Here is a 72,089-nt window from a genome sequence, read left to right as displayed (position 1 = left end):
GTAAAGCTTAAATTTTATCAGGTCTTGACCCATGTGGTAGTTTGAAAGAAAATGGCCCCCAAAGTGAGTGGTATTATTAGGAGGTGTGGCTTGGTTGGAATAGGTATGGTCTTGTTGGAGGAAGTGTGTCACTATGGAGGCAGGCTTTGAGGTCTCATATATGTTCAAGCCACGCCCAGTATCTCAGACCACTTCCTGTTGCCTTTGGATCAAGATGTAAGGATTCTCAGCTCCAGCACCAAGTCTGACTGCATGCTGCCATGCTTCCCGCCATGACAATAATGGACTGAACCTCTGAATTGTAAGCCACCCCATTAAATGCTTTCCTTTCTAAGAGGTGTTGTGGTCATGGTGTCCCTTCACAGCAATAGAAAGCCTAACTAAGACAAGCCATTTTCTGGAATTTGACATGTTCCATACCCTATACCCTGACCCCGATAAGATAAGAAGGGGTTCTGCCAAATAATTTTGAAATGTTCAGCCAAGTTTCTACTTAACCAAAATTCCTCTGGAAGTGCCCTGATCCTTGAAACCCCTGCTAGTCTTGCAGTTTGGGGCAATATAAACACTATCCTCTCCTGTGTTTGATTTTATTTTCTCAAACCCCACTTTAGGGAGACAGCCCTATCTGACATAAAATAAAGATTGCTTAATTCAACTAAAAGAACTTGGGTAATAGTCTTTAACTATTTGGTGGGGTTAACACTAGGGTATCTACTTCAACTGCTGTTCTAGGGGCATAGGGTTTGCTAGTAACTCCCAGATTAGTGTTCTCTTCCTCCCCCCACCCCTTGCTCTCAGACTTGCTGATTTTCTTAGCCTATACATCACACCACCCATAGCAGATTGAACCATGACTAATCTGCAGAGCAGAGTGACAAATTGATTTCTTTGTCTTCTGAGCAACCAAAGGGACAGGGCAATGCCACGGGAGAAGAACTTGGGTTATTCCCTGGCTCATTCATTCCCTGGTTCATTAAACTAAAGCTGTGGACCAGCCCGTGACCTAGGCATCAGGACCCAAAGATAAATGTGATATGTTTGATTGGAGGATAATGAGAGCCCAGAGGAAGGAAACTCTGATTCTATTAAGAGCCAGGTGGAAGAGGTCACAGAGTCAGAGATACTTGGGTGAGTTCTTAAAGATGCTTGGGAATCTTCTGGGAAGATATGGAAGGGGCACGAGTTTCTTGAAAATAAGCAAAGTATCTGAGTGAGCAATCATGGAGGCAAGGTAACCCTGCAGAAGGATGCAAGCATTTGTAGGGAGACACCCTAGGCCTGCCCCAGGCAAGAAGCATTTCCAGGAAACCCTAAGCAAAATGCCCTGCCATGAGTTGAACAGCCTGACTTCTCAGATGCCTCACTCTTTACAGGGCCTGCCCCTGTGTTTGGCCCTTGGCATCATGAGAGCACTCATGGGTGCTCTCAGACTCATGGGTACTGGGACAGAGTGATTATTTCCTTTTGTTTATTTGTTTGTTTTTGTTTTTCAAGACAGGGTTTCTCTGTAGTTTTGAAGCCTGTCCTGGAACTCACTCTGCAGATCAGGATGGCCTTGAACTCACAGAGATCCCCCTGCCTCTGCCTCTGCCTCCTAAGTGCTAGGACTAAAGGTGTGCGCCACCACCACCCTGCTGGGACAGCGTGTTTCAAGGAAGCAGAGTATTACTGAGAGAGTGAAGAGTGGGTGGCAGGGAACACAAACAGAAAACAGGGGATTCAGGAGCTGAGGCAGAGAAAGGGACTCAGATGCAGCTGAGAAAGGGAGGCACTCTGAGCAGGACAGGAAGGGGAGCTGCTTGGATCCAAGTCACCTCAAAACTGAGTTTCCTTTTTAAAATATTTATTATTCATTTATTTGTACATGTGTGTATGCCTTCTTTCTTACAAAAGAAATGCTTACTGAGTCACCTCCCACCCCTAGCCCTGACTTTGACCTTCTGACTTTCCTGTTACTGTGTCCTGAGTATAAATAATAATGCCAGGGATTGAATCTAGGATTTAGTGTATACCGGGCAATCACTCTATACCAACTGAGCCATGTCTCCAGCCCCTGCATGTATATTTAACATCTTATTTTAGTAATCTGACATGTGCATATGTTATAAAATCAAGTCACTTGGTTATAATAAAAGGCACTCCTCCGTACATCCTGGTCCCTGGAAGCCACTCACTTTTAACTGTTTTTACTTTTAACTGTCGCTGACATTTGCTGGGTATATTTGTCACAGACCAAGCCCTGTGCTGAGCCCTTGTACTTTGCCTCCTTGAGGAATTGCAGGAGTGTGAGAGGTGGGTACCATCATTCTGTTTCATTTACAGATGAGTAACTAAGACAGGGAGTCATTAAATGACCAGTCAAAGGTCACAGAGCTCATGAGCAGTGAAAGTGTGGTTTGAGCTCAGGCACTCTGACTACAGACCACCCCACCCCCATCCCCTGCCGCCCTTAATCATGCAACTCCTTTGGTTTCTGTGGATGATTTATTAGTTCTGCTTCTTGATTTACCACTGCAGACAGTAGCTATTGACATCTTGGTATGATTGATGGGACTTCCTCTCACTGAATCCCCCTCTTCTGCCCACAGGTTTTGATGGTTACTGGAGATGCTGAGTCCTCCTGTGGGGGACCCTTGGGGGCTATAAACAGTCCATTGCATTCAAATCTCTGTCCTGCATTCCTGCTCTACAAGCAACTGTCATTTGCTTATTTGAGATCACCTGTGAGTTGAATGATGGACAGACCTTCTCTGAATTTCTAGTTATCCACCCCCATCTGTCACAGTGCCTGCTTCTGTGTCAGACACATGCCTGATGTGTCTGTGTGCTAGAACAAACACCGAGGACTATATAGCATCAGGGAAAGCTCAGGCGGGAGGCAAGCATGGCAAGAGCAGTCTGCAGTGTCATAGGTGCAGTGCCCTCTGAGGAGGGAAGAAGGCGCTAGGAAATGGAGACTCAAGGAAGAGCCCTTCAGATCAACTGTCAGGAAGTGCTTTTGCCTTGGAGTTAGATAACATGTGCCCAGGATGACCTTGATATAATGACCTGGACTCCAGCTCGAGCACCTGGTTGGGTCCAGCCAGACAGCTATCTGTGGTCCTTCAGGGATGTCACGGCAAACTGGCTCTGTCCAGCAGTGTCTCCCAGTAGGCACTGTGATTGCTCTGCTGGTTCCACAGGCTGGAAAACCTGCACACATTTCTGTAAAGGACCTGGCTTTGGAGGCTCTGCTCATACTGCCTCTCTGCCTGCCACCCTCCACCGTGTCTGGATCAGCTGCCACTGTTGTGAGTATTTTTTAGTGCATATCTATTTAAACTCTCTCTCTCTCTCTCTCTCTCTCTCTCTCTCTCTCTCCCTCTCTCTCTCTCTCTCTCTCTTCCTCTCTCTCTCTCTCTCGTCTCTCTCTCTCTCTCTCTCTCTCTCTGTGTGTGTGTGTGTGTGTGTGTGTGTGTGTGTGTTGGGGGTGTGTGCAGGTACATGTGGGAGTGGGAGACAGGTGTGTGCATGGGTGTGGAGACCAAAGTTCAATTGTGTGTTGTTCCTCAGGCACCATCAACTTAATGTTTGAAATAAGGTCTCTCATTAGGATTTGCAGCCAGGCTTTCTTCTTGCCTGGCTTTGTCCACCTCCCCAATACTGGGATTATAAGCACTTGCCATGAGATCTGCCTTTTTTCTTTTTTTTAAATAGGGGTTCTGAGGCTCTAACACAAGTCCTGATGTTTATACATCATGCACTTTACCCATCTCCCCAGAAGCCCTTTAGGTCATTCCTTATCCATCCTTTGCACCTCACTCAGGTGACATAGGGCAGACCTTCCGTAACCCCAAAGCAGATCATACCCCTTTATATACTAAATATCTGCCTTTTTATGGCAGTTATCACAGTAGTACTCTTGCATCTGCTGGAATACTTGCTGGTGTAATGTGGCTCTGGCTTTTTAGACAGGAACTCCCACGGGGTGGAAATCATCTCTGAGCTTGCTCACTGCAGCTTCCCGGACACCCAGCACAGCATCCACCAGTGAAGGAGAGAGTGAAGTCATGTGAACAGACTGACTGCCTGAGAGCCAGCCTCTTCACACTCCAGAACTTTCTCACACCTAGGAAAAGGGTAGTAAAACTGTCCACCCCCTGCCTTCCCTGACCAGTGTTACAACTTGTCTTCTGAGAGTGTAGTGCTGGCATCATCCCCGGTGACTCATGGAGACTTCTCGACACATTCTGCCCACCTTACCCCAACCCTCGGCTGTCGATGCTACCACATCCTGCTTTTTCATGTGGCTTCTGGGGATCAATCTTGGGTCTTTATGCTTGTACAGCAAGCGCTTGACTGACTAAGTCATCTCTTCAGCCCTCATTATTATATTTTCCTTTAAATCCAAAGGTAGAGGATTAGGGGACAGTAAGGCAAATGTGACTTAGTGTCCCCCATTCCCCCATTCTTGTTTGCACACTGGAGCAATAATTCAGGGCTTAATTTCCTTTCCCCGGTTCACTGACTGTGAGATGTAGTGCTTATCACCTCATCAGACCTCATGGCCTAGCTGAGTGCAGGCACGGTGACCCAAGGGTCTGCGGCATCCAGATCCTCTCCCACATTGGCTCCAAGTGTAGCTGCTGGTATGGGTGGATTCAGGGGTGCAGGGTAGCTAGGCAGGGTCAAAGCTAGAGTAGGCAGGCAAGAAGAATTCACGAAATGACTGCTCATCTCACTGGGGCCACAGTACAGCTGTCTGCAGGGAAGCGTGTGAACAAGGCTGCCACGTGTGTGCTCTGACAGTCACGCTGGTGCATCAAAGCTCTTCAAGATGAGGAGCAGAGTTGAGGATGAAAAGAGAAGATGGGCATGCCAGAGTTGATAGTCCACACTCACTGCGCTGTCAGGTTCCATGGAAAAGACCCTGCTAACAGTAAATTTCAACTTCACCCTCGCAGGTCATAAAGAATGTTCACAGAGATAGGAAGACAGTACATGTATTGTGTTCAGGGTGTTACCTTAATTTATAACTTCTGCCTAGGGGCTGGAGAGATGGCTCAGAGGTTAAGAGCACTGACTGCTCTTCCAGAGGTCCTGAGTTCAATTCCCAGCAACCACATGGTGGCTCACAACCATCCGTTATGAGATCTGGTGCCCTCTTCTAGTGTGCAGATATACATGGAAGCAGAATGTTGCATACATAATAAATAAAATCTTTAAAAAAATAACTTCTGCCACATTCAAATGTGGATGTGTGGGGCCTCAGTTCCCACTGCTGCTCAGGCACTGCAGAGTTTCAGGTGATCCTCACTACGGGAGTGAGCTGAACTGTGAGAAAGGAGGACCTTCGCTACTCTTCCAGGACAGCACCGGCCTTGAAGTGGCAGACAACACACCAGGATGGTTGTCTCAGGAGCACCCCCAGGGAGGGGGCTCTTCTCCTTCTAGAAGGTGATAGCTGATTTCTGTCAAATGACAACAACTTGCTTTGACTCATTTAGCCTAAGAAAGAGGCCTGGACCTTATGTGGCTGAGACTCTATGGGGCTTCCAGCAAGTTTTCCATCAGTGGGTGAAGGGTAGAGTCAGTTCATCCTTGACACTGCCACCTCCCCACATGAGTGTCTTTGGGCAAGTCACATCAGCTCCCTGGACCTCAATGTTCTTACTGAATAGAGGTGAGTGTAGCATGTGCACAAAGAAAGCCAGAGACCTCATTACGTATTTATTTACAATTTATTATTAGTGTACATCATATGTGTGGGGGATTGGGAGTACGCATGCCAAAGAGTTGAAGTTAGAGGATAACTTTGTGGAGTTGGTTCTCTTTTGATCTTTATGTGGGTTCCTGCAAGGGAACTCAGGTTTCTGTCTTGGACAGCAAGCACCCTTCCTGGCTGAGCCATCTTGCTGGCTCATGCCTGAGTCCTGATAGCAGTGACAGCATGGATGGATGTTCAGAAAGTGACAGCTTTCACTCCAGCTGCTGTATGCTTGGCAGGATTTTTGACAAGTGGTAGGGGGTGGGGTGTTTTTCCTCTGTATCTCTGGTCTTCCCTTTGGATATTCCTTCTTGTAAAGTTCCTGGATTTGGGCCCCCTTCCAGCTATCTGTGCAACTCTGGTGCAACAGCTCAGGCAGCCTGTGCTTGTGAACTCAGTACTGGGGCCCTGACTGATTCTGATTCACTGAGTTAGCAATGGGTCCAGGAATCTGCGTTGTTATTACACTTTATTTTTTGTGTATGTCATGGCATGCATGCAGAGATCACAGGACAACTTACAGAAGTCAGTGTCTCCTGTCATGTACGTACCGGAGGAGCAAACTCAGGTCATGCCTGAGCCTTGGTGGCAAGTGTGTTGACCTGCCAAGCCATCTTGATAGAATGCTTTCTGAGCATGAAGGCCGAAGTAGCTCTTATCTGTAACCCCAGTGCTTGGGGGAGGGGGGGCAGTGGGGGAGGTCTGGAAGCTCTGATCGTTGTCCTGGTGTGTGAAATGGCAAAATAAGAGATCCTGTCTCAAATAAGGTGGAAGGCAAGGAAGACACTAGAAGTTGTCTTTCAACTTCACATGTGTTCCATGGCAACACACACACACACACACACACTCACACACAAAAGCAAAGGCCTGCCATACATGGGTAAGCAGACGTTTGTTCCATACTGGGTAGAGACAAACGATGAGGACTTGGACATTAGCCCAGAGTTCACTGGAAACCTTCTTTCTCACAGCCCTTATCTCTCAGGACCATGCTGTTAGTTCTACAAGCCATTTAGTGGTGTCCCTTTTGGGGTGGTGAGTGTCTTGGTTCAACTTTCATGTTTAAGAAAGGAACACATGTTCTGAGAGCTGTGATGGCAGCCAGTGTGTGAAGAGGAACTTTAGAGCATCTTCTAATTGAACTATACCAAGAGATCTCCCGACTTTGCCTCAGCTCCCAGCTCCTTCTCTGACCTCCCCTTATGGTACCTAACTGACACAAGGAGCCAGGTGCTCAAGAGGGGCCTTGGAGCTACCATCCGCAGTAACTGTGCCTAACACCCCATGTAATCACCGCCATGCATCTCTGTCAAGAGCTGCCTTCTGCTTCAGTGAGGTCCCTGGAAACTCCTTGTCAGACCCTCCAGGCAGGAAACAAATGGGCAAGTTAGGACGGTAGCAAATCCTGCTGTCCTTCTGCTAACAGTGGCCCCATGAAGTAAAACAGCTAGGCAGAGAGGAAAGGGGAGTGATCTCTAAGGCAAAGTGCTTCTGGATGTGGGGTGGGGGAGGGAAGGCTGCGATGGGATCTAGCCAGTGACCTGAGAGTAGGAGAGGTGACATGCCAGTTATCAAGGATCTGAGACAAAAAGTGTGGAGTGAGGGGAGCATTTGGTTTTGTTTCCCCCCCCCACACCACCACCTATTCATTTCCTATCAGCCAACTGTGACCTGGGGTTTCTGAAAGGGAGCCTCAGACTGACTCCTTAGAATGTCCTGATGTGGAGTATGGGGATGTTTTGGATCCAGAGCCAAAATCATCTTGTGCTGTTGTTAGTCCATTTAATAGCCATTTATCATCATCCTCTGTATCTAACCTAAGATTTGTGGGACCATCAGGCAAGCCCTTTGGAATGTATTAACTCAGTCAATCATCATCTTCCTCAAAACCAAGCGTGTCATCTGAGGCCTAAAGCAGGACTTTCCCACTTCCCAGTAACCTGGCAAATGCCTTAATTTGCAACTGTCTTTTGTTTGGTAACTTTACAGGGTCATGTCAGCATGTCCATGGTGGAACATGTCATTCAAGGCAGTCTGAGTGAGTCTATGACACTCATGTTTGGCTTGAAATAAAATCTCTCTTATCCCCTTTGGAGAGCGGTGATGTGCTTTAACACATAAAGCTTGCCTGAAGATCATAGTGTGGAACTAGACTCATTAGTTAGCCATAGACCCTAGGCAGTGGTGGCACACACCTTTAATCCCAGCACTCTGGAGGCAGAGGCAGGCAGATCTCTGTGAGTTCAAGGCCATCCTGGGCTACAAGAGATTGATCCAGTTTAAAAGAGAAATAGAACCAGGCAGTGGTGGCTCACACCTTTAATCCCAGCACTAAGGAGATAAAGACAGGAGTGATATGGCTGGGTGGAGAAAAAATATATGGCGGGAGGAGACAGGAGTTCATTGCATTCAGTCTTAGGATTCATAGAGACAGGATCTGAGGATTCAGTAGAGATAAGAGGATGGCTGCTCCTTTACTTCTCTGACCTTTCAGCATTTGCCCCAATATCTGACTCCAGGTTTTTATTATTAACACCTATTAGAACTCATTCTACAGGAGAGAGAGAGAACTGTGTTTCATTTGGACACATCAAAGAGTACCTTCTCTGGCACTGGGCTTATGTATTGTCTCAACCTTCCTAGGTAAGTCTTTTCTTGCCCAAATTCTAAGCCAGTAAATCTGGGCATGGTGGTACACAACTTTAATCCTACTATACAGGAGGCAGAAGCAGGAAGATATCAGTGAGTTTGAGGCTAGCCTGGTCTACACAGTGAATTTCAAGCCAGCTTGAGATACATAGAGAGCCCCTGCCTGAGGGGGAAAAAGTGGGTAGGGTATATTTTGGAGACCAAATTCTTTAGAGCCCTGAGTGTTTTACTCTGTAGGATGCCTCTGTCCCTCATCTAAGAACACCACATCAGTGTCTCTGGGCACCTGCTGTCTTTGCACCTGTAATAAGAATTTTAAGAACAGTAGCCTGCAGCCAGACATAGTGAAACATTCCTTTAATCCCAGTACTAGGGAAGCAGAGGCCAGCAGATTTCTTAGAATTGGAGGCCAGTCTGCAAACTGAGTTTCAGAGCAGTCAGAGCTACATAGAGAGACCTTGTCTCAAAACAATCAAACAAAAAACCAAAAGCAAAAACAATACTAAAACCAAGCAAACAAACAACGATAGCAAAACAGTAGCCTGGATGGGAGACATCGCTCAGTTGGTAAAGTACAATGTACAAAACAGAACAAATGTACAAATATTTGGACATGGTATCACACTCATGTAATCCCAGCGCTGGGGAGATGGAGACAGGCAGATCTCTGGAGCTCCTCTCCTTCCTTTCTAGATAGCCTGGCCTAACTGATGAGCACCAGGTTTGGTGAGAGACCTTTTTTTGTTTGTTTGTTTTTGACACAAGGTTTCTCTGTGTAACTTTGGAGCCTGTCCTGGAACTCACTCTGTAGGCCAGGCTGGCCTCAAACTCACAGAGATCTGCCTGCCTCTGCCTCCCAAGTGCTGGGATTAAAGGTGTGTGCCACCAACACTTGGCTTAATTGGTTTTTTTGTTTATTTGTTTTGTTTTGGTTGCTTTTTTTGTGTGTGTGTCGAGAGACCCTCTTTAAAGAACTAAGGTGGAGAGCAATTAAAGAAAAGTGACATCTACCTCTGGCTGCCACATGTGTATAGATGTGCACAGGTGTATGCCTCCTCCCCCAACACAAAAGAACAGAGACCACTTACTAAGAGACACCGTGCTTAAAACACCACATGCATGCCCTCAAATGTTTATATAGATTCAATTCCATTTTTTGAGTGACATAAGTAAAGCAAAGGGTGGCCAAGTGACTTGTGAGGTGTCTTAACATCTGTAACTGGGTCCCCAGGAACAATATCACAAGGGGCATCAGCTCTGACCACACCTGCAGGGTGACTCTGGACTCTGACTCCTCTCAGAAATTATAATTATTCTTTTAATTTCTCTGTATTGTGGTTCTTCCACACTGTGAAATGGAAGTATGCTGTAAAATCTGAACTCTATCTGTGACTACTAGTGTTCACACCCCAACAGGTACTTGTCTTCATCACCAGAATACATATGGCAAAAACCTTTTGTGTGGTTCATTTAGGGCCTTGAGATAGAGAGATCATCTTCCCTTGCCTGAATGGGCTCGAGTTAGCCACAGGGGCTGCTCTATTGGGGGGTGGGGGTCGGTCTCAATCTGACGATGAAGATATGTGACACTGCTGGCCTTGGAGCCTGGGAAGGGCTGTAAACCAAGAAATAAGAGCAGGTTCCAAGAGGAGAGCAGGCAGGAAGCAGATAGCCCAGAAGCCTCCCAAAGGAACTCAGCTCTACTGCCCCCTTGATCTCAGCCCGTGGAACCCATCTAGGACCTCTGACATGCGGGCTGCTAGGTTTGAATGTGAAATGCCCCATTACAAGTGCATGTGTTTGAAGACTTGGTCCCCAGATGGAGGTGCTATTCTAGAAGGCTGTGGAACCTTTAGGGGAAGAGGGCCAGGATGAAGGAGAAGAGTTTGGGGCATAAACCTTACGGGTTATAGTTAGGTTGTGTTTCTAGCCTGAGTCCTTTGTTTCCTGATTCTGCAGACAAGATTGCATGCCCCCTGCTGCAGCCATGAGCACTTGGTCACCACGCCTTCCTTGCCATGCTAGATTTTGCCCTCAGGCCTTGAATTGAAATAAACCTGCCCTTCCTTCAGTTTGAGATATTTTATCACAGCAATACACAGTTTTGCAAGATAATAAAGCCATGTTATGTGATTCTCTAAGCCTGCAATGCTTTGTTACAGTGAGACCCTCTCTCAAAAATAAATAACTATAACTATAACAATTAAAGAAACAAGAGACCATGAATCTGGGGCCAGGTGACACAGGAGGGACTGGAGGGGAGATTGATGTAAATATAGAACACAAATATGTTTAACAAGTGAATTTTTAAAAAGGGAAAAAAATTAAAAGTAGAAATAAATTAGAAAATAAACTCAGCTCAGATGAATTTGAATTGGAAAAAAGAAAAAGTGAGAGAAAAATAATAATAAAAAGTTAAAAACCCAAATGTAACTAAATTTATTGACTAGCATGACTACAAGTCTACAGCCCAGGGGCTGGCTCTGGGTACTACCTTCAGGTACAGACATTCCGTGGATGTCACCAGGGTTTGTTTCTGCAATCTCTTAGCTTCCCTTTCTTCTCTCTGTGTTGGGGCAATGGTTGATCTTCACTGTCAGCTTGACTGGATTTAGAATCACCATGGAAACACATCTCTGGGCATGTCTATTAAGGTGTTTCCAGAGAGGTTTAACTGAGGAGTAAAGGCCTGCCCTGAGTGTGGGCAGCACCATTCCCTGGGCTTCTGTCATGGACTTAATAAAAAGGAGAAAGAGAGTTGAGCACTAGCATCCACCTCTCTGCTTCCTGACTTCAGCTATGTGACCAGCTGCCTCACACTCCTGCCACCACGCCTTCCCAGCCGTAAAGGACTGTATCCTCTAACTGCACACTGCAATAACCCCTTCCTTCCCTAAACTGCTTCTTATCAGGTATTTGGTCAGAGCAACAAGAAAAGTAACAAATATAATCAACTTTCTTTTGAGGCAGGTTCTGTCCATCTGGTAGACCTCAGAAAACTCAGGTTCATGTGTGCCAGCTTAGCCCCTCTTAGGGAAAGAACACCTCTTCAACAGTTCTAGAAGATGACTCTGGATTCTGGTTGGTTTCATGTGCCCATTTCAGAATCAATCATGGGGGTGTGTGTGGGGACTCTGATTGGTTAGAACTGTGTCACCTGCTTACATGGATAGAGCAGACAGGCTCTCTGGAGCCACATAGGCTAGTAATTAGGGAAAGGCAATCCTTAAGAACAGTAGTAGAGTCCTGTAGGAAAGAACGAGGGAAAGGCTGAGTAGTGTTGGAACCCAGTTTCCACCAGATTGAAACGTTCCTTCTAGGAGGAAGAGGCTTACAGGACTCAGTCAACAAACTTCCCAAGCTTAGCAAAGCTGAAACTGCTAAGATTCCCCAATCCTCCCCAGAGTTAGGGAAGCAGTAAGCAACTGCAGGACAAGGAGGCTCTGAGCTGCTGAGGGGCTGAGAGGAGGTTATTGGACCTATGGAGCTGCCTGCAAGCCGTGCAGGGAGCTCCAGAGCTACAGCTTTCGTGAGTCTGGGGTGGCTTCTCCAAGCTGCTTTTGAGTCATTCATGCTCCTGTGAGTAACCCCAATAAAACTCACTGATTCACCAAGTTGGACTCTGGTGCCATCATTACTAGGGCTGTCACAAGTTCCCTTTCTAAGGTGAGTAGACATATGTACATCGTGTCATCCCAGGAAAAGTCTGTCACACAACAACAGGCAGAAACTACAGCATTTCTTCCTAAGAACAGAGGGAGCAGAAAGAAAATGAGAGTCTTGCCTCCTACACCCAGAGAACTCTGATTCTGCCAGACGGTCAGGCCCAAGTGTGGGTACTGGGCCTGCTACTGAAACTAGGGGCATTTCCCCTGAATATGAACGTGTGGGAGAGGGGAGCTGGCAGAAGTGTATGATTTCTGCTAAGGAAAATCCAGAATCTCAGGACTGTGAAGTCACTGAGTCTACCGACTCCATCCCCTCATGAAGTTGTCTCCTGGTGGCTGAAACTTTGACCATTGAAACAAGTATTTCTCAGTTTAAAATCTGTTGTCCTGGGGCTGGAAATATGGCTCAGTGGTTAAGAGCACATTGACTGCTTTTCCAGGGGACCTGGGTTCAACTCTCAGCACCCACATGGCAGCTAACAACTGTAACTCCAAGATCTGACACCCTCACACAGACATGCATGCAGGCAAAACACCAATGCAAATAAAAATAAGTAAATTATTAAAAAAATAAATCTGTTGTCCTGTAGAACCAAGCTGCCCATACACCTTAGGAATGTGCCAGAATAAAAGCATGAACACCTCCAGTCACACCTTGACTTTTGTTTTAAGGTGAGCTTTTAAGTAACAGAGATAACCTTAAACTCCTCTGGACCCTTTTGCCTCTACTTCCCAGGTACTGGATCACATGTGTGCACCACCAAGTCTGGCTCAGAACCTGGTTCTGGTGGAGCTCTTTGACAAGGAGAATAAGGAAAACAAAATCAAATGGACATGCATAGCAGGGTATGCATAGCAGGTGATGGCTCATGGGTAATCCCAGCACTTGTGAGACTGAGGCAGGAGGACTGCCTGGAGCTTGAAGCTGCCATTGACTACATAAAACAAAAACAATGTGCTGGGTGGTGGTGGTGCACACCTCTAATGCCAACTGTCAGGGAGACAGAGGCAGGTGGATTTCAGTGAGTTCAAGGCCAGCCTGGTCTACAAAGTGAATTCCAGGACAGCCAGGACTTTTAAACAGAGAAACCCTGTCTCGAAAAACAACAACCAAAAACCAAACCAAAACAAAAAACAAACAAAAAAATCTGGGCTGCATGAGACCCTGTCTCAGTTCACTCCCACTCCCCCAAAACAAGAATCTGAACAATGAATAGTGACACACTACAACAAACTGGAGGGAAGTGTGACCTTGGATGCTCTGCAAGTCCCAGGTACACATACTTGGCAGTTACCTTCCAGAGGTTCTGCTCAGGGTAGCTGATAACCCGATTCATATGATGGACAGCTGAGATGAACACTCTCTGACTGACATCCATGAATGAACAACAAAACAGGTGTCATCAGAGTTGAAGTCACATGTCCTCGGGCCTCCTGGATTCAGGGGCTGATGCCTCAGTTATCACATCCCACCACTGGCCTACAGCCTGGCCCCTCACTGACTCCCTTACTCATCTTCGAGGTATAGGACAAACCTCCAATCCTAAACAAAGCTCCAAGATCCTTACTTGGCAGGATGATGAGGGCAATACTGGACAGGTACAACCCTTTGTAGTCACAGGCCTGCCCCTTAACCTATGGGGACGTGACATCCTCTCTCAAATGAAGGTGTTTATGTGTTCACCTAATGAAGTCATAGCCAAACAAATGTTATCTCAAGGGTTCCTACCCGGCCAAGGGCTGGGAAAAGCCTCCCAGGGTCACCTCGACCCCATCCAGACCCAAATTAGAAACAACAGACATGGTCTCAGACACAATTTTACATGATGGCCACTGCTCCCCCCTGTGCCCCAGGACCCGGTCCCTCTCCTCCATGCAGAAAAAAATCTCTTGGAGCTCATCAGGACCTGTCTGGGTCGACCAGTGGCCTCTCACCCAAGAGAAACTTGCCGCAGCCATCCAGCTAGTGCAGGAGCTATTAACCTCTGGCAAGATTACCCCTTCCACCTCCCCCTGGAACACGCCCATTTTTGTAATTAAAAAGAAATGGGAAATGGGAAAATGGAGGCTCCTTCAAGACCTTCACGCTGTCAACAAAGTCATGTTACCCATGGGTGCCCTTCAACCCAGGCTGCCCTCCCCTGCTGCTATTCCACACAATTACCATAAAGTCATCATTGACTTAAAAGATTGCTTCTTTACCATCTTGCTCCACCCTGATGACTGTGCGTACTTTGCTTTTAGCCTCCCACAAATTAATTTGCAAGGGCCCATGACACAGTTTCAATGGTACGTCCTTCCACAAGGTATGGCAAACAGCCCTACCCTAGCTCTAAAGTTCTTTGCACAGGCCATCCAGCCTATACGCTCAAAATGGCCACAAGCGTACATCCTCCACTATATGGAGGATGTCCCCTTGGCTTGCCCCTCTAGAGAAGAAAGCCTCCTCTGTCTCAAGGACCTACAAACCTCCCTCGCTAAGTTCAACTTGTCCTTGCCCCGGAAAAAATTCAAACATGAGACCCTTACCTATACTTGGGATATGAACTTAGAAACCAACAGATCTTCACCCCCAAAATACAAATACACCTCTCCTCCCTTAAGACACTTCATGGCCTTCAACAATTTTTGGGCAACCTCCAATTCCTCCGCCCCTACCTCCAGCTCCCTCCAGATAGTCTAAAACCCCTCACAGACCTGTTAAATGGTGACCCTCATCCCCTCTCCGCACGTACCTTAACCCCCTTAGCCCTACAGACAGTCACAGCCATTGACAAGGCCATCTCCCATCAAGCAACCTTTCAGATTGACACTGCCTTGCCTCTCCATTTCATTGTCTATGCCACCCCCATCAATCCTATAGGAATATTTTGGCAAAAGAACCCCACCAATGTCTTAAAAGAGCACCCCCTACTTTGGGCTACACTGCCCCTCTCCTCAGGCAAGGTAATTTCGCCTTATCCAGAGCTTGTTGCCCTGCTCATCACCAAGGGCTGCAAACAGTCCAAACAATATTTTGGCAAAGACCCCGAGCTCCTCATTGTGCTTTACACCATGGAGCAGGTAAACTCCCTCTTACACACCTCTGATGACTGGGCCATATCCTGCCTCTCCTTCACTGGACAGATTGATAATCATTACCCTGATGATCCCCTCATTCAATTTGTTCGCATTCACCCTGTTGTTTTCCCAAAACAAACCTCCCTCACACCCCTCCCTACACCACTTACTTACCGTCTTTTCTGAGGGCTGATGGGTCCTCCTCCCGGATGGCAGCCCTGGTGATCGATGATCACACTCATTCCTTCCACATGCCCTATAATTCTGCCCAGTTGGTAGAGCTTTTTGCTATAAAACAAGCCTTTTCCATGCTCTTCAGTACCCCTTTCAACTTGTATACGGATAGTGCCTACGTCGCAAAATCCATCCCTCTTCTTGAAACAGCCCCTTTAATCAAACCTACTTCCAATGCCTCCTTGGGACACTCGGTCACACAGCTGATCTTAGGGGGCTCAATGGGTGACTGGGACCTGCTTGATTACCAGCTGGATGACCTCACCATTTCTTTGGTTGACAGTTCAGCCTCAGGCCTCTCCAGTCAGAGGGGAAACTCAGCCTTTTACCCTTTTTCTGAGATTACTGGATGGCTCTTGGCTTTCTTGTCTTCTTTTTAAGTTGAGAGCACTATTATTGTGTGTTCCAGGAGCATCTGAGAGTCATCTCACAGCCAAAGGCACCCCTAGGCAGAACTTCCAGCGCAAAGCTGAGTGAAACTAAATAAACAAACAAACAAACAAACAAACAAATAGGACAGGATATGAGTGCTCCTAAGTGTGGTGGAGGAGTTTATTGTAGATACGTGGGAGAGCTTAGCCAGAGGCGGGGACATCTGGGAGAGTCCAGAGTGGGCATGACCCTGAGCCATGTGGAAAGGGGGTAGGTGAAGGGAAAGGGAAGAGAGGGGAACCAGGCCAAAAGCCAGGGGACACAAAAGAGGTGGGGGGGGAGAGGGAGAGAGGGAGGGAGAGGGGAGAGAGAGAGAGAGAGAGAGAGAGAGAGAGAGAGAGAGAGAGAGAAGCAGGTAGCTGAAGTGGTTGGATTATACAGGGAAGGGCAGGTTGGGGAAGGGCGGGCAGCCCAGCCCCTGGGATGGAGAAAGTTAGGGTAGGGGGGCAGGACATGCCAGCCAGGAAGGCCTGTAACAGGTAGGGACTGAGGGAGGAGGAGGAGGGAGAACTGGCACCCAGGTCGTTTTGATACGTTAAATAGACACTTTGCCTGTTTGTTCTGGTTTGAAACCTAACAACAGCAAAGTGTTCTTAGAAACTTTCACCTCAGTCGGAGAATTTCCCTAGGCAGCTGTCTAGGACAGTGAGCTAGAAGGTGGTGCATGAGGCTCACCAACAAGAGCACAGGCAAGACCAGGCCCTGTGCAGACAGCAAGCGGATTCCGGGAAGTGTCGGCTTGTGGGTAATTATCCTTGGCGTTTCCTGCACTCCAGATCTCATAACGAGGCTTCAAAGACCAGTTCTCTGGAGAGTGTTTTATCAAAAGAGATTTAACATGAGGAAAAGCGACTAGATCAAACTCGGCTACTAATTGAAACAGCAAGATCTGAAGAAAAAAAATCTTAACAGGGAGTTTTTGAAGTAGCGGGGGAAATGAGGTGGTTATGCAGATTGACTGGACACCTGCACAGTCAGTGTGAGCTGTGCTGCTGCGGGGCTGGCGGGCAGTGAGAGTGGGGACTGAGGACTTGGAACCTAAACCCGGAGCTGGTGTGGGAAACACCGGGCGCCATCTGCTGTCTTTACAATTGAGTCACTCACTTTCAATGCAGCCCATTCATAATTCTCCAGTGAGTGACCACACACTCACCACACACTGGGGCTGAGTGAGCACCTGGCCGGTCACTATAGGGAGCACCTTGTGGGAAGGGAGAGTGTTTCGTCTAGATGCTTTCGATACTCAAGCCCCCACATCTTAGCTGGAGGAGGCACCCCCTCATTTCCCCATCCCTGAGGGTTTTCCAGGAAATCCCACAGATTTAGCAGTTTTAAGCATGTAGCTGTCTGATTTCTGATGGTTTGGTTTTTACTCTCAGGTTAAACTGGGATCAAGAGTTTGAAACCCTGAGGATGTAGCTCAGTTGATAGAAGGCTCTCCTGGCATGCATGAGGTTCTAGATTCTATCCCCAGCAATACTCAACTGGACATTATGGAGCTACCAGGCAGTTCTGGAATTAGGAAGTGGAGGCAGGAGGATTAGGAGTTCAAGGTCATCCTAGGTTACATTGGGAGTTTAAAACCTGTCTGAGATGCATGAGACCTTGACTTAAAAAAAAAACCAAACCACCAACAACAACATATTTATTCACATACTGGAGGAATGCCTTCCTTCCCTGGCTCTCCCAACATCCATACAGTGATCAGATCTTGGCCTAGACTCTTGAAAGCCAAGTACCTGTGAGCAAGCAAACAGCTCATCCACATTTTCCTTCAGCTTCCTTATGTATGAAATAGGATAGCAGAAATCTTCATTAACAAAAATGTGTGTGAGGCCAGGCAAGATAGCTTTCCTGGTGCTTGCCACTAAGCCTGACAACCTGAATTTGACCCCCAGAAACCACATGTAAGTTGTCCTCTGACCTCTACATACATGGCATGGCATAAACACACACACACACACACACACACACACACACACACACACACACACACACACACACACACAGAATACCACATACACACAATATATGTAAAGTAAATGAGTAATAAATACAACACAATTCTTTATGTTTTAAAAAAAAGTAAAGAAAAATGTATGAGATGCTTAGACTATTTCCAGGTGCGTGATAGGCATTACAATTGAGTACAGGGGTTATTTTCCACAGGGTAGCTCGCCATGTATTACTGTATGTTTGAGTTGTTGTAGGCTTCTGCTCGGCTAGATCATCAACTCCAACAGAGCTGTCCGACGCCCCCTCCCCAATATCCCCAGCCTTACTCAGCAACTCAGTCACTACTTTTGTAATGATCTAAGGAATAAAAGACCCACCCCATAGTGCAGAGGGAGGAAGAGTGAAGGATGCTAGAGAGAGCAGGTGCTCTTGGAGGTTTGCTTGTTTGTTTGTTTTTTCCAAACATCTCCAGCAGCTGCCTGTGGTTGAAGCCACCATAAAAGGCATCCTTAAAAGCAAGGAGAGCAGGAGTTGGGAGTGATCCGCAGTCCAGACTCAACCTCAGCTTTAGGCTGTAGCAAGCTTGGGGAGGAGAAGGAACAATCAGGCCGGCAGGTTCAGGAGCCCACAGGAAGGCAGAGGCAGGATGAGCAATCAGAGCTGCTCCATGTGGACATTTAAGAGGCAGAGACAGATCACCAGGGACACCTCTGGTTGACAGAGACACAGTGACAGCTGAAGAAGCAAAGGAAGGAAGACAAGTGTGAGGCCTGGCAGGGCATTCTCCAAAGGTTGATGGACTACAGTTGACTGGTGATTTACGACCAGTGAGAGCTTCCTCTCAGAAGAGCCACTGGAGAAGGTGGCTGGAGTGGGACCAGCAGCTCTCAGAGCCAGGGAGGTCGTGGTGCATAGGTGTTCAGCCTCCCTGCCCCACATCACACACTGTGAACAGACACCAACAGCAAGTTGGTGGTTCAGGACAGGAATCCCAGCAGCTCAAGGCTAGCTTCAGTTACATAGGGCGCACAAGGCTAACCTAGGCTCCTTGTCTCACACCCCATTCCAAACATTGAGGCCCACACAAGAAGTTTTGACTTGAGATTAATGGTGTTAATTGGCCTCCACCCCTCCCCTTCCCTCTCCTCTTCCTCTCCTTCCTCTCCTTCTTTCTGCCCTTCTACTCCCTGCCTCCATCCTTATCCCTTTCCTTTTGAATTATGTAGCATACAGAAAGTACAAGGTAAGCAGGGCCACCCAGATCCAACAAAACACGATTCTGAACCTTTAAAGTGGCCTTAGTGGCAGAGGGTGAGAGGAAAGAAGAGGTTATCAGGATGATGGGTACTGTGAAGTACCTCTTACAAACATCAGTGTTTAATTTTGTTTGTGTGCATTTCCAGGGTATGGGGCGTGGTAGGCACCAAATCAACCAGGTGACAATGATTAAATTTGCAACTGAAGCTGCTGGGGGATGAGTAGAAGTGGAACCTGTCACGGAAACCGAGGGATTTGTTTCATCTGGATGTGAATGAGATGGTTTTTGTTATTTTGGGGGGACAGTGAGATGACTTGGTTAAAAGAGCTTGCTGCCAAGCCTGAGTCCCTGAGTTCAACACCCAGAGCTTGCATACAGTCAAAAGAGAGAATGAACTTCCAAAAGTTGTCCTCTGACTTCCACACAAGTTTTGTGGTATGAGGGTGGTACTCTCTCCCTTATAATAAATTTTTAAATGGAAGGAGGACTATCTAATGGTGTTTCCAAGCAGTCATTCTTAGATGGTAGGCACCATTCTTGTAAATTTCTCATGTTGAATAAAAGAAGCTCAAGGAGCCATGCTGTGGGTTGTGATACAGTGAGATGTTTGTTCCTCCACATTTATTCAAAAGCAGGAGCACCAGGGCCAAGCAGCCAAAGGCTGCAGTGAGGTGCCCTCTCTCACAGCCCTGCGTCTTTCTTCTCTCTGCTCACACTTTGAGTAGCAGATTCTCCAGGACTGTTTCAAGCTGTCCATGCTCAGCAAGATTCAATGAGGCCCCTCCTGTGACTAACTCCCATGGTGCAGAAACTCACTTGGAGTGAGGCCTGACAAAGGAGTGTTTACACCAATCCTCACACTTTCTATTATAGGTGAGAACATTGGAGAACTGGGATGTTTATATTAGATGCCGGCCCTACAGAGACATTGGAGTGCTCTTCCTGTATTCTGTGTGGCATGAGACCGTTTTTTTTTCTATTTCTTTTCTTTTCTTTCTTTTATTCTCGGTAGCCCTGGCTAGACTTGAATTTACTATGTAGCTGAGGATGACCTTGAAACCCTGATCCTCCTGCCTCCATCTCGAAATTGCTGAGATTTCAGGCATGTGCCACTATGCCTGGAGCAAGTGTTTGGATCTTTTAAAGGCCCACATTTGTAAAACAGGAATGATTTCTATCTCATTGTAATGTCATACATATTAAATGAGCTGTGTGCATAAGAACCTAGCCCATTGCACGGGGTAAGCAGCATAAATAGTTGCTTCCCGTTGGGGCCATAGTTGTTTTGGGGAGCAGTTTCCATTTCCACTGGAGGACTCTTATCAGCAGACCTAGCTGTGGAAGAATAGAAGCTATTGAGAGGAAAAAATAAAAATCCCTAGAACTTTGTGATGCCCAAAGTTCAAACCCAGGACCTTTCAGTATTTGGCCAGTACTCTACTCTATAGGCAGGCAAGAACAAATAGGGGCATTTCCCCCCACATTATAAGGGCACATTGGCTGTGTGTGTGGTAGAATGGAACCTGTTTGTACTCAGTGGGACAGCTCAGCACACACACTAACACTCTGCTTGTTCCCATTTTACCCCCAGGTGGTTCTGGGAAGTGTGCAGGACTGATATGGGCAGACACTAACCACACTTAAGCTGCACAGAGACCAACAGTGACGGATAGGGGTGCATGGATGAGGCTGACTACCTGACCAAAGGGGCAGGGCTGATCTCTGGAATGACTGACGATTTTAGTCCTGTTCTCTCTTTAACCAGCTGGCTGGAGAGGAGATGGAGGGCAGTTTCCTGGGGTGTAATTCTGTGCCTTCTTGGACCTGCAGCTCTCAATTAAGTGCCATTTAGAAGTTCTGCTCACAGTGATGGTGGTGACAGGTGGTCACACCGTCAGTGAGCTGCACCTCAGATGTGAGCACTGAGTTTGTGAGAGCAAACATCAGAGGCAGATGAGAAACTGAAGCTCAGAGAGAGAGAGAGAGAGAGAGAGAGAGAGAGAGAGAGACTGACTGACTGACTGACTGACTGACTGTGGGGTGTATAGGAGGGAGACAAAGATACAGCCTGCCTGCTCTGAATCTAAGAATGTCCCTCCAGCCTTTCCCACCAGGACTCTCAACACACTTTCAACAGGCTTTGAACAGAACTGAAGCTAATTCCCAAGACCCAGTGATAGTCAGTTCACTTGGACTTCATCAGAAAGCCAGCCCGAAGCACTGACGGGAGGCTGCCCCAAAGCCTAGCAGAGGCCAGTGAGGTCTTGCCAGGGGCTCCCATTTCAGCCTCTACCAGCAACTATTTCAGAGACCCTGGAAGTCTGATAGCTTCCTAAAGCCATTCTTGGGCCATTCTTGAGTCAGCCATGGAGACTGACCACAACTCTCTTAGCAGGAACAGCAAGGCTGACAGCAGAAAGTGCCCAGGCAGAGCTGTGCCTCATAGCTATTGGCTCCGAGTGACTGACCTAAGAAGACCCGAGAATCAGCCTGTGTGGGAGAGTCCCCAAGCAGGCTGTAACCCAGGGCCAGTGTTACCCAAAGGCCATCTGCAGCCATCTCTGTGTCTCTTCAGTGATCACAGATGTAGCTGAGGTTGCTTCCTCTGCCTAGAGTGCTCCATGACAGCACTCATCAGGTGAAGGAAATGGCCGATCGATAACAGTAACAATTTACAACCACCAACCTGTTATTTAACCACAGAGTTCATTAGAGGGGTACCACAGACATCATCATAACAGTAAGCCTCCCTCATGGTCTTCTGAGAGGAGGGGCGCTATGAGTGCCACATTTGCTTGATGGGCAGACAGGCATTCAGGGCTCTCAGCCTGTGACTGAGTGAAAGAAAACTAAAGAGGATCAAAATGTCAGAGTCAAAAGATTTGATGCCATTACTGTGATTTGTTAATTAATTAACTCAACCAATATCTTTGAGCACTGTCTTAGTTAGGTTTCTATTGCTGTGAAGAGACACCACGGCAACTCTTATAAAGGAAATCATTTAACTGGGAGTGGCTTACAGTTCAGAGGTTCAGTCCATTATTGTCATGGTGGGAAATGGCAATGTGCAGACAGACATGGTGCTGGAAAAGGAACTGAGAGTCCTACATCTTGATTCGTAGGCATGAAGTGAAATGAGACACTGGGCATAGCTTGAGCATATACGAGACCTCAAAGCCCATCCCACAGTGACACAATTCCTCCAACAAGACCATGCCTACTCCAACAAAGCCACACCTCCTAATAATTCCACTCACTGTGACCTTATGGGGGCCAATTACATTCAAACTATCACAAACACCAGTGTGTGCCATGATCTGTTTTAGATGGCAAGGGCTGGGAGTTGGACAAGGTGTTCATCAGTGCATTTATTTTCTATTGCTGTGTGTGGTGTGGGTGCATGTATGGTGTGTGTTGCAGAATATTTGTTTACACTGTAAAGATGTGTCTCTGCCTAACATGCCTTCTGATTGGTTTAATAAAGAACTGAATGGCCAATAGCTAGGCAGGGTAGAATAGGTGGGATTTTCTGGAAAGAAGAGAGGCAGAGAGATGCCAGCAGACTGGGAGCAAGTCAGATGTGCTGTACTGAGGAAAGGTAAAAGCCACATGGCAGAACATAGGTTAATAAAAGAAGGTTAATTTGAGTTATAAGAGCTAGTTGGGGAAAAGCCTAAGCTGAAGGCCAATCTTTCATAATTACTATTAAGTCTCCATGTCGTTATTTGCAGGTAGATCCCGGTGAAAAAGTACTACTATAGGTTTATATGTGAGGCAGTTCTATCTATTGCATATGTGTGGTGTACGTATGTGTGTGCATGTTTATGTGTGTTGAAAACTAGGATTTTTTTTTTTTTTGGTTTTTCGAGACAGGGTTTCTCTGTGGCTTTGGAGGCTGTTCTGGTACTAGCTCTTGTAGACCAGGCTGGTCTCGAACTCACAGAGATCCACCTGCCTCTGCCTCCCAAGTGCTGGGATTAAAGGCATGCGCCACCAACACCCGGTGAAAACCAGGATCTTGCACATGCTACATATGCAGTCTACCACAGAGCCACATTGCTGGCTCTATCACTGTTTAATAAGCTCCTCATGAATTTAGCTGCTTAATGTGGCACACATTTCTGATATCTGGTGTCTGAGCACTTGTTGTCTCCAAGGATACCACTGAGAAACCATCCCTGGGCTAGGAGAAGCCCAATTGATGCTGTGGAAGCATCAGGAACAGAGTTCATATACAGAACCCACTCGAGTGGTGGATGGGTGTGGTGACCTATCTATCTTTCTAGCTTATGATGTAGAAGATACAGAATTCTTGAAGCAGACTGCCTGGTGATACTAGCCATGTTGGCCAGCTATGGGTTTGATTGAGAGACCTGCCTTGATGAATAATGTGGATGAGTGATGGAGGATGACTCCTGACATCAGCCTCAGTCTTTCACATGTATGCACATGTGTGTGCACGTGCACCCATACACATGTGCCCACACATGTGCAAAATATACATATTTACACTACACACACACACACACACATGAAAATGAAAAGAAAAACAAAATAATCTGCCCTCTCTGATACCTCATTAGAAGTTTTGACTGGGAAAGGATAATAGTCCTATGTCACTAACAACAGACAAGTGTTCTGAGAAACCCATTAGTAAATGATTTGTTGTGAGAATAGTATAGTCTACTTGTACAAAAACCACATGTTAGAACATGTTACACACATCGGCTATATGGTAAGTGTGTGCACAGGCACTTACATGCTTTGACTTACTGCTCTCCTGGGCCCAGGTAGAAGGAAACAATGTTGAAATTCAATCAAGCCTAAAAGAGCATGATGCAATCAAGGGCTATTGCAAACAGGAGTTACATAAGGCTGACTCACAACATAGTGTTTTACAGTAAGCTTCTTTCCTTAATAAGTAGGGATATGGTCCAACAAAAAGTATAGTTTAAGTCAGGGGTTGGTGGCACACACCTTTAATCCCAACTCTCAGGAGGCAAAGGTAGGTGGATCTCTGAGTTCAGGGCCTACCCAGTCTACTGAGTGAGTTCCAGAATGGCCAGAGGAACACAAAGAAACCCTATCTCAAAAACCAGATAAATAATAATGTAAAAATTAAAACATAGTTTTATAGACAAATCATTAATGTATTTAGACTATTTTGTGTTGCCATGACAATGCCTGAGTCTGGATAACTTATATAGTTAATTCATCTGTGGTGCTCAAGATCACTGACTACATGCACGAACATGAATGAATGAGCAAAACATTGGAAAAGAGAATAAATGACAGTGGCTGTGATACCAGTGGGCAATGGGAACTTCTCAGCTTCATTATAACCTCACAAGACCAATGTTGTATATTCAGTTCATTATTGGGCATATGCCACTATATGGTGCGTGACTCCACTGCCAAGTCGGTGTTAATAGGGTTCAGCTCCTTAGACTGGGAAACAAAAAAAACGACTTGTTGTTCCTGGTCTTGTGGCCATCCCCAATGTGGTAACTTGCTTCCTGAGAGTCAGCAAAGGAGGTCAACTCACAAGACACACACTGCCACCTTGTACAAAATAAACACAGTACAAAATAAACACCACAATGTCAGTGTGGTGCATACTTGTAATTCTAGTGCTTGGGAGGCTGAGGTAGGAGGCCTGTGGCTTCTAGGCCAGTCTGACTACCAAGTGAGATACTGTCTCAAAACAACAAACAAGGGCTAGGGAGGTTACTAGGTAGTTAAGCACTGGCTGTGTAAGCCCAGGGACCTGAGTTTGGATCCCCAGAACCCACTTAAATGCTAAATGGGCTTGGTGATCTGTTCTTAATTCCAGCCCCAGAAGGCAAAAACAAGGGGGTCCTCAGAGCAAGCTAGCTAGTAAGACTAGCCATATTGATGAGCTATGGGTTTGATTGAAAACCTTGCCTCATTGAATAAAGTAGAAGTACAATCAAGGATGATTCTGAACATCAATCAACCTTAGGTTCCCATATGCTCATACACACACACACACACACACACACACACACAAAGCATGCACATACACACATGTGAAAATGGAAAAGCAAAAACAAAACAAAACCAACTAACAAAAACATTCCACTACTTTGCCATATTTGCAGATAATTTCAGTTCCTGGACCACAAAAAGTGAGGGTCATGTGTGGGTGTGAGCACCAGGACTGGGATAATTGGTGTCTGTTTTAGTCTGTCTACTATGCTCGGTCTCTGCTGTCACTCAGTTTATAGGAAAGACAGCCATAAAATATAATTACTTCGAAGTATGATTCAGGCTATGAGAAGGGAAGAACTCAGGAGGAGTATTAAGTCATGGCAAACTGAATCCCCTGAAGTACTTTATAAACATCATGTCCTGGGGCTAGAGAGACAGCTCAGCACTTAAGAGTGTTTGCCACTCTGGTGGCAAGACACCAGAATCTGGTTCCCAGTACCCACATTGGGTGGCTCTTAACCTTCTGTAACTTTGGCTTCATGGGATCAATGCTCTCTTCTGGTCTCTGTGAGCACCTGCCCATGCATGCATGTGCGTGCACTCACATGAGTACACACACACACACACACACACACACACACACACACACACACACACAAATAAAAAATAAAGTAAGTCTTAAAAACAAAACAGAATTTGTCATGTGTTAGTCATGTCTGATGGCACATTCATGCAATTCCATCACTCAGGAGATAAAAGCAAGAGGGTCAGAAGTCCAAGGCCAGCCCTGCTGTGGAGTGAGTTAGAGGCCAGTCAAGGTCCCTAGAGACCCCGTCTCTTCAAAGCAAACAAGCAAAAGCATTACATCCATGTCCCATGCAGAGACATTGCTGAACTGGTCTCAGGTCAGCTAGGATGACAGGATTTTTAACAGCTCCCTGTTTTATTTTGATATGAGGGGACACTGAGAACTGTTATGAAAGACTAGCTCCTCCAGTGTTACAGATGGTAAGTTAGAGACCCCTCTCTAGCAGAAAATCCCCAGATCCTATGTCGCTAAAGATTGGCCCCATACCTCTGAACAATTCTTACAGTCTTCATGGGCTGTGTTCCGAGCAAGGCTGGCTGAAAGATGTTTTCAAACATGCCCTTTTCCAGGACATCCATTGTCTGTCAGAGCAGGGAGAAGTTCACTCAGCAGGAACCAACTCTGGCTGGGTTTAATCTATGGTGTGCTTATTAGAATTAGGGTTTTAATTAAAATTGACATTTCAAAGACTACCTCTGAGGAAGCCCTGTGTTCGTTGAAAGCACATCACGGTGGCAGAGGTGTCCCTCCTTCATGATAGTCGGTGGCAGCAGACTCATTGCTCTGTCTCTCTTCCTGGTGTGGGTGGACCTTTTGACATGGCAACATCAGTGAGGACTGGCGCAGGGGGGCAGAGTCTCTGTCTGCCCTCTGTTGACCAGGGATCTCTGGTGGCTCTGGACTTGATGCCGACCCTTCTGAGACTTAGCTTCTTCACATACAAAATAGACTGCTCACTGCCTACATTTTGGGGGGGGGGTTACTTTATTTTTAGTTGTGTGTATCTCTCTCTTTCTATGTGTTTGTGTCTGTGTGTGAGAGAGAGATAGGGGGAGATATTAAGAGCACATTTTGATGAGTGGATGGATGGTGCTGACCCAATGCCTTCTCCACAGAACCCAGGAACTCACTTTTTTCCCCTGTAGTACCCGTGGCTGGAATGAAAGGCTGCTCCTCTCAGATGTCTCAAGGGGAGTTGCTGTCCTCTATCCTTCAGGAGGAAAGAGTAAGGCTGGCTTATTAAGCTGGAGTCTGAAAGCAGAGGGGGTCTCAGGCTTCTCTTCTCTATCCTTTCTTTTGAGACCCTTATTCCACTGAGCCCCATGTTCCTGGTCAAGAATGCACGTGTCATGCAGCCAAAGCCACCACTGCATTACATGAGGAGGTGGTAAGAGCCTCCTTCAGAAGTGTCCTCAAGAAGAACAAGGAAGATGCAGCTTTCATCCAGAGATTGGATGGAAAACCCAGGTGCCAGGAGAACTGGCTTGTAGGCAGTCTAGGATAGGTAACTCATGGTCACCTTGGGAAAAGGTGTTGTCATCCATAGGTAATAAGAAGGAACTTTCCTCCCTGAAGTCACTCTGCTGAGAAGCCAGGCTTGGAAATGAGGTAAAGAGACCTTGGTCAGACAGGCCACACAGCTGCATGTATTCTCTTTGGAACAAGACCTGAAGAAAGTTCTGGAGGCTCTGCTGAGCTGATAACTAGGAAGGAAGGGAAGGGTCATAGGTCTCTTCAAGAAGTCAAGAGGCTGGAGGTCCTTCCTCAGCTCTCGATGGCCTTTCTGAGAATTCAGCAGAAAGCCAGGTGAGTCTGTGGCCTGGAGGAAGTCCTGTGTCATGGAGAAGGTGTGTGTACCCCCATAACCATAGTTCACAGGTGACAAGTCAGTCCCAGACCCAAGGTCAAAGCCTTCTCGCTTTCTCAGCTCTACACATGGAGCTCTCTCTGATGACAACAGGCTGGCTTGAGCCCAGAGGCGGGGCAGACCCTCCGAGACATTATGGAGTGCTTAATGCGACTTGGCTGGACCAGCGGGGAAGTCTACCCCCAAATTAACTGGCTAATTAATGAACTCACCAAACATTTAGTATTCATCAGATGCCCTGCCAAGCATTATTTGTTCTTTTTGCAAACACGTGCAGCAGAAAAGCACAATAGGACCTCTACTCCAGACTAGCCCAACTGTTGGGGAAAGCCAGTCACACCACCTCAGTATTTGCAGCTTCTGCTGCTGAAGGTTTAGCCTCAGGACGTGCCAGTCACCTTCAGGGCCCAGTCCAGCTGCCCATCCCTGGAAAGTCACCCTGATCCTCTTAGTCGACCACTGTCCTAGCTGCTTCTCCGCTCCTCCTGGGCACCCCAAATGCATGAATAGCTCAGATGACTCATTGCCGTATCTGTCTCTCCCACATGCCTGTGAGCTTCACCAGGGCCAGGGTCACCATCATCGTTCTGTTTTATCTATGGTTCCTGGTGTGCATAGCATGCTCAGTGTGCCTAAACCAGAGCTGTTGTACCCTCGTTCGCATGTTGCTGCAGACTGCCCTACGGTCTAATTTCCAGCCTGGTTCTTTATCCCAGCTACTGATTGTGATTTTTAGATCTGAGGCATATTATTAACCAGCAATAATGAATCCCTGGGCCAGCTTTGGAGCCTTGTAAATGATACTGTGTTGGGAGGAGGTGGGAGGGGGATTTCAATTAGGCTGGAGTGGCTGTTGAGACAGAGGGTGTTGGTTCAGTCTCCTCTGATGTAGACACACGTCAGCTTCAGATTCAGTTCTGCATCTCAGTCCCTGTTCTCATTCTAGAATGATTGGAGAGACTGAGAAGCAGGGCAGTATGTCAAGTGTAGTCTTGAAAAGTTACTCTTATCCTAGTCTCTGCAAGCACCTTCCACAGCAGAAGGTCACTTAGTTAAGGAAGTCAGGATGAAGAAAATCTGTGTGAGCCCACGTGTGAATCAGCTGGGTCCTTATAAGAGAGGTTGAGGGGGCCTGACTACAGCGAAGCCAGGGAGAGGACAAGGCTGTCCATAGAGGGGTGGATTGCTGTGACTTATTCAGAAGACAGAAGAAGGGGCCACATACCCCAGGAGGCCATCAGAAACTGGGAAGAGCTGCCTCAAAAAACTGATCTCAGACCATCCTCTCTCTCTCTCTCTCTCTCTCTCTCTCTCTCTCTCTCTCTCTTCTGTGTGTGTGTGTGTGTTGTGTGAGAGAGAGAGAGAGAGAGAGAGAGAGAGAGAGAGAGAGAGAGAGAGAGAAGACAGAGACAAGAGAGAGACACACAGAGAGGAGACAGAGATGCACAAACACATACAGAGAGAGAGATAGAGAGAGAGGTTTGAGACAAGGTCTCACGTAACCTGGGTTGCCCTCAAATGCACTATATGTCAAAGGATGACCCTGGACTTCTTATTCTCCTGTCTCTACCTTCTGAGTACTGAGATTACCTGTGTGACACTAAGATTCCATTTAGATCTTTAATCTGAAGGCTCTAGAGTCAAGGAAAACTTTGATTCAATAAACTTGTTCTCTCTCTCTGTCTGTCTCTCTGTGTCTCTGTCTCTGTGTCTCTGTGTCTCTGTCTGTCTCTGTCTCTCTCTCTCTCTCTCTCTCTCTCTCTCTCTCTCACACACACACACAGAGCATCATGAATGCTATGTTCATGAGGTGCTGGGATTCAGATCCAGCTAGGTAAGCACTCTAGGAACTTAATAGCACCTTGTGTTTTAGACTCTAAAAGGTAGAGTGGTTGTAGCATTAAGTTGATGCAACATTTCTGGCCAGTTCCAACTGCTGTCAGAATTGGAAAGAGAGGAGGGAACTTGGCTGCCATCCCTGAATAAGTCCAGATATCTCCTTCAACCAATGAGTTGTGGGAGCTTAGAGATGAGAAATGGGTGTTCCTGGTGAGGCAGGCAAACCTAGGAACAGCTTGGTAGCTTGACACTCCGCTTGGCTTGGGCTATGCACATACTCACCTCTTTTCACAATGCCGCTGACAATCTGGGACACCTGCCCCATTACATCAAGCTGTACATACACTCTACTTCAAACAGTGGAGTGAGTCTCCCCTCCCTTCTACAGCTTAGTCTTTCTCCTGGGTCAGCTCCTCCAAAGCCCCAGTTGACAGCAGAAGGAAGCTACCTACAGGTACAGCATTCTCATTTAGACAGAGCGGAGTTGCCCTGCAAGACCTGTGCCTGCAGGACCTGAAGCCAGGGCCATTTGAAGCCATGGTTTTACTGAAGTCTTTGTCTGGTTCCCTGCACTGTCTGTCCCCTCCTGGAAGGCCAGGCTCAGACAAAGCAGGTGATATCCCTGGAGGTTTGTGACAGACTTTGCCTGCCCTAGGCAGACTTATTCATCAAAGCTCTGGTGTGAGTTCCTGCTACCTGTGCCAGCTAGTGACTTACCTGGGGCTCTTCATGCTTTGTGCTAATCTCTCCCTGGGGAAAGCTGAGCTTGTGACAGGAGAGTTGTGGGGAAGCTGAGAGGCAATATGCTGAGACATAGGCTCCATTGGCAGATGGGCCTTTACAGTGGGCAGGAATGGTTCCCTATGCTGATGAGTCTGTAAGGAAAGAATCCACCATGCGGGGTGGAGCAGCTCACCTACTGCTCAAGGACTCTTGCTTCTTGCAGAGATGTGCTTGGACAGCCCTGGTGCAGTTTAATTGGGCTGCATCCTTCCTTCCTAACCTTCTGTTCACCGGTCTTTCTTCTGTTATTAGTCAGTCTCACTGTTCTTGAAGAATGAGCCATTCATAGTGGCATTAAGGGCGTCATGAGAATACCTAGGTCCTGTCTTCTAATATAGCCAGGCAGGAAACATAACACTGAGACTCAACGTCCTGTGTTCAAGTAGGCTTGACTTGTATGATGCTAGAGCACTATGCAGGCAAGTTCCATCATTTGCTCTGTGTGACTGTGGGCTGTGGGCAGGGGGCAGATTTGGCTGTTGAGTTGGGAAACCTGAGTTTTGCTTTTCTCTCTGTCGTAAACAGACTGGGGAGTCCCTTTACCCTGCTCTACGGCACTTCAGTTGTGTACTTTCAAAGAACTGGACAACATAATCTTTAAGTTCCCACAGAAGCCTAGAAAACCTCTGTGGGCTCTAGTGAGGAAGAGTTATCCCAGAGGTGAGGATATGCTAAAGTCCAAAGTCTTATTGGGGCTGGGGAAACTGGTTTGGCCTGGAGAGGAAGAGCCCAAGTCCAGGATTGGCTAGGGAGGAGAAGGGATTGCAGACAGTACAGGAAAGAGAAAACAGGGCCACTGCCCTGAGCAGAGTACAGATTCTGCTAAGGAGAGGGCAGGCCATCATACCCTGTGCCTCTGAACAAGGTGTGGGACCATGGAGCTGGCCAGATGAAAAGGGTTCTGGGTATTAAACAGGACGACTGGAGTCCCATAGCAGACCAACATTTTAGCAGTCACTAAACACACAGGGTGATGATAGAAGGAAGGGAGTCGGAGACTACCTAGAATCCTGGGCAGAGGAGGAGAGCACAGTGAAGGCAGACCTAGAACATAGGCAGCTGTTTTGTAATGAGAAGGAGAAACAGATATGGGGGAAAAGGTATTCATCTGTCTTGTCTAGATATAGGGATGCTGTAATGGGGGGCCAAGACCTTCAAGGGAGGATACTGAAGCTACAGGATCTGAAGAGCTGAAGGTGGGGTGGGGTGGGGTGGGGAACCAAGAGTAGGGGAAAGAAAGAAGCCAGCGTGTAGCACAGGAGAAAGGGCAACAAACCCTCACTGAAAGCTTACTACAGGGCTTAGCCTCAATGTTCTCATCTGTAAAATGGAGCTGGCTCCTGACTGAAATGAGCATTAATAAAACAATGCGTGATAACACCAGCACAGCACAGCTTAGCATGGAGTTTGGCTCACATGGGGGATTTTTAGCAAATAAAGACTCTAGTCTGTTTTGGGGTTGCTATAGCAATGTATCTGAAGTAAGGTACTTTATAACAGAAAAGGTTTATTTGACTATGAATTTTGGAGGTTGAAAAGACAAGACTGAGTGGCGAGTTCTTTCATCTTGATTGTCAACTTGATAGGATCTGGAGTTGCCCAGGAGACGATCTCCGAGTATGTCTGTGAGGGAGTTCCTAGACTGGGTTTGTTGAAGTGGGAAGACTACCATCCCGGGGATTGGAGTCTGGGCCTGAGTAAAGGGTGCAAGTGACCTGAGTACCAGCGTTCACCTCACTCTGCTTCCTGAATATGATGTACAGGGACAGCTGCTCCCACACTGCCACCTGACTTTCCCACCACGATGGACTATGTGCCCTGCTGCTTCTTGTCAGGTATTGTCATAGCCATGGAAAAGTAACTAAGGCCAGTCAGTGGCTTTCTCTGCTCAGCTGCTGGTGAGGACTCTTTCTGACATCTCAAATTTGGCAAAGAAGGAAACAGAATGACTATATATAGAACAGGCCAGACACTCTCAGAACTAACCTGGGTTCCTCGAAAACTACGTTAATCCCTTATGAGGGTGATGCCTCCCAGTGACCTAACTACATTTCACTAAGTCCCACCTCCCAAGACTCCATTCCCTCATCACCACTGGGAATTCGCCTCCACAGTACGACCCTCTGGGAGACATACCTACTCCCATTCAAACCATGACAATGACCTTTATTACCATTCCTCAGTCACACAATAAATATTTATTGAGTGCCTCCTTGTACCAGGCACTGCTCTAGGTTCTAGGGCCTATCAGTCGGCAAACAGACAAGTACCATGCCCCTGTGGCATTTTGTGCTTGCTTCTCTCACACTCACAGGCCTGTTAGGAAGGCCCAATGCACTCCTGTATGGAGGTATGCTAGACTCTGGGAAGCCATGCAAATTACTAAGATGTGAAGTTAGTGAGCAGCAGGGGTGGGATTTGAACCCAAGTCTGAGAAGCATTATGAAGCTTCCTTCCACTCTCTCATCCTGGCTCTGAGAGGCAACACAGAATTAACTGTTGCATGGTTAGTTCTTAAATATTGTCAACGTTGGCTTTCTGTGTGTGGTACAGGTTCTATTTCTAGTGATTAATTTTAATTAATGTTTTTGAGACCATGTCTCACTGTGTATCCCAGGCTGGCCTTGAAGTCATGGTCCTCTAGCCTCAGCCTCCTGAGTGCTGGAATGACAACTCTGCCCAGAAGTGGACTTGATTTTGAAGTTTGTCTCACCAGGCCTTGGGATGGAAAGATGAGTTGTGGGGAGGATTGCTAAAGAAAGCTGGAGAGGGGAAGGAAAGGGGTAAGAGAAGGATTGGGGTGGCTTAATAGGAATCTAGACTAGGTGAGTGCACAACATATGTCTTTGTGGGAAGGAATGGTAAGTGTGTGTACTGGCTGCCACCACAAATATTTACTGAATGACTAAGATACCAGATACTGTACTGGGCAATAGAGAATCACAGCTAAGGTGTGTTGTGTCCTTGTCTTCACAGAACTAACGATGTGTGTGTGTGTGTATGTACGTGTGTGTGTGTGTGTGTGTGTGTGTGTGTGTGTGTGTGTGTGTGTGTGTACGTGTGCCTGTGTATTGAAGGATGGGACAACAGCCATCAGCCACCAGGGGTTTATGTCAACAGAAAACTCTTTGCTCTCATCTTTCTCTCCCAGTCTTGTCTCTTGATGCCATTTCAGCTTTCTGCCCAGTAGAGGGGCTGGCCCACACAGGCTCCTGGAAGCCCCCTTTGCTCAGGAAGCTCCAGACACTGCAGTGGAGACTAGGCCAGAGCACAGTGCTTGGCTCAGACTCTCTTTATCCCTGTGCTCTGTGCAGGCAATCAATGCTAATCCAATCTTCTGGGACCAAATGAAACAGCCCTATGCAAAGGGTCTGGGCTCGCTTTTCTGATTTGCAAATGACCTACATAATCGCCTCACCCCAGCCTGCCTGGGAGGGCACTACAGCCAGCCAGCATAGTCCCAGCAAGTGCTTGCCCTGCTGGGTGCTGGCTAGGGTTTCTTCTGATCTTGCCAAGTAGAAGGGAGAAGCCTGGCCAAGTGTTTCCATGTCCTTATTCTCAATTCAGACTTAAATTAGCTCCCTATGGGACCACCCCCAGCCTCACTTTCTCTGTTTAGGACATGAAAGGGTTGAGCCAAACCATCTCTAAGTTCTTCTCAGCGGAGTATGGTGGTGGCACAAGGCTGTCATTTCAGGACTTAAGATGTGGGGGCAAGACAATCAGAAGCCAGCCTCAGCTACATAGTAAATTTGAGGCCAGCCTAGGATACATGGAACAGTGTCTAAAATAAAAGACAAACAAAAACAAATAAACAAACAAGAAACCCCATAGAAAGGCTGGAGTGCTGGCTCAGCCATTAAGAGCGCTTGCTGCTCTTACATGAGGATCTGGATTTATGTCCCAGGACCCTTGTCAGATGGCTCACAACCACCTGTAACTCCAGCTGCTAGGCATCTGATGCCTCCTGGCCTCCAAGAGCACCTGTATGCATACGCACGTGCCCACATATATACACATTTTTAAAAAAGAGAAAAGAAATCTTTTCTGGGCAGTGGTGGCTCATACCTTTCACTCCAGCAGTCAGCAGGCAGAGGCAGGCAGAGCTCTGTGAGTTTGAGGCTAGCCTGGTTTACAGGGTGAGTTCCAAGATAGCCAGGGAAACCCTGTCTCAAAACAAACAAACAAACAAACAAGCAAAAACAAACAAAACAAAAGAAAGAAAAAGAAACCTTCAGAAAACCAAAAATCCAAACAACTACAACAACAAGAAAATAAATGAGTTAAGTGAAGCCCCAAACTGAAAAATGCAAAAGTAAAAGATTCTCCTCCACACAGCTCATTCAGCTTAGTCTCCCAGTCTGAAAATGTCTTCAGACACTGAGTGAGACAAGACAGTGTCACTGTGAGTGAACCCTTGAGCAGTCCCAGGTGGGTATCTACTGTACGATACCAAAGATGCATACAGATCACATACATGAAGGGTGAATGCACCCGAACAGAATATCTGAATGCCACTGGACAGATAAACATCTGTACACAACCACACATGGCTTTTGAGTAATGTGGGTTTGGGGGATTGAATTCAGGTTCCAGGGTTTGCAGGGTTTTTGGAGACTGAGTTGTCTCTCCCCAGACCTGATGTGACAAACATCACAAGGAGGCCCTTGCTGCAAAGGATACTTGCACAGTTTAGCAGGGAGGGTCTCCACAATCTGCACTAATGGAAAGAGGATTCTTTCATTCCTCTGGAAAGAAGCCAGATCCCTACTGGAGCCACTCTCACCAGGGACTCTGTCTGGATGACAGTGACACAGCATGAGAAGGTCTTTGACAAGCTTTTGGATGCCACACAGGATGGAGCTCACCAGCGATAGCCACTCAGACACAGTTTATAGTCAATTGGAAGTCTTTATTTTAAATGGCTGGAACTACATTCAGATATATAGGACAAATGCTTGTAGCCCCAAGCATTTAGAGCAGTGGTTTACAGCCTTCCTAATGCTGCGAGCCTTTAATACAGACCCTCATATTGTGTTGACCCCAAATTATTTTCATTGCTACTTCATAAGTGTAATTTTGCTACTGTTGTGAATTATGATGTAAATATCTGTGTTTGGTGATGGTCTTAGGTGATCCCTGTAAAAGAGTTATTCAACCCCAAAGGGGTTGAGAACTGCAAGGGACTTTTGAAGGCAAAACCCACATCCTGGTATGTTGCTCTGCAGCTGCAGGGGGAGGATTTTGTACAAGCAAGCAGTTTAAGCTAAGCTAAGTTAGCTGGGCCATCCTGACCTCAGGTTCCTAGAATGGTTGGGTCATTTTCCACAGGAGTCTCCATCAAGGACATCAAATTCAAATTAAACCTGGAATGGCCTCAGCAAGAATACAAGATAGAGGAACCTCTGCACTCTCTGCACTCTCTGCACTGTCTTGCCCTGGCACAATGTCCTCAGCTAGATCATTGCTAACTGCTTTTTTTTTTTTTTTTTTTATCACTCATCCCTCAGCTCAGAGAGCTTTTCTGAAACTGCTTGTGTTATCCTGGGTTGCCATCTCGTTGCTCTATTTTATGTTTGTTTCTTTTATTTGGTTAGTTTCTGAGACAGGATGTTAGCCCAGGCCGCCCTGGAACTCACAAACCTCTTGCTTCTGCCTCCCTAGTGCTGGGGCTACAGGTGAACAGGTACCACCCAGCTCTGTCCATAACTGTTTACAGCACTTTTTACTATGTGGAATCACCCTTAGAGAACTGCCTCCAGGCTTGCTGCTCTGGCTGGTCCCTAAGACTAGTGAGTAATTGTTGAGTGAACGGGTCTCTGCAAATCCAAATACACTCCTACCTCCTCCCCTCAACCGGGCTCTCTCTGTTTCTCTCCCTTAAAATAACTGCTTTTCTAGCAATGCTTGCATGTCTGTCTGCTTTCCTCAGATCCAGCTGCAGCTGCCAGCTTCCCTCCCACCATCCTCCTCAGGGAGCTCTTGGTCTCCTCAGTGCCTCCTCCTCCCCCTTTGCTGAGGACCCTCTTGAAAGCATGCTTCCTCTTTCTGCCCCTGTCCTCTGCTACCCAAAGGTTACTGCTGTGACTTGGATATGAAATGCCCTGCAGGTTCATGTGTTTGAACTCTTGGTGCCCAGCTGGCGGCTCTGTTTGGGAGGTTGTGGAGCATTTGGGAGGTGGTGCCCAGCTGGAGGAAGAGGGTCCCTGGGTGACTTGCAGCCCAGCCCTGCTTCCTATTTTGTCTCTGCTTCTGCTTTCCCATTACACCCAGATGTGAGGAGGCCAGCAGTTCTTGCCCTGCCTAAACCTTGTCTTTTTGCCCTTGGTGAACCTCAAGCCCTCCAACTGTGATTCCAAATAAATCCTCCTTTCTCTAAGATGCTTATGTAGGAGGCTTGTTCAGTGACAAGAAAAGCAACTCATCTAGACAATTCTACCCATCCTCAGTCCAGCTTGAGGACCATTCAGCTCACCCCCAACCTTGTGACATCTTTTGACCAGCAGAAGTTGAGGGTTCTTTGTTTGTTTGGTTCTAATTGTTGTTTTAATTTTTGTTTGTTTGTTTATTTCAAGACCAGGTTTCTCTGTATTGTTTTGGAGCCTGTCCTGGAACTCTCTCTGTAGAACAGGCTGGCCTCCAACTCACAGATTCACCTGCCTCTGCCTCCCGAGTGCTGGAATTAAAGGCATGCACCACCAACACCTGGCTTTGTTTTAATTTTTATTTTGAGGAAGACCAATTTGTCCCTATTTATCTTATGGTTATTGCCATGTCCTGGCTGACAAATCTTTTCAATTATTTTTAAAATTAAGAAACAAGGGAAGGGTTTCTGGAGAGACAACTTAGTAGCTAAGAGCAAATACTGTGCTTGAAAAAACAACAACAACAACAACAACAACAACAACAACAACAACAACAAAAAACCCCAAGTTTGTTGGGCAGCTTACAACTGCCTCCAGCTCCAGGGAACATAATGCCCTGTTCTGGTCTCTGTGGAATATGCACTCATATGCATACACATTTTGCCTCTATTCTGAAAGCTGTTGTACTGAATGTACAATTCTAGGTTGACCAATGTTGTCTTATTTACTTTCTCTCAGCACTTTCAATAGTATATTACATTTTCTTCTTGCCTATTATACATTATTTGTGATCAAAAATGGATGGTTCCCTCTATTCTCCGGAATGTAATGTATTCTTTGGTTCATCTCTCACCAACTGTGAGTAGCTCTGTCTAGTTTTAAAAAAATTGGGGAGGGGACAGTTTTGACTTAAGCAATTTGAATGTTTATATGTTGTGTTCATTCAGTTTGTGTTGTGATACAACATTCTGACCAAAAGCAACTTGGGGAAGAAAGTGTTTACTTGTCTAATCGGTTACAGTCTGTCATCAGGGAAGAGTCAAGGAAGGAACTCAAGGCAGGTACCTGGAGGTAGGAATTGAAGCAGCTGCCACGGAGGAACACTGCTTCCTGGCTTCATCCTCATGACTTGCTCAGCCTGATTTATTATACAGCCCAGGACCACCTGCCTAGGGATGGCACTGGCCACAGTGAACCACATCAATCACCAACAGAGAAAATGCTCTCACAGGCATTCCCACAGGCCAAACTGTTGAAGTAATTGCTCAAAGTTTGAGTTTCTCCTCAGATGACTCTAGTTTGTGTCAGATAGACAAAAGCAAACCAGAATAGTAGCTATACCATTCCTGGATGTATATCAGAAGGGCTCTGGGTCAACACACCACAGATACCTGCACATCCATGTTTATCACTCATTCACAACATTCAAGAAATGGAACAAGCCTTGATGTCCATTAGCAAACAAATAGATAATAAAATGTGACATGACACACAGATACAATGGAATTGTAGAACCGGAAATCATTATGTTAAGCAAAATGAGACAGGTTCAGAAAGACAAATTTCACATTTTCTCTCACACATGGAATCTAGATTTAATAGTGTGTGGGTGTTCATATGCCATGTGTTGACCATACCCATGGGAAATAGAAGAGGGTGTCAGATCCCATAGAGCTGTCGTAAGCTGTTCAGTTTTGGTCCTGGGAACTGAACTCTGTTCCTCTGGAGGACAGTATGTGATCTTAATGATCTTAACCACTGAACCATCTCTCCAGCCCATGTAGTTTTAATTTGCAATTTTTTTCTTACCATAGGTAAGTCTGAGTATCTTTGCAAAGTGTTAAAAGCCATTTGCCCACCTTCTCTGTGGACTTGCAGAAAGATTCGCTAGAGTGTGAATTCACTGCACGCTACTGGCCTGCTTTGGCTTCAGTTTTAAGCTCTTTTACATGTTAGATGTATGGACTCTGCTGTATTTGAGTATTCTTACCAGTTTGTCATTTGTCTTTCCCCTTTGACTGTAAAGTCTTCATCCTTGTGGAAGGCCTGTGAGTTATTCTGATTACCCACATATCCCTATGGCATGTGGACTTTGAGCTATGGTTAGGAGCACTTCATCCTTTCCTGGGCTGTAGAGTTCAGCAGTGTTTTCTTCTAGTTATTTCTGTCTTTGCATTTCAATGTCTCATGGTGAGTGACGTGAGAAATGGGTTCAGCTTTATCTTTTCACTATGTAACTCTAATTTTCTAAGTATTCTTTTCCTTACTGTTTTCATATGTCCCTTTTGTAATATGTTAAATTTGCGTATGCAAAATTGCATATGCAATTAGGTAATTTTTTGACTTTCCCATTCTATTTTGTTTCAACTGCTGATGCTATGCAGCAGGTTTCAGCACCGGGAAGCCTGGACCTCTCTGTTCCATTGTGATTTTTCCATACTGTTCTAGTTTGTGTTTCTTTTTCTTTTTAAATATTTATTTATTTATTTATTTATTTATTTATTTATTTATTTATTTATTATGTATACAGTGTTCTGTCTGCATGTATCCCTGCATGCCAGAAGAGGGCACCAGACATCACTATGGATGGTTGTGAGCCACCATGTGGTTGCTGGAAATTGAACTCAACACCTCTGGAAGAGCAGCCAGTGCTCTTAACCTCTGAGCCACCTCTCCAGCCCCTAGTTTGTGTTTCTTTTCATTGAGTTTCTAATCAATGTGTTCAGCTATAGAAAAAAAAATCTGATGGTAGTTTTTACATGAACTGCTTAGGGCTTATAAATTAAATTGGGGCAATGATCATGCTTATGATGTTAATTCTTTCTACCCAATATGGTGTCAGGTGCCATGTGTAGTGGGTCAGGGAGGTGGGGATATGACCATGCTCACCCATGTAGGCATATGTGGAGGCCGAAGATTGATGTCAGGTGTCTTCCTTAATTGATTTTCATCATCATCATCATCATCATCATCATCATCATCATCATCACCACCACCTTATTATTATTAATATTGTTATTATTTTTGGTTGTGAGCCTAGCCTCTAACAGCTGAGCCATCTCTCCAGCCCTATTATTATTATTATTATTATTATTATTATTATTACTACTACTACTACTACTACTACTACTACTACTACTACTATTATGTCTTTCACTGAGCCGGAAGCTTTCTGTGTTATTTTGGATACAATAATGCCTGGCCAGTGAGTCCTGAGAAACCCCTATCTCTGCCCCCCAGTTCTGTGGTGACGGATGCCCTCTCCTGCACCTGACTTTTATATGGGTCCTGGGGATCTGAACTTGGGTCCTCATGCTTGAACTGCAAGCACTTCATTCACTGAGCCATGCCCCCAGCCCTTGCTTGACATTCTTAATGATTTTGTTGGTGACATTCTCTGTGTGATCTGAGAATCACTGGGTCTCAGAAGCTCTGCTGAGTTTGTTCCTCTGCTGCTCCCTCCAGGGAACCTGCCTAGTTTTCATCTGTGGTCCACGTGAATGCTTCTTACTTGGCTTTTATCTGTATGCACATCGATGTCAGAGAACTGAGTGTGCATTATAACTCACAACACTGATGAGTTAAGGTCAAGGCTCTAAGCTGGACCCTTCACAGGGGACCACCTCACAATCTTCCCTGGCAGCCAACAACTAGCTAGGGGCAAGCCAAATCTAGCCCACTTGACATTAGGCATAGAAATCTTTTTTTTTTTTTTTTTTTAAGACAGCTCTGGTTGTCCTGGAACTCACTATGCAGACCAGACTGGCCTGGAACTCACAGAGATCTGCCTGCCTCTGCCTCCTGAGTACGGGATCAAAGGCATGTGCCACTAAACCAGGCTCAGCATACAAATCTTTATGCAATTGAATTAGTTGCCAGCAGTTGAACATGAAGAGGTGTCACACATCGATTCCGATTTTTAGAGTGACAGAAACTGTGGTGGGCTGTGATGTGGCGCATTTGGTAGAACACTTGCCTAGCACTGGGTTTGATCCTTAGCACCACATAAAACTAGGCATGATGGCGCATGCCTGTAACCATAGCAACTCGGGAGGCAGAGGATGGGAATAAGAAGTTCAAGGTCATCTGTGGCTACATAACAAGTTGGAAGCTAGCCTGGGCTAGCTTCTATCATTCTTCTTCTTTGCTTCTTTTTCCTCTTGTATTCTGAAGGGATTTGGATCTACTATTCCTTAAAGCCACCCAAGAAAGACAAATGAAATCTCAGGACCTGTCAAATATCTGCAGAATTAATTAATTCCCTCTTAATGATCAGGTCCTGAGAGTTAGACTGACTCGGTAAAGGTCATGTGATCAGTGCAGGGCAGAGAGAGAGATCTAGAGGTGGTTAGCTGGCTGCACAGCCAAGACTGGATGTCTGATAGCCTTCCAAGTGTTTGCACATGCATGTCTTCTCCCTATTAGCTGGCTAATGGTGGTAGACTTGGGCTCAGACCCTTAATGATCTTGGTTGCTCTCCTATAGAATATTAGCACTCGCCTCATTACCACAGCCCCTCGGGAAAGAGGCCTCAGGCTCTATGGAGAAATGGCTCTGCCTGACTACAGCTTTGGAGTCTAGGCACTTTTTCTTCTTGTTTCTCTCCCCATAGAGTTCCCCAAGGCCTTGTCAAATCCACTGACAGCTGGCACCAAGAGACTGTGAGAAGGCAGGAGAAAGGTTGCCCTGGGCAAGATGCAAGTCTGCACACATGGCTCAGGGCTACTTTGCATCTATTAAAAAATCATTTTTTATGGTGTGTGTGTGTGTACGCGCGCGTGTGAGTGGTGCATGCATGTGTGCTCTGGTACGTGCGCATGCATGTGTGTGCCGGTGCCCTGGGAAATGAGAAAAGGGCTGTTGGATCCTCTTTAGCTGGAGTTGCAGGTGGTTGTGAGATGCCCTGTGTAGGAGCTAGAACTCAAACTGTGGTCCACTGCAAGGTAGTAGCAAGCACCCTTACCCACTGAGCATCCTTCTGGGCCCATACTTTGCTCCTTTAGAGGAAAAAGTAGAGCACACAATGTCGCCGCCCTCTGTATAGCCCCATGTTGCTGCGCCATATGTTGGAGCCTGTTTGTGAGGCTGCAGTTGGGGTCAGCCGGACACCTGAGAGGGTGAGTGTGAACTAAAGAAAAGCTTGCTAAAGGGATTAAGAGACTGAGACACAGAATAGAATGCATCCCGAGTTAATTTTTCTCCACTTTTATATACCTTAACCAAAAGGGGAACATGGTATCATGTGTACAGAACAAACAGACTTTTCTTCCTCATTTCCCCAAGGATTCAGTAACCACACCTTAGATTCAACTTCTTGTTACTTGGCCTTGAGGGTCAGGAGTAACCACACCTCAGACCAGGTCTGTTATTGCTTAGATAAGACACCCAAGGCCAAGATCGAACTTCTTACTGTAGCCATGCTTTTGACCTTTAGGTCTTATGACTTACTAAGGACAGTTTTTAAACCAAGATGGAGTGGAGCCATCTTTATGGGCACTGACAACACAAGGGTCCCCTTCTTCAGGGCTCAGGGTGGTCTCCTTGAGAACTGCATCTGCCAGTGTGCTGTTGGCCAAGCCCAGGAGAACATCATAAACAAGTCCTTGCATTATGTGGGAGATGAAGAAACCACTTGCAAGGACAGAACACCGTAATGCAAAGATGGTGGCTGTAGGAGCACCTGACTAAGGCAGGCACTCAGCAAGGGTTCCAATAGAGACCCAAGGACATGAAGTAGCAGTCCCCAGGGAGGGAAGGAGAGAAAGCTAGGAGGGTGGGAGGTACTGTCAGCAGCAAGGCACACTAGTATCCTTGGAAAGACCTGGCAGTGTAGAAAGCAGGCTGAGCAGCTGATGGGCACATGGCTGTGACATCTCTGCGGGATACAGAGCAACCCATCCTTTATCCAGATACAGGGTCCAAGGCAGAGGATCCAGATAGCTGCTTTCACCCTTTTCTTACCTAACTCACCACTGTGCAGACATGCTCACCAGGGCAGTCTGGAGAGCAGCAGAGTTCTGTCATCCCCTGCAGCCCAGATTTCCCTTCACATTCTGATGAAAACTAAGGAGGGTGGGATGGGGTATGGCTCAATTGCGACAGTGCTTTCCTAGCCTGCAGGAAGCTTTGAAGCCCTGGGTTCAAACCCTAGCACTGTACAAACCAGATGTGGTAGCACAGACCTAAACACCCCAGAGGTGGACACAGGAACACCAGGAGTTCAAAGTTATCCTTTGTTACATGGAAAGTTTGAGGCTGTCCTAGGCTACATGAGACCCTATTTAGGAAGGAAGGAAGGAAGGAAGGAAGGAAGGAAGGAAGGAAGGAAGGAAGGAAGGTAGGAAGGAAGGAAGAGAATGCAAATTAAAAAGAACAAACTAAAAATAAATTTAAAGGTAAAGAAACTAAGGAGAGGCAGAGGTGAGGGCTTGTGTGGAGCGTGTTCCTGGAGGGTCTTCCTTTCCTCCATTCTACTTACAGCTGATGAAGAGTCAGGGCATCGGGGGAGGGGCTGTAAGGGCTCCTTGGGAACATCTCCTGCACTGTGGAGTTCTGCAAAAAGGGGAGACTGACAAGCCACACTCAGCTGCACAAACTGAGTGTGGGAACTGAGTGTGGTTAGCTATCTAAGCCTGTAGGTTCTTCACTCAGTGTGGTCCCCTAGGTTTAGGGCTGGGGTGACCATGACTAACAATTGGTCCCCTCCCTCCCCACTCTCTCTCTCCCTCACCTGTACCCCTTCCTTCTTTCCTGTTTTCCTTCCTTGTACTAGGGATTGAATCCCTGAGCCACACTCCTAGCCTAAGAGAGGGAGATTTTATGTATAGATTAGAGGACAACTTGTGATAGTCGCTTCTCTCCCTCCACCACGTGTATCTTGAGGATTAATCTCAGGTCATCAGGCTTGGTGGCAAGCGCCTTTATTCACAGAGTCATCTTGCCAACCCAAGCAGCACTTTAAATTGGACTAGACTTTCAACGAGCAGACTGTTCTAGCCTCTGCTGTAGTCATCATCACCAAATTAGGACCGTAGTGGACTCTGGGGACAACCTGAGGCAGAAAATCAAAGAAGACCAAGGACTGTATTTATAGCTCCATAAACCAGATCCTCATCTGTCATCTCTCTGTATCTGCAGAACAATCTAGAAGACAGATGCATTATTCTCTCAATTTTAGAGATGACGGAAGGAACATTCAGGAGATGGAGAACTCAATCATAGCCTCATAGCCGATAAGCAGCTGAGCCTAGAGAGAACGCCCACAGGCAGGCCTGTGACTCAGTCCCAGAGCAGGAGACTTCCCAGGGGAGCTCAGAGCAGGCACCTCCGTCTCAGTGACTATCTAATAGAGGGATGGGCAACTTACCACCTGTCTGCTTTCTTGTTCCATTGTCTGGTGGCTGCTGAAAATAATAACCAGTTACAAAGCTATGGAGTTTTGTGCTCAACACATTCAACTCTTACTCCACAAGTATTTATGGAGCACTTTCTACTGTGCCAAGGCCAGAGCAACATGTCTGAACTTCCACCTGTTCTGAGATGAAGGCTCAGTGTGTTATATAAATATGGATCTGAGCCCAGGGCACCTAATGTAGTATCTAGTTTCTTATGTCACAGGGCAAATTGGTCCAGGCACACATAGTCAGAAATAGAAATAGACACAGCTGATTAAGACAAATTCCGAGGTTTGAAATGCCCCTCATGGGCTTATGTGTTTGAAAACTGGTAGCCCTTTTGGGTAGGTTATGGAACCTTTAGGTGGTAAAGCCTTGCTGGAGGAAATGTACTACTGGAGGTCGGGCTTTGCGGTTTTGTAGCCTCACCTCACTTCCTATTCCTTCTCTGTTTCCTGTGTGTGGATGAAATGTGACCAGCCAGCTTCAGTCACTGTTGTCATGCCTTACACCATGATGGACTCTGCCCTCTGGAACTGTAAGCCAAAAGGAGCCCTTTCTCCCCCAAGTTACTTGCTGGCAGGGTGTGTTATCACTGCAGCAAAGAGAATCCAATACCACAGAAAAGCCCTGAGAACTTGAGTGGGCTGGGGAGCAGGAAAAGCATTTTCTCAAAAGCCTCAAAAGTGCTGAGCATTGAGACTCTTGGCTTTTTAAGCCATCTATTCCTTTGTTCTTGTTTTGTTTTTCAAGACAAGGTTTTTCTGTGTAGCCTGGCTGTCCTGGAATTTGCTTTGTAAACCAGGCTGGCCTTGAACTCAGATCCACCTGCCTCTGTCTCCCAAGTGCTAGGATTTAAGTCATGTGCCATCACACCTGGTTAGGCCATCTGTACAGTACTTGCCTCTCTGACATGTGTGTATCTCAGGCCTTTCTTGTATGTACACTGTTCACTCCATTCATTCCTAGATGAAGCCCAGATGGGGAAGGATTTCTAGTGTTTCTTTGTCTACTGGCCTCTTTTATATGTTACCCTGCTGCTGTGTTCTCCAGCTCCTACTCTCTGTTACAGCCAGACAGCTATACAGATGAGATAAGGGAGGTTAAGAGAAAGATTGAGCTGAGGAGGTGACACGGTGGATAAAGGCACTTGCTGACAAGCTTGATGAGCTGAGTTTAGTCCCTAGGACCCTCAACTGACTCCTCAAGTTGTGCTCTGATTTCCATATATGGACTGTGGTTTACATATGCGTGAGCACACCCACACCTAAAGTAAATAAATAAAAAAAGACTAATGACTTCCCTAAGGTCACACACAACCAAGGACATACTGCCAACACCACCCCAAATTGCTTCTTAGTGTGTGCCAGGCACTGTGGCATCTTCTCACACAGTCTTCATGGCTTTAGAGGACCTGGACAGTACTTTTCCATTGCCCAGTGATTTCCCCATATTTTCATTCCTGGCATCCTTATTTTCTGCAGGGAGCCTCTGGCCAGAGGGTTGATTCTTTCTGCCTGAGGCAGGCCTTGAAGTGGGATTCAGGGAATGGCTTGAGCCTTAGAGAAAAACAGAATTTGATGTGTTTCTCTAGTCTGGGCACATCACACCCACCTGCTGTAGGAGGGATGGATGGAGGTCTTTTATTAATACCCCATCTTTTATAAATAAGGGAGACAGGTGTTCTGTACATGCAGCGAGTCTCTGTTTCCTCTGTCTTTAGTGCATGGCATGGACCTTGGGGTCTACAGTTTTTAACTTCCAGGCAGATTCAGAGTGCTAATCATGGCTGAAGGTCTCCATGGCTCCCAGCTGTGTGCTTCATGATATGGGTGAGCTGCTCAACTTGGAAGTCAGTCCTGCAAGCTACATTCTGATTTGGAGAGCAAACATTTAATAAAGGAAGTCATTTGTATTTGAATTTCAGTGGCTGGGGCGAGAACTCTGTGGTAAAGTGCTTGTACTCCGAGCATGAGGACCTGAGTTTATATCCCTAGCATTTGTCCAAAAGGCCTGTGGGGGGTGGGGGGACTCCTGTCTGCAATCCTGGCACTTAAGAAGGCAGAGACAGGAGCAAAGGGCTGCTAGCCAATTGCCTAGCTTCAGATTTAATGCAAGAGACTTCAGGAAAAACAAAAGAAAACAAACCAAAAGATAGAGGAAAAACAGCTGGCAACAACCTCTGGTTTCCACATGTGGATGTATAGGTAGTTAAGAGCACGGGCTACTCTTCCAGAAGACATGAGTCTGGTTCCTAGCACCCATGTCTGGTATGTCATCTAATTCCAGCTCTAGGGGATCTGATGCCGTCTCATGGCCTCTGTGAACACTCATACATACATGCATACATACAGAGAGACACACACTCATACACATAAATATAAAAACTTTTCTAATGAGCAGAGAGCAATAAACTGAGACCTCATGTCAGTACTCAGCTTGCTTTCTCTGCTCTTGTGCAACCCAGAATCCCCTGAATAGAGGATGGAGCCACACACAGTGGGTGGGTCTTCCTATTAATCGAGACAATCCTTGACAGAGGTACCCACAAATCAACCTAATCTAGACAATCTTTCACTTGCACTCCAGGTAGTCACAGATGTGTCAAGCAGACCACTAAAATTAACCATCTTAGCTGGGTGTAGGTGGCACATGCCTTTAATCTCAGGACTCTGGAGGCAGAGGCAGGCAAATCTCTGAGAGTTCAAGGTCAGTCTGGTCTCTATATTGATTTCTGGGATAGCCAGAACTACATAGAGAGACCCTGTCTCAAAAACAAAAACCCTAACCATCTGTCTTAGTCAGGGTGTTTATTTCTGTGACAAGACACCATGACCATGTTAACTCTTTTGTTGTTGTTTTGTTTTGTTTTTTGAGACAAGGTTTCTCTGTGCAGCTTTGTAGACCAGGCTCCCATGTTAACTCTTTTTTTTTTTTTTTTTTTTTTTTTTTTTTTTTTTTTTTTTTTTTTTTTTTTGAGACAGGGTTTCTCTGTGTAGCTTTGGAGCCTATCCTGGCACTCACTCTGGAGACCAGGCTGGTCTTGAGACCAGGCTGGTCAATTCACAGAGATCCGTCCGCCTCTGCCTCCCGAGTGCTGGGATTAAAGGCATACGCCACCAATGCCCGGCCCATGTTAGCTCTTATAAAGAAAAACATTTAGTTGAGGTGGCAGTTAAGAGTTTCAGAGGTTCAATCCATTATCATCATGGGCAGGAAGCATGGTGGCATGCCGGCAAACATGGTGCTGAAGAAGGAGCTGCTACATGATGATATTCAGGCAACAGGAAGTAGACTGTCCCAATGGGTGTTGCTTGAGCACATGAGACCTCAAAGCCTGCCTCCACAGTGACACACTACCTCCAATAAGACCATACCTATTCAAACAAAGCCACACCTCCTAATAGTGCCACTCCATTTGGGGGCCAATTTCTTTCAAATGACCACACCATCTCAGGGTTTATTTTGGCTAACATTTTGAGGGTACAGTCTACCATGATGGGGAAGCATGGAAACAGGAGCTGAGATAGCTGGTCATGTTACATCCACAGTGAGGAAACAGAGAGGGATGAATGCTGGTGCTCAGTTCGTTTTCTCCTTTTATTCAGTCCAGGTATCACACACAGTTGGAGTGGATCTTCCCACCTCAGTTACCCCAGCCTAGAAACTCTCTCCCAGGCCTGCCTAGAGGCTTGTCTCCTAGGTGACTCTAGGTCCTGTCAAGTTGATATAACTGTCAATACTAATCATCACAGAGGGCTTGTGAAGCAAACCACTTCGGAGGAGAGGCACTGAGGCGGCTACAGTGGCAGGGCATCCTTGTACATCATTCAAGGATGTACATCTTCTGCCTCCTTTACTGGTAGGAACCTCACAATGAGCTTGGCTCTCCTGCAGCTGGTAAACTAGAAGTAAGCAAGGGCTTCTCTTTAGCAAAGAGATGGAGTGGGGGGCAAAAGGAAGGGAGAGGGGCAAGCAGAAGTTGTAAATGAACCCTGGTTCTAGTAATGTGTCCTCAGGTTCTGAGGATCAGGGCATAGGTATCTTGGGGGGGCAATCCTTTCTATACTGTGGGGCATTTTGATGTGATAACAAGCCTGAAGAGGAATGAGGAGCACACTGTGTAGACTCATGCTGGCACCTTGGGCTATCTCTTGCCTCTCAGGGTAGATACAGTAAGGGACACATCATTCACAAGCAAGCTTAGGCTGGGAATTCTATCTGTGGGTGTCCCCCTCCCATCTCCTAGGCCCCAGGGGAACAGAAGCCGGGCTTCTGAGGCATTCTCCTCTATTCTCTGCCTTTCCATAATAGGACCTTGGCCACTGTACCTTCCAAAGAAGCTGTAATTAAATCTCTAGTCTCTTCAGGTCAGACCTTCCCAGTCCTCATTCCATTTTCCTTTGAGTGGTTGTTTGAAAACTCAGTTTGATAGAAAATACAAGCTGGGCAGTGGTTGTACATGCCTTTAATTAATACCAGCACTCTGGAAGCAGAGGCAGGTGGATCTCTGTGAGTTTGGGGTCAGCCTGGTCTACAGAGCCAGTTCCAGGACAGCCAGAGCTGTTACACAGAGAAACCCTGTCTCAAAACACACACACACACACACACACAGAGAGAGAGAGAGAGAGAGAGAGAGAGAGAGAGAGAGAGAGAGAACAAACAAAAAGAACACACACACACACACACACACACACACACACACAGAGTGGAGTGTGGGGGGGTGTTCATATGATCTCAGAGCTGGACTGATAAGCCTGCCATTCCAGGAGGCTGAATGTTAAGTGGGGAAGAAACAATGGAGATGCTTGGTGACTCATTTCCCAGATAAACCTGCTTGATTTTGCTTTTGTATTGGATGGCTATTCAAGCATGTTCTCCAGAAAGCTTCTGAGAAGAGAAGGAGGGGAACAAATTCTTCCCTTTTTTTGCCAAACATCAGAGCATGCCCAAGCAGCTTGATGGGCTTTATTTTTTTCTAGTAGTCAAGAGTTGTTTTTTCTTTTTTTTCCTTTGTGAGTACCTTAAAGTCCATCTCCTCCTCTAGACATCCTCTTATTGAGATGACCATTTATCTCATCCAGTTTCCCACATTGCATAGTATTCATGGTACATATTTCATCTGATAAATGTTCATTTTGCACCTATTTTAATGTTAGGTGCTGTGACAGACCCCAGGGACAACACATCAAACAGAAAATAACCTCTGAAACCAAGAGCTCTGACCTATGGAACTGTTATTGACAAAGGAGACAGGTAATCCAACTTTCAGCCCAAAACATGGTTCTCACCTCAAAGGGAGAGAATAAGTGACAGTTTATTCTGAGCCAGATGTGAGTGACCGAGGCCACAGGACACAGGGACTCAGGTTGCTCCAAAACATATGTTCCAATGTGAAAACAATTAGACTAACTTTCACGGTCACAGAACAAAAGCATGATGGGGAATTTACAACTGCTGGTCTTCAGAGTATTCTAGATCATCTACTGGGGGCTGGGCTTAGCTGAGGACTGAATGTTTCCTGCTTCAGGGAGTCATGCAGGCTGCTGGGAGGGGAGCCATCACACATCACACAGGAAAGTGGCAATATTCTGATGAGGAAGACAGGACAGCAAAGTCATCTTCACCTTCAGGGTATCTGGGGAGCAAACCCAGCCATCTTTCCTGCCCCTCCTGCCCCAGTGAAGGAACTTGGAGGTGTCACTTCTCATATGAATCTAGTTGTAAGCATTTTTTACATCAGCTGTCCTGACATCCCTGAGCCCCCAAGGAACAAGACACAGAGCCTTGGAACATCATTAAAATGCTGTCCAGAAAGAGGCACCGCTGGCCTGCTGTGTGAGAAGCTAAGAACTGCAGGAGTGAAATAAAGGAGTGCTAGGCAGACAGGCTGGGCAGGCACCGGTTCCCACTGGCTCTGCACCAGGCTGTAGAACAATCCTAGATGAGTCCCTCCCTTCCAGCCTAAGGTTTAAACACTGGTTTTCTATAGACCAGGATGACCTCCTACTCAGTATGCAACTGGGGATGGTCCTCCTGTCTCTGCCTCTGCTTGGATTACAGGTGTGCACTGCATACTTGGTTTTAGTCTCAATGACCTCTAATGACATGTACACCTGGATGGTTAATTAACATTGCTTCTGTGGGCAAAGGTGTAGAGAAATGGCCGAAATGACAGATCCGTGAGTGGGAAGAAGGCTTTTATTATAGATATGAGAGAGAGAATGACCTGTGGTCTTTGGGGAAGTCCAAAGCAGCTATGACCACCTCTCTGGGGCAGAAAGGAGAGGGGTAGACTGATAAAGGCCAGGGCTATCTCTTTTGGGAGCAGAGAGAAGAGAGAAAACAGAAAAACCTCATGAGTAATTAAGAAAACTGGTAACTGAAGGATGGGGGTGGGAGGTTGCTGTGAACTGGAACAGCCTGGAAATTTAGGGTGGCAGGGGAGGGGGCTTGGGGGCCTCGTAGCTTTGGCATGCACCATAGGTACGTGGCAATAGGGAAGAAACCAGTTTCTTAGGTTTGTGGTGAGAGTAGGCTTTCATCTCTACCAGTAATCCTAAGTAGAGCAGCCTAAGTAGAGCACAGACCTATTTTGGACCAAGTCAGTGGACCTGTCCGTTTTTGGGGGTGCTTGGGGATTTTCCTTTTGGACATGACCTGACTCTGTCTCTGTCTGTCTCCAAATGCCTGATGATAGTGAACTAATTGACTGACTACTCCATCATATTCCTAAATCTACTTGTAGCATAGTTATTTCTAAGATGTATGTAATCCTGGCTGTGATTTAAGCACACCCCCTGTGCGTCCCCCCCCCCCAAGTCCACCCCAAACAGAGTCCTCCCAAAGGAATAAGAATCTATTCTCAGTCAAATCTGAGCAACCATAGCCTGGAGCTACAGTCCTCTGTTTTCTGTAGACCATGAACTTTTTTTTTCTTTTTTTTTTTTCTTTTTACCTTACAGTCACAGAACAAGAGCAGACCACCCAAGTCAAGGGATCCATCAAGCACACTGATGGAGGCCCTGGGTAGATATGCTACAGCTAGGTGGGAAGTCTTCTGCTGGAGGCAAAATCTTACCTGATGGCCAAAGAAGGCTAGGACACACACACACAAAAAAAAAGGTGAGTGACTATTGGCTGTTGAGAGGGCTGACGATATCTCAAGGTAACTTGATCTCTGGGTATGTGAAAGGTTTCCATACCCTGATATTAAGCCCCTCCGCCAGCACAGTAATACAAATCAAGCTTAATTAAGAATTAATTCAGGCTTAATGAGTAAAACACTCCTGGATTATCTCCCCTCCCCACCCCCAAAGAGATGATAGGGAGAAGACTCAGAAAAACCACACGTCCATTCTCTAGGGGGCAGTTTAAATACCCTGTAGGTGTGGTCTTGAGCATCACTGGGGTGGAGCTGCCTTTTGGTGGGTTTTCTGAGATGAAGCAGGATTTAGAGGAGGGAGGGGGAACTGAGGTGGAGCTTCCACTGGAACATTATGAAGCATTCCAGTTCCCCACGAAGATCATTTAACCTGCCCTGTTGAAGTTCCAGGCAGAGATGTGACTTTTTTCTGGGAACTTTGCAGGGAAAGTGAAGATGTGACAGTTAGTCATCTGTATATGCCTGCCAGGATCCTGGTCTACATATGACTGTGTATGTGCTTTGCTGCTTGAACAATCATCTCGTGAGAGATGGAACATCTACCTGGGGTGGGCTGTCTTCTCAAGATCTGCATAAATTCACCTATTTCGTGGTTCCTCCTCCAAACCAGAGGGGAGAGTCCAGGCTGAGCATGGTCTGGTTTAACATGGCCAGCAGACTAAACAGGACCATGAGAGGAGAGAGGGGTAGGGAGAACAAGAGAGAAACTCATGACCAAGAGAGACAACTTGGGCAAAGAGACCAGTGTAGCCAAAATGGCTGAGTTATATAGGGATTGGGCCGAGGGAAGGGAAGTGGCAGAACACACCCCCCCCCCAGAGGTTTAGGGTAGGAGTGGGGTGAGGACTGAGACTTGTCCTGGGTTTATTACCTGGTTCTGATTCTCATCACCTGCATGGCAACTCACACTGTCTGTAACTCAGGTTCCAGGTGATTTAACATCCTCTTTGGCCTCTGTGGACATCAGGCATGCATGTGGTTGGTGCACATATATACATGCAGGCAAAACACACCCAAAGGAACTCAAGACTGGGCTCAAGGGTGACTGAGGGGCTTCCTGCCAGTAGCAGTACCTTCCCCAGCCTTCCACTTCTGCCCACTTCATGGGGTAGATTTACCAAATGTCTTTTAGTTACATGGTTTCAGAAGGGTCCAGAATAATCCTTAGTACAATATAATTACAGTATAGTATTGTGGTTAAATACTTGAGTTTTAGCACATTTTAGCTAACGACTAGGTTTATCTTTAGCAGAACATAGTTGTTAGACCCCCGAAAACTCAAGTATCCGGGGTCTCAGGCCAGGTTCTCGGTCACCCCAATCACCAGGCGGATTCGAGAGCTTGCTGCAAACTGCACGAGGCTTTATTGTAATTTAACGAACTAACCCCATGTTAGCTCGGGTCTTTCACCCACCCGCCATGGCAGACGGCTAGAAAAAGACGGCTCCTACGGGCTCCCAAAAGATCTTATAGGGCAGCGTAAGGGGAGTGTCTAGGGGTACGCACAGGCTTACGCACAGGCTCATGATTGGTGTGCTTCCAGGCTTGGAGGGCTTGCCCTGTGTTGATTGGTCAACTGGTTGTTATGGCTCATAGGCCCTCCCAGGGTGGTTGCTATGCTCTCTATGTCATTGTCGTGCGCTTGTCCGTAAAGCACACCCAGGGTCGTAAAGCATAGCGCCACCAGCTAACTTCTGATTGGTTCCTTGTCACAAGACAGGCATCTGACCTTTTAGTGACTAAGGTACCTTGTCACGAGACAGGCATCTGACTTTCTGGTTTCTAGGACAAGGTCATAGAAGCACATGTTCGACCATTATGGCTGCCAAAAGGGAAGCCGGTTCCTTCAATAGTAAACAGATGAAAAACTACAGTGTTTCTTATCAGTAGGACCTGAGGCATTGCAGGCTCTAAGGGAACTTTCTACCCCATTCATTTACTTCTGGGTGAACCCCACCCCCACCCCTGCCCACCCCTGGGTGGGGTTAATAGTGCCCTCTGAAATCTCCCATTTGGGTTGAATCCTCAACCTCCATTTTCTTCACTTTAAATTCTGGTGCAAACCCTCGGGGTACATGCAGCCCTCCACATTGGTGTGGGCAGGCTCTGCCAGCTGGGAACCTCTGGGCTTCATTCTAAGAGCCTTGTTAGGAGTAGCTCACAAGCGTGGTTCCCATTTTGGCGGGAGATGAAGCCTGGCCTCCCCTGCTGAGAAGGCACTAGCTTATCAACAAGTGTGGGGAGACAGACTGGTGTGGGGGTGGGGTTGTAATTTGCATTTAACAAGAGTTGGCTTCCTGCTCCCTCCTTTGATTCCATTGCTGAGGCAGCCCTGTTGCTGGCATGTTAGTGTCTGGAGGGCTCCATGGCAACAGCCTGGGAGTTGAATGGTGCGAAACTCACCTCTTTTTCTTTCTGCAGACTGGTTGGCAAGGCAGACCATTTAGGAGAATTTTCAAGGAAGTGAAAACGGAACTCTTTGTCACCTTGGTATCTCCTGGGCTTGCTGTAAGAAACTGTGGATAGATTGCAGAGGTGGGGGCAGAGCTGTGGAGGGTGATGGACAAGAATCAATGATAAACTTACTAGTCCCCCATTTTTGAATGAAGCTCTTTCCCCAGTGGTTCTGAGGAACCCACCAGACTTGGTGATGCTTAACTCTAAGTGGGACGTCCAGATAGACTAGTGCATAGCCTTCCATTGCTATGACAAAAACACTCTGACCACAAGCAATTTAGGGGAGGAAAGGGTTTAATTAGATGACACTTCTAGGTCACATTCATCACTGAGGGGAGTCAGGGCTGAAATTCAAGCAAGATCTTGAAGCAGAAACCATGGAGGAATGATGTTGGCTGGCCTTCTCACAGACTCATGCTCAACTAGCTTTCCCATACAGTTCAGGAATTCCTGTTTGCCGAACGGTGTTACTCACAGTGGGTTGAGCTTTACTTCAATTAAGGGTTGAGATAACCCCCACAGACATGCCCAGAGGCCCGGGGATCTCAGCAATCCTTCAATGAAGACTTCTTTCTCAGATGACTCTAGGCTGTCAAGTTGACAGTGAAAGCTGACTGTGAAGTGTACTGTTGTTGGGTGAGTATTCCCTCTAGACAGAAACACTGGAGGGATTACTCCAGTGAGAGACTCATAAGATTCAGGAAGTTCCTGAAACTTACAGGCTCAGGAAGCTGAGAAAGTTACAAGAGTCACAATGTTCCTCCTCAAGATTACATAAGCAGTAACAGTAACTGGTAGAGAGGAGACTGTCAGGAAGAGCTGTCAGCTGGGTGCTGGAGGCAATGGATGCTGTCTGGCCCACCATGGCAGCTAGAGATGGCAGCTGTTGTTTAGCATCCTAGGATGATGCAACAATTTGATGAAGGACTGCTGTAGACTCAATCACATGCTCCTGTAACATAGGGCTGCCACAGAGCCACAGCTTGGGCTCAGAGGCGGGCAGCAGAGAGAGGCAGAGAGACTGAGAGACAGAGGGACAGAGAGTGTTTTCTCCGTACATGCAGCTCATGCTGGGCAGGGGTGGCCTGCCTTTCTAACCCTCAGGTCATGAATGGAGCTGCAGTGCTTGTTGTGGTTCAGTGACTCTTGGTGTTTAGTGCATTAACAGTGGCATAGACAAGGCAGTGACCAGTGCAGTGACCAGTGACATGACCTTGGATTGAAACAAAGGTGTGCTGTGGTTTGGGGGTGAGGTGTGTTTTGCTTGTCTCCTAAAGGTCCATTGTCATTAAAGTATTGCTTAGTTCCCAGAGAAGTACTATAGGGGAGTGCTTTTTGTTGTTTTGGCATGTGTGTTTATGATTATGCTTATCTGTATTTGGATGCATGTGTGTGAGTGTGTGGAAGCCAGAGGTCGACCTCCATGTCTTCTCAGTCACTTTCCACCTTTTTGTGAGACAGGGTCTTTTGCTTTTACCTGGAGCTTATTGACCTGGCTAGGCTGAATGGCCACTAAGCCCCAGAGGTCCTCCTGTCTCTGCTTTCCCACTCCTGGGCTGTCACGCCTATACCACCATACCCAGCCTTTTTTACTCAGATTGTGAGGATTGAACTAAGGCCACCATGTTTGCATTTCTGACTCCAGGTATTACATTGGTTATGAGGTGGGCCACATGTTCTTATGGTTGTTTTTTTTTTTTTTTTTTTTTTTTTTTTTTTTTTGCATCTTATTCAGTGTATTGAAGTAAATGCACATAGGTTTGAAGAGGAGCAAGAAAACTGAATTCAGAGCCAAGTGATAGCATAGGTCAGCAACATGCTGTCAAGAGTGACAGCAGACCACATGAATGAGGGGATTCAAGAGGCCTGATTATTGTTTGTGGCTTTGTCTTATGATGTTCAAAAGGAGGGATTTGGTTGCTAGGGGCATAGGGTGGTTTTCTATTTTTAAATATTTATTTTATGACTTACTATGTAACTGTGTGAGTATGTGTATATGAGTGCAGGTGCCCTCAGAGGCCAGAAGAATGAGTCAGATCCTCTAAGAAGGGAGTCACAGGTGGTTGTGAGCTACCCAACCTGGGTGCTGAGACCTGAATTCAGATCCTTTGCAAGAGAAGCATGTGCTCTTAACTGCCCAGCCATTTCTCCAGCCCCAAGGTTCTCTATTTTGACTGACAGATTTTAAGGTATATAATCTATGGTGTATTCCCTGTCTCATAATGCACCTGATTTTAATCATATAACACCCAAATTATGCACAGGTAGGCATAAGATGTTAAATAGGGGGTTCTCCTTTTAATGCACTCGGAGAACACGGTTTGCTTCATTGTGTATGCATCTAAAATCCACCTATCCTTGTTCTCGAATGAATTAAGAATATGTTTGGATAGAAACTGTCCAAGTCTGATGGCCATTAAGGAGAGATGAAATGTATCCCATTGTTGTGAATGGGATGTGTATTGCCGAGTGCATTGTTCATTCAGAGATGGATGTCTGTGCATGGTATGTACAGGCAAGGCCCTCAGGCTGCCTCAGAAGAGGATGTGTGCAGAGCCCAAACCAAGTGTAGTCCCAGGGTGCCACACTATTCCCTGCACTTGCCTCCCTCACAGGGACATCCAATCAATGGATTTCTGGCTGGCTGAATGGGCACAGTACTTGAGATAGTTCACTAAGACTGAAATCTGAAGATTCTGCTAGGATTCTTAGAAGTGTGATGTCGTTTCTATTGAGGTGGCTAAGCTCGGGGAATGTCAGATGCCTGCAGCTGGCAGCCATGTTGCTCCTTGGAAGGAAGAGAGCCTCCCCAAGGACAGAGGGGGGACAGGGACAGAGGCATTGCTGAAGGCAGAATGATGGAGAAATGGAGAGAAAGTATTGCTCTGCCCCTAGGTCAAACCAAGACCATGGTCCTGTCTCTCCTTGGGATTTTCATTTTCACATACACAAAAATCCTGTATTTCTGCTTAAGAAGCTCTGTGCCACTCACATAGGATATCTTTATTCTCCAAGTCTTTGTATGCAGTGGCTGCATGTCTCTTTACATTTGACATCTACAGATGAGTGACAAGGGCCATGCTCTCTCACAGGTATTCCAATCACTCTCTACTGGTCATCAGATCATCCAGGGGATATCCAGAGATGAGGCTGGGGTCTCCATCACCTAACTCATTTTCTAGTCTTTCCCTTTGGATCCCATGACATGAACTACTATTTCAGCTAGTAGCAAGCATGGCCCCAAGGCAGAGGCTCAATAAAGCTCCATGATGAGTGTCAGGTGTGGTCCTAAGTGGCTCACACAGGACAGTGGGGAGCATGTGGATGCAGGGTGACTAGAATGCTGATCTGGGTTTGGACTCCATGAGGATCCAGATCCCCAAGGTGGGTGGGGCGACTGACTGGCTGGCAGGCTGGTAGACTGACTCTGAGAGTTCCTGCCTAGGCTCCCAGTTCAGACTCTATGCAGACCCAGTTTGGTGCAGTGGGTGGTATGGCTGATAGGTAGGCAGGTAGGGAGGTCTACCCAAACTTATAACAAGCAGTGGGCTTTCTGTAGGGAGTGGAGAATGAAAGCTACATATGTGAGAGGTTTTATTCTTAGCTGGATTACACCATTCCCTTGTCTGTACAATATCCCCTGAGCATTAGAAGTTAAGGAGGGATTTTTGCATCATTTCTTGCTAAATTCTTAGCTTCTACCAATCCCCACCCCCGCCCTGCTTTCCTGCCGCTGCAGAATTCTTGGGACGCTGTCCAAAGTGCTGACAAGTAGTTTTCTTACGGAGATCTCAGCTTTTCCAAATGGCTGTGCTGCATACAATCAGGGTCTAGGGCTGGGGTCTCAGGATGCAAGCATTGGTAAAGAGAAGGGGCCTCTGGCCATCCCAAGTCACTTCCTTCCAGCAATATGTCTTCTGGAAAGTGATGTTTATCTTGGCTTTCTCTCAGCCACTAGGATCCACACACAACCAGGTGGACAGTCAGGGTCCAGATGGTAAGTACTGCTTCCTAATGCTCAGCTAGGATGGCAGACAGACAGCAGAATCGGAACTCATTCTTTTTAGTGGCTTCCACTATTATATACTGGCTGTACGCCAGGCACCATACTATGTCTTCAGCACATATTTTCTCAGGCAGTTCTCAGCATCACCCAGTATGGTAGGCACTGGTTTTTTTCTCTGTGTTGTAGCTAGGAAGGGTGCAACCTAAAAGACAGATGGAAAGTCTGTTTGAGGGCTCAGCAGGCCAGGGCACTTGCTGCCAAGGGTAATAACCTAAGATTGATTCCCCCCCCCATCCACATAGTGGAAGGATAACTCGTGCAAGTTGTCCTCTGACTTACTCGCCCACCCACCGAGACACATGGATACTCCCTTCCAAATAAATGAATGTAATGAATAAAAGAAAGATAAATGGTTTGGCAGAGCACAAGAGGAAAGGTTTGGCTAGGGCCTACCTGATGACACAGATCCCACCCTCAAACCATCCAACTGCCCATTGTGAAAAAAGCCCAGGAATGGGGTCTAGACACAGCCAGTAAGCCCAAGAGCTGGCTTCGAAAGAGCCATTCCTCAGCCTAGGGAGATAGTTTGTTGGGTAAATCATTTGCCATACAAGCATAAGCACCTGACTTTGGACCCTTGGAAGCCATGTAAAACTGGGTGCACTGGTGTTTCTGTAATTCTCACCCTAAGAGATGAAAGCTGGAGACAGAATTCCTGGAAGCTGAGAGCCAGCTGGCCTATTGCATGCAGCAGTGGGCAAACAAGAGGCCCTAAGGTGGAAGGGGAGGACTGACACCCAGGTTGTCCTCTGACCTCCACATACACACTCTGGCACATGTGTGCCCCGCCCTGCCACAAGCTATCGATATAGATCTCTGAACTCCCCATCTGTAGATGTAATGGGTTGTCTCTCTTGCCTGTAATCAAGTCACCTTGGTTGAGCAAGTGAGCCCTCTCCCATGGGACATTTGAGTCCACATTTGTAGTATGAGAGACTTTTCCTGGGGAGACATGGTGCATATTCACATCAATTCACCCCTGAAGGGGAACCATGAGAGACCAACGTAACAGCTGCACTGAAGTCCAGCTTGGTGAACCAATGGATTTTATTGGAGTTACTTGCAGGAGTCATCGGCATGATTCAAAAGCAGCTGCATCACTGAAGAGCCCACTCCAGCATGGGTGAAGAGCAATGACCTGGAGCTCTCTGCATGGCTTGCAGGCGGCTCCACAGGTCTGAGAATTTCCTTTCTGCAACCTCCTGGGTCTCATGTGCTGCCTCCCAACTCCTGGATGAAAGGTTTAAATCACAGGAAACTGTTCTACACCAACATGGCAGTCGCAGGAGGGCTCCAATTTCAGGGTTGTGAGCAGCCTCCACATGGCCTTTGCCACCCTTTGCCTGTGACGATCTGATGCCAGTGCATTTTCTGCATTCCTCCTGAAGGCGCGGCTTCTCTGAACACAGGAACATGTGGTGGGAAAGCCTCAAGATAATTGCCAGAGAGAGCTTTGTTGCTGACATGCCATTTGTCTTCAGCAGGCACCAGATTCCTCTACCTTTAGCAGGGATCGCACTCCACAGAGCACTCGAACACCCATTGAGGATGTCAGTTTCTTACTTGTGGAAATGTCAGGAGCCAAACGGCAAGTACCACTTAACATGTCAAGGAGCAGTGAGGCTGGCAGACACACTTATACGTGAAAACCCACCTTCAGCTCTGCATCTGGCAACTGAAGTAAGATGTACTAAACGCAGTCAGATGTGAGGACCACGCCCAGTCTGAGGATAGGGTTAAACCATCCATGCATGAAGCCTGCCCTCCCTGCAGGTTATCAGTCCCCTGCTTGATCCTTTGAGCCTTGCACTCCTGCTCTTCATTCACTAAACCTTCCGGTAGGGGAAACGTTAGCCACGTCCTCTTGGGGGCTGGCACAGGTGACGCAGACCACGCACACTTGGGCGTGGTCAGTGACGTAGCAAGACCTTAACTATGAGGGTCTCACAGATAGGCGGCTCTCTCTGGTTTGCCTGGTTTAGAGGACTGACTTGTTGAGTGATTAAACAGATTAAAACATCTGTTCGTCAAACTTGGTCTGATTCCCTTGAGGTACTCATTATTTGCGCCCCACTTTACCTTCCTATCCTGATGCTCTTCTTCATTTCCCCATCCATCCATCCATCCATCCATCCATCCATTCTTCTTCTTCTTGGGCTTCCCCTTTGACTGTTCCGCCAAGTCCTCATTGGTCAAGAAACAATGTTCTGCCTCTCACTTCTTCCTCCCACAGTCCATGGTGGGTTAGTGACCACTGGGAGATGTAGATGGACAGGAATAGCCTCTTAGCATGTGAAGTTTCAATAGTTTCTTTCTTTCTTTTTTTCTTTCTTTCTTTCTTTTTTTCTTTTCTTTTTTTTTTTTTTTGCATGTGTATGAGTGTACAGGCAGGAGGATCAGAAGTTCAAGGCTATCCTTGAATTCTAACTCACCAATTTGGCCAGACTGGCTGTTCAGCAACTCCACTCCCTGCCCTAGTGCTGGGATTACAGACATACGCTATGGAGTTTGGCTTTTAAGGTGGGGCTCAATATCTGAATTCAGGTCTTCACACTTGCAATGACAGGTAATTTACAGAATGAGCTGTCTCTCCAGCCCCAGGTTCCTGAGTGTTGGGATTATACCCATGAGCCACCATGGTTGGATTATATGGTGCTGGCAATTGAACTCAGAGCTTAATGTAAGCTACACAGACACTCTACCAAATGAGTTACACCATCATCCAACAGGTATTTATTCTGTTTGGAATGCTGCCATAGTTACTGTTCAATTGCTGTGAAGAGACACCATGACCAAGGCAATTTATAAAAGAAAGCATTTATTTGGGGGCTTGCGTATGGTTTCAGAGGACTAGTCTATGACCATCATGGTAGGAATCACGGTACCAGGTAGGCAGGCAGGCATGGTGCTGGAGTAGCTGCAGCTGAGAGCTTACATTCTGATTTACAGGCAGCAGGTAGAGAGAGGAGGACTGGGCTTGTCATGGGCTTTTGAAACCTCAAAGCCCACCCTCAATGACATAACTCCTCTAACACGGCCACACCTACTAATCCTTCCCAAATAGTTCCACCAACTGGGGACCAAACATTTCAAATATATGAGTCTATGGGGGGCATTGTCATTCAAACCACAACAAATCAATTCCATATGCTGTTCTGGGTGTGACTTTCTACAGCCACTGAGTAACTGTAGATCCCCCCCATTCAATCATAAACACATTTATTCATCCAAGGAGTATCTATTTCAGGACAGAAGAGATGGGATGGGGAGGTGGCATCAATAGGACTGTTCCAGAGCCAGCTGTCCAGAGGCTCTGAGAAGTGTCTACTTGCTTCTGTTCTCTGGAATAATACAAGGAAAGATTTCACAAAACCATACCCCCACCATCAGCATCAGTGGGGAGGGTCTCCTTCTACCAGCTGAGCCTGCTCTTGCTGGACTTGTGGGTGCCTCAGATACCAGTCATTATCTGTTTGTCTGTTTCCATAGACCTGGCATGTAGCTAGGGGGTAGAGCCATGGGATGGCAAGCTTATCAGTGGGTATGGGGAATTCAGAACAGAGAACAGTGGGAGGATGTGATGCTAAAGAGTTATTGGGTCCAGGGCTCACTCAGGCAAGTGCCTTTAACCACCATTGGTTCTGGGCTCTCTGACAAGTTGTCAGAACTGTGAGATTCCTTTCCAGGAGACACAATGCCCCTCTGGTTGGCAACAGGCTTCAGCCTTTTCTTTCTAGCATGAGGCTCCTGGGGGACATTCAAACATCTTGGGGTCATTGTCTCAGTAGTCTGACAGGCAGACTAATAATTTCCAAATATTATTTTAAGATGTGTTACATTTGTTTATGCTTGAAATATTTGTTTAATGATGCAAACGTATGTTGCATTCCTTTATGTTGCATTTGTTAACTCTGTTAAGCTGTGTTACTTTGCCTGTCTAAAATACCTGATTGGTCTAACAAATAACTGAATGGCCAATAACAAGGTAGGAGAAAGGATAGGTGGGGCTGCCATGCAGAGAGAGTAAAAGAGGAGGAGAAATTTGGGAAGAGGATAGAAGGAGCAAGAGAACAAGGAGAGGAGGACACTAGGGGTCAGCCACAGAATAAGAGTGAAAGTAAGACATACAGAAGAAAAGGGAAAAGCCCAGAGGCAAAGGATAATTTAAGAAAAACTGGCTAGAAATAAGCCAAGCTAAAGCTGCATATTTATAAGTAAGAATAAGCCTCTGTGTGTGATTTATTTGGAAACTGGGTGGCAGGTCCCCAAAAGAGCCAAAGAGCCAAAAGAGCAAAAAATAACCAGCTTCAATGTTATCTTCTCATTTACGAGGGCAGTTGCACTACAGTGAGGTCTTTGGGTTTGGTTCCAAGTGTGATTAGGGTCACTGGGAAGCCAATAAAGTTTCTCACATGATCTGCTTGTGTCTAAAAAGCCAGTCACCAGATTTCCCACTTTGCATGTAGGAATACCAGTCTAAAGTGGCCAGGTCTTCTGACTACCCAGAGAAAGCTGAAAATCTGGCTGATTCTCATGTTGGTCTTCCAATTTTAAATTATTGACAACCCATTGTAAAAATTTAAAGCAGTGAGCAGGACAGGTTGGCCAAGAGCCTTGGGGCTTCCAAACTGAAGAAGCTTTGCTCCGGGCTTGCTGCACAGCTGAGCAATAGGGACTTCTGAGCTCCAGGTGTCAAGTGAGCACAGGAGTGAGTATAACTCAGGGAGGGCGGAGGGTGAGGCTTCATCAGTGAGTGTGTCAAGGAGAGACTTCAGATAAAATACTCAGTGTGGTGCTTGTGAACATTCAACAAAGACACACATCGTGCCTGTGTAGTTTTTAATTTGAGAGGATTAGATAAAGGTTTGAGAATGGATGTCCTTTAAAATTGCTCCTGGCTCAAAGAATCTAAGATGATAAGAAGAAAGTTCTCATTAATCAGACCATGTGTTCAATAGCAGAAGACAGGGCTGTGTTCCCCAGCCTTGATTTAGTCTCTCCATTTAATCCATACTGTAGAGAAGGCTTCTTGGGTACGGTAATAATGAGTTCTGAGATAATGGTACTTGAGGCAGAACTCAGGGTGTGGTTTCACACAGCTTCCCCACTGGGGCTCAGTCCCCTGCAATCAGGTGCTTATGACCCAGCAATTACCTTGCTCTTCTTATAAGAGAGCTGGTACCGATGGTGGTAGTGGCACACACTTAATCCCAGCACTGGGGAGGCAGAGGCAGGTGCATCTCTGTGAGTTCAAGGCCAGCCTTGGTCTACAGAATGAGTTCTAGGACAGCCAGGGCTAAACAAATAAACAAAAACAAAAAGAGACCTGGCACTAACATGTCCCCATAAGTGAAAACCAGTTGTGGTTCCGTTCATCTTCGTTGTTAACTTGACTGGACTGAGAACCATCTAGGAGACACAGCTCTGAGCCTCTCTGTGAGGGTGTCTCCAGAAAGCAGACTGAGTTTAACTGAGGAGGGGAAATACATTCTGAATGTGGACAGGACCATTCTGTGGGCTTCTGTCCTGGATTGGATGAAAAAAGAGAAAGTGGGCTGTGTACCAGCGTCCATCTCTCTCTGCTTCCTGACTGTGGATGCAACGTGACCAGCTGCCTCACACTCCTGATGTTGTGACTTCCCTACCATCATGGACTGTACCCTCAAACCATACACCAGAACAGAACATTTTTTCTGTTCCTTTCATCAGGTATTTTGTTATAGCGATGAGGGAGTAACTAATACAGGTTTCATATTCCATTCTGCCCACTGCAGTGAAACTTGGGAAGAAGAGGGTACATGCAGTTTATGGATGCCTGGCAGGTAAGTCTGAAGAAAAACATTTTTTTTTTTTTTTTGCTGAGAAGAGACTCCTCTCTTGCCATACTAGGTGCCCCTCACCTGTGTGGAAAAGCACACAGCATGCTTGACCCTGGGCAGAACTCCAGGATGGAGCAGTCACCAATGGATGCTGGTGGACATGCTGGGCTTGAGTGCTGTCAACCTTGGGCGATGTTTGCACTTGGCAGTGGGAAATAAATCAAATGGTTTCTTGGACTGGTAGCCAGGGACACTTGACACACAAACATGCTCACATGCACACAGGACTTGAGTTTTTTTAAATCAAGCTTCAGGAGCCACCAGGAGCTGGAAACACAAGGATCTATTCCTGTTCCTGACACATCACTAGATGACCATTCCCAGTGGCAGTGTGAGGTCACAGCACTCAGCCAGGTGGCTCCTGTTCTCTGGATCTCAAATGTTAGCCTCCTTGACAGCATGTGATCTGAATGTAAAATCTCCCCTATGCATAGTGTCATGTGTTTGAGTGCTCAGTCTCCGGCTAGTGACATGGCTTTAGCAGGCTTTGGAACCTTTAGGAAGTTCAGCCTTTAGGAGGAAGTGAGTCACTGGAGGTGTGCCTTGAGATTTCATAAGCTGTCCACACACCCTGTCTACTTGCTGCTTCTTGATAGTTGACTGAATGCAACCATCTGCCTCTCACTCCTGCCGCCATGCCTCCCCTGCCATGACAGACTTTATGTTTAAATCATGAGCCCAAACACATCTCCCCCCTCTTGTGTTTGGTCTCAGTAGCAAGGAAATCAGGTGATCCATAGTGACCGGGAAATGTCACATCACCACTCAGATGCTGGTGTTAACCTGTGAGGCACCGTTCATCCAACCAACTTTAGTGTTCAACCATGACCACAGACAACTTGGTTTGAATAAGAACAAAGGAAGTCACAAATGAAGAGACTTCAAAAACCCATCAGTGGAACCATTGGGTACACAGGTTTTACAAAGTGGTGAGGCCTCTGATGTAGGCCTCAGATGCTATCTGCAGGCATCCTTAGCCTTGGGGTTGGCAGAAGGTAGGGTCTATTTTAGAATGGTTACAGAGAGTCTGAAGGGATTGGAGAGATGATCCAACTGTTAGGAGTTTCCACTGCTGTTGGGAGGACTGGGGTTTGGTTCCCAAAACCCACTTTGAGTGGCTCACAACCACCTGTAACTCTAGCTCCAGGGGCTCCAACCCTCCTCTGAACTCTGTGGGCACTGAACCCATATACACAAACTCACACACAAAGCACATATAATTAAAAAATAAAACAAATATATATAAACAAAATCAAAAAATCAAACATAGCCCAAGATACTGCCTCTGAACCTGCAACAGTCAAACTCTCCACAGTCACAGATGCTCTGGTCAGTCGGTCAGTCAGTCAGTCAGTCAGTCAGTCGGTCAGTCCGTCAGCTGTGTGGAGTCTTTAACACAGATGCAGCTTTTTTCCTCTGGGAATAATTTCCAAGGGATAATTACCAAGGGATAATTATAATTGCCATGGCCCTGCCTAGTGGCAGTTATGAGGGGGAAAGATGGAAGACTTGGGTGAGTGAGGGGACTGCTGAGAGATGGCAGGAGATAGGGAGTTAGAGAAGGGAAGGGAAGGGAAGGGAAGGGAAGGAAAGAAAAGGAAAGGAAAGGAAAAGAAAGGAAAGGAAAGGGGACCATATAATGCAGAGAGGAAGGAAGGTGATGATTTGGAAGGGGGACCCTTTTGCTCAGTACTTTTGCCTGAAGTTCAGGGAAAGGCTCAGGCTGCTGTCCCCTGGAGCCCAGGGCAGAGTAGATTCCAGTTGTCACTCTGAAGTGCTAATTAGAGGATCAGTCATTGCAGAGACTGGCTGGGTTCCAGGCCAGTGAGAGACTGTCTCAAAAAGAAGATACTTGGCTACTGGGGAATGATGCCTAAAACATCCTCTCTGATGGCTTGAGAAACACCCCCCCCACACACACACACACATGGGATTTAGTATTTGAATACTTGGTCCCCAGATGGTGGTGCTGTTGGGGGTGGGGCTTAGGAGGTACAGCCCTGGTGGAGGAAGTGTGGCAGTGGATGTGGGCTTTGAGATTAAGAGCCTCACACCTGGTTCACTCTCTCTGCTTCCTGCTTGCAGTTGTGAGCTCTCAGCTTCCGACTCTGGACATCATGCCTGCCTCCATGCATTCCACCATAATGGACGCCTATCCCTCTGGAACTATACGCCAGAACAATCCCTTCTTTCCATAAGTTGCCTTGGTCATGGTTTTTATCACAGCAACAGAAAATTAATCAGTACAACTTTTGACCTACTCAATAAAAAATAACCACCCGGTATAAGCTGTGGCCCACTGCAGCTTCACGGCAGACAGCCAGGGGGGCTGTTCAGTTGCGGCTGGCTTTCTGGTTAGGCTGCCTATGAAGGCTAGTCTCCCCTGTGTTTTTAAAGGTCTCTCCTGGCAGAGGAAAAATGACAGTCTCATTCCTGAAATCTAATCTGGGGGGCAGAGGCTGTCAGGCAGGCAGCAAGAGTCATGATGAAGTGGTAGTACATGTAACACGGTTTCTGCTTGATTGCGGCAGGGGAGGGTGACCCGGTGCGGAGTGCAGAGCGCTCTCCAGGGTGTGTACACCACATACGTGCCTCTTTGGCGAGGCGGTGTGCTCCTAGCTAACGAGTTCGGAGGTTCAGGTGAGGGCTCAGAGGAGACTGCTTGCTTCTACGGGGGTAGCTCCTGGAGAACCTTTCATTTATTTGAATCGTGTCTTAGATCAAATTAATGAAGAGAAGCACACACAGAAAGCCTCTTGGTGCGGGATTTAAAAAAGACATCAGACTCAAAAGAAAGGGCGAGAGCAAGAGAGCCGAGAGTGCCGGAAGGGCTCCTGGACCTTGCTGCCTGGCAGACGCTTCACAGAGCCAGCTTCTCTTCTCTGTCTAGGGAGATGCCACAGGAGTGAGGGAAGGCTGCCATCTCACGCGCCTCCCTCCGCCCTCTCCCCCCCGCCCCCCCCGCCAATGTGGCGGTCGATGCTGTTTAAAGGCCTCCCCAGGAAGACCTACCTTTCCTGTGTACCCCAGTTCCTCCAGTCAGCCACATGTTTTTATTCCTGGCTTAGTTTTTGGAGGGGAAATGAGCTTGGCAGGAAGCTAGGGGGTGAGGGAGGGGCTAGTTGGGTTGGGGACTCTGCCTGTACTCTGGAAGTGAGAACAGAGGATCAGCCACAGAAGTGACTCAGGTGACATGGTGTCTGGGGCTGTGGCTCAGTGGCAGAGTGCCTGCTTAACATTCATAAAGTTGTGAGTTCAATCCTCAACTCTGGAACAAACAAAAAGCATGAAATAAACAAAACACAAAGGGCACAGGTTGTCTTTATAACAATAACAAAGCAACACCCCTCTGTAGTACCTAGCAGGCTGGGGCTCCTTGTCATCTTTCTCCTGCTGAGCTCTTGTGTTTTCCTGTGGCTCCAGGAGACGATCAACTGGAAAAAGATTTGCAGAGAGCAAGACCTGGGTTCAAAGCCCACCTTTTTCTCTATCTAGCTGTGTGAGTTTACCTCCCTGAATCTCAACCTTCTCCCTTACAAAATAGGGAATGAGCCCCTTGCACTTGTTAAGCTTGCATTAGAGTTAACAGTGCCAATGGCCCTCTGAGTCTTGTCTTCTCCATACAAGCCAGGCATACAAGCAGATGACCACTCAAAATGATAAAATGTACAGAAACTTATTAAATTTTTTATATTAAAATTATTATGCTATGGTGTGTGTGTGTGTGTGTGTGTGTGTGTGTGTGTGTGTGTGTGCACATGCACATCACGTAGGATCCTGAGGATTGAACTCAGGTTATTGGGCTTGGCATCAAGCCTTTTGTCACTGAGCTACCTCACCAGCCTAAGAAATTTATTTTAAAACAGTTACATATATATTTAGAATTTACTACAGAAATAATCAAATTTGCATACTGATGAGATGGGTGTGCTGATTTATTTTTACATGTATAAAATCCATGTTGGGTTGAATCTTTGATGCTGCAGGACACACGTCTTCAGTGTTCTTCAGAGCTGGCAGGTGTTTTGACTTTATAATCACCAGGGACGACAAGGCTGACTCACATGACTACATGGTACAAATGACAGAAGTGTGTTTGCAGCCATTTCAGAAATTGTCGAGAATCCTGTTTAATCCCAAGCCAGCATTCACTTAATGATTTTTTAATGAAGCTCAAGTCACATCCCAAACAGCAATTTTAAAACCAAACATTCTAATACAATACACTCCAAATACATACTCATTTGATACATGCCGAGGAATGATAGAAAATGCTAAGTCTTTGTTTTTCATGATTAGATCATTATGTTTCTACCAGAACTGAAAACTGTGCATGAATAGTAAGACATTACAATGTGGAACACATACAGCCTCGAATCTGAGTTGAGGTTAGTGAGGCAACATTCTTTTTTTTTTTTTTTTAAGATTTATTTATTTATTTTATGAGCACTGGTATTCTGCCTGCATGTATATATGTCTGTGTGAGGGTGTTGGATTCCCTGGAACAGACTGGTATGAACTGCCATGTGATTGCTGGGAATTGAACCCAGGTCCTCTGGAGGAGCAGCCAGTGCTCTTAACCATTGAGCCATCTCTCGCCCCCCTGCCCTTCCCCTCAGGCAGCACTCTTTCATATCTAGTGGCTGACAGCAGGTGAGATGCAGAGTGTCTGGGTCTGTGTTCAGCACCAAGGCTGCAGTGAAATCATGGTATATTATAACCCAGAACACAGGCACTGCCAGAAATACGAGTTCACTGTGTGTGTGTGTGTGTGACATTTTGTTTTGAATAAATTTTTGGTGGTTATACTTTCAGAAACCTTTATCATTGCTAAATTTTTTCCAACCATCACACTCAGTTGCAAGGCTCCACAGGGAGACATGACCCACTGTTTAAGCAGCAGTAACATGAGAAGGAATAGTAAGATAAATGAAATAGGGCTGGAGATGGCTCAATGGTTAAGAGCAGAGCGGTGGCTGCTCTTTCACAGGACTGGGGTTCAATTCCCAGCATCCACGTGGCAGCTCATAACTGTCTGTGACTCCAGTTCCAGGGGATCCCATAGCCTCACACAGACAGACATGCAGGCAAAACACCAATGTACATAGAATACAAATAAATAAAATTTAAAAAGGTAAATGAATTAAATAGAGATGATTATTACTTCTCAGGAGTGATGTAGGAGTTAAACTGTGATTGCCACCTGGTTGCAGCTCCTGCAGGGTCCTGGGTACCCTCCACTGCCTGGGTGACTTTAAAGGCAACAATGGATAGTCTTTTCCCTCAGCACACTGGTTAGGTAGTGTGTGTGTGTGTGTGTGTGTGTGTGTGTGTGTGTGTGTGTGTGCACTTTCATGTGTGTGCTGGACAGAGGACAACTTCCAGTGTTGTTCCTCGAGTCGTCTACCTTTATGTTTGTTGGGATAGGCTCTCACACTGGCCTAGAATTCACCAAGTAGTCAAGGCTAGCTGGCTAGTGAGCCCCAGGGACCCACCTTCTTCTACCTCTTTAGTGCTGGAATTACAAGTGCTGGCTTTTTTTTTTTTTTTTTTTTTTTTTTTTTTTTTTTAAACTTAGGTTCTGGGGATTGAACTCAGGTCCTTGTGCTTGCAGGGCAAACACTGTTATGGACTGAGCCATCTCTCTAGCCCTCAGTTTGCTTTTCCACATAGGCTTGGACATGGTTTGCAAGGCTGCTTCTTGTTTGGTAATAAAATCTCCCCTCCTCACCCCTCACCCCTGCCCAGCTGTGGTGAGTTGTCAGCATAGTTGTCTCTGGGTGAGCAAACAGAGTCTGCTGATGAGAGAGGAACTCCCAGAGCCCCCAGTAGAATAACTGTGAACAAGGAAATGTCAAGGAACTTATTTTTCTCCTGGTAAATGTCCTGGACCAACCTGGTCCTGTTTGATTTAAAGACAAGAAGTGCAAATGAAATACCTCCCTGTGAGAACTCATCCTCTCACCGGCTCCTACTGGAGGCTAGGAAGGGGAAGTGGTGGCAGCTCATCTAGTGGGGGAGAGGCATGGGGTGGTGGCTGCTGGCTTGGCCTTCCCCACAGTGTTAAAAAGGGCAGCTGGAGCAAGCCTAAATGGAAATCTGGTGAATTCTGGGCCTGGAGAAACAAACCAGATGCCACTGAATGCTAGAAATGATTTACTACAAACTCCCTCACTCGAGAGAGGGAACCTTAGCTCAGTGAAGAGACCAATAGCTCCACTGCTGGGAGGAAGGTAAGGCCGTAAGACTTCTGGCTTTATGCAAACACGCAGCAGTGGGGGTGGTAGCATTGGGATGGGAGAGTTGGGGGTTGAGAGGTTGGGGGGTTGGGGCAATCAGGGGTTCCTACCTCTGCATTTCTGCTCCTCTTTTGTTTGCTTTGTGTCACACTTATGCGCCATCTGCTCTGTTATTATCCTGGTTTTCTTAATACTCGAATCAGTTCCATCTTTTATTTCTAAATAAATTAATTTTGATAGGCAACTGCTGAAAGGGAAAGCAGGGATCATTTGCTTCCATTGCAGGCAACTGCAGAAATAAATGAAAGGCGGTCAAATGTGAACAAGACACTTTTGTGTGGGGCTGAGGGGGTTGCTCAGTCGGCAGAGCGCCTGCCTAGTATGCATGGAGTATCAGGCTTGCTGCCCAGCACTGTGTAAACTGGGTGTGGTGGGGCACACCTGTAATCCCTAAACTCAGGAAGTACAGCCAGGAGGAACATTGTTCTGAGGTTGTCCATGGCTACATGAGGCTCCCCCACACACGAAGAGATAGTTCACTCTCACTGCTAAGAGAGTTGTCTTGTTGAACAGAATTTGGGAACTGCTTTCAAGGAGCCATCAAGTTAATTGGTGGGGGGCAGGGGGTGGAGAATGTGTGAAAGTTTCTAGAAGTTGAATCCAAGGCTCAGGAATCTTCCCTGAGGTCCAGTAGTGCTGGCTCTCAAGTGAGCTTTGTAACCTGGGAATGACAGTATGTGTGCCATGGCAGTTGTCACAGTCATTAAATAGGTTCACATCTAGAAGCTCTTGAGTAGCAGATAGCATAGTAGCCACTTAACAGATTTAGGTATTGGAATTGTCATTGTTAAAACATAGTGAGCCAGGCAAGGTGGTACAGGACTGTAATCTCAGCATTCAGGAGGCAGAGGCAGTAGGATGTCTGTAAGTTTCAGGCCTGGACTTCACAATGAGTTCCAAGCCAGCCAGGGATGCATAGCAAGGCTCTGACAAAATAACTGACTGACTGACAAACAAAATGGGCTGGAGAGATGGCTCAGTGGTTGACAGTTCTTGCTGCTCTTACAGAGGACATGGGTTTGGTTCTTAGCATCAAAGTTGGGTGGCTCAAAGCTGCCTGTAGCTGTAACTCCAGGGAATCTGATGCCCTCTTCTGGCCCCTGCAAGCACCTACACTTGCCATATGCATACACACACACACACACACACACACACACACCATTTGTTGTTGTTGTTATTGTGTTTTTGTTTTCCTGAGACAGGGGTTTTTCTGTGAAACAGCCCTGGCAGTCCTGGAACTTGCTCTATAGAGCATGCTGGTCCAGAATTCAGAGATCAATTGCCTCTGCCTCCTGAGTAGTAGGATTAAATACTCGGGGCCACCACCGCCCAGCATACACACATAATTTTTAAAAACGAATAAATACATTAATAAACTAAACTAAACAAACAAAAATCCCATCTCCACCACATTACCAAAAATAAAAACGTGGCACATGGAGAATGTATGTGGCTATGCTCCAATGAAACTCGACTCACACAAGCAGCTGCCAGTCTGGCTTTGACTGGCAGGCTGCAGCTTGTGCTACAGAGTCATAGGATGTGTAAAACAAAGCAAGCCCAATGCTGTACAGATACTGTGAACGAAGTACCCATCCACATGATTGACAGGAACAGACTTTCTCCTACAGCCAAAACCCCAACCTTCTGAATTTAGTCCTGTGCATCTGAAACACAGACTCTAACCCTAAAATTGTGGTTTCACTAGCTGCTGCCTTCTTAACTGGCCCTACCAGTGGCTAAGGAAACAACTTCCGATGAAGGGAAGTTAAAACATGGTTATCTCAGTGGACAAAGTGCCTGCTGGGCAGTCATGGGGCCTGAGTCTGATCTCCAGAATCCACTTAGAAAGCCAGCCTAGTGGTACAAGTTTGTAATCAGAGCAGTGTGGAGAAGACCGTGGGATTCCTGAGACTTGTTGATCAGCTGATCTAGCACTGTCAGTGAGGTTCAGGTCCCAGTGAAAGACCTGTCTCAAACTTTGGCTTGTACATGTATACACAGATGCATGCACCTGCACCCACTCACACACACATACATGCCCATCTCATGTACACACAAAGATAGGCTGAGAGAACAACCTGGGTTTATTTTCACCTTGCACATGAGGAAATTTCAGCTTATCACAATGCTGTGAGTAGCTCAGTGTCAGGCAACAGTAGTCTGACATCAGCCCTAGGAACAAAAGGCCCAGGGCCAGCTGCATGCCATCAGCAAGCTTCCCTTTCCAGTTTCTAATTTCCATGATAAAGACGCAGAGTGCTGGAGAGGGCCTTAGAGTGGAAAATGATGCTGACGGCTCAGGACTCTGTGCCAACCCAAGAGGGAGAAGCATGGAGTCCTCAGAAGCCATAAAATAGGATGGGATGGATAAAGAGCCACCTGCTCCTATCATTACTGTGCCTCCTCACTGAGGGTCTGGCCGGGC

This window comes from Cricetulus griseus, chromosome 7 (genome assembly GCF_003668045.3).
Source record: "Cricetulus griseus strain 17A/GY chromosome 7, alternate assembly CriGri-PICRH-1.0, whole genome shotgun sequence".
Classification (NCBI taxonomy): domain Eukaryota; kingdom Metazoa; phylum Chordata; class Mammalia; order Rodentia; family Cricetidae; genus Cricetulus; species Cricetulus griseus.
This window is presented reverse-complemented; position numbering follows the sequence as displayed.